We start from the raw sequence: 62,207 nt of genomic DNA on the forward strand, positions 1-62,207 counted from the left end.
AAGGTCTGTTGGTTGGCAAAGTTCACTTCAGTGCATCCACAGACCCAGAAACATGCTGTGATGTTTGGCCAGGAGAGTTGTCCAACCTATTCTGCTTTCCATCTTCTGACAAGGCACTCAACATCCTCTTATGGCTTAAATGAATGAGCTGGCTGTCATGTACCTCAGGTGCATCTGGGCATGTTGACCACTGTGCAGGGATCAGCAACTGATGAGACCCAGCCCAGACACATGCACTCCAAGGTTGGACTTCATATATTGTGATTTCCCCTGTGGCTGGGGTTTGAGTCCAGCCATGTTTATAGTTGTGAAGCCTGCCAAGAAACCTTTTTTGAGGTGATTTAGGCTTGACTTTTTTTCTTCTTTTTTTTAGTTTTAAAGCAAGATCTATTAGAAAACTTGAAAAAGGAGACTCCCGTCCTAGTGACGGGAGGGGGCTCAGAGATAGAATAGGCTTGACTCTTGTGTGCCAATCAGTACAGAGTTAAGTGTGGGCTGTCACCTGCATAAGCCAATGCCTATACGAGTGGACACAGTTACCTGCTCTATTCCACCCCAGCCCCATCTCTCAGGTGAAATTATGGTAACTGCGGCCTAGCCTGGTCCAGCCCTGGTGTTCACGTATGCCAATGGGTGCCACGTCCTAGTTGGGGCAACTCCCTATAACCTCCACCAATCCTGCCTCCAGTCCTGGTTTTTGCCACTGCTGACATGTGCTATGGCTTAGCCTGACCCATCCTGCATCCCATCTGGCTTTAGGGTACACCCATGGGTGCTGCAGCTTAGCCTAACCTGCTGTCAGACCCAGCCTGCATGCATGCTGATGGCTGCTGCCATCTTGCCCAGCTCAGTTCATCACCAGCCTTGAGAAATGCAGTGAGAAATGCAGCCAGCAGGGGAATGTCTGAAGTTTCCCTACCAAGCCTGCTCCCAGACTTGGATCTTAAGCCTGTTGGGGTTCAGCCTCATACAACTTGCACTCCATCCTAGCACTTGCCAGTAGGTGCTGCAACCTAATCTGGTTGGCCAGCACTCATTATAGTTTTTGTATGTGCCAGAGGGTGCAGTAGCCTAACCCAGGCTGGCTCTCTGCTGGTCCCAGCTCTCATGTTAACCCTTGGAAGCAGTGACAAAACAGTTAAATCCTGGAGGTTTAACCAATAGGTCTGATCCTAGGCCTGGGTCTCATAAGTGGATGCAGCAGCCTAGCCCAGCCAGATCCACCACTAGCCTTTATGTGAACTGGAGCCTATTGCAGTCCAACCTGGCCTGACCTGCACCCTGTTCTGACTCTTGGTTATGCCAGTATGCCGTGAGCTGGGCCAGACTGACATGCTCCCAGATCCAGATTCTGGATCCAAGCCCATTGACCTTTAGCCTGACCTGTCCTGACCCCAACCCCAGTTCTCACATTGGGAGCAGCAGCCTAGCAGGGGAATCCCCCAAATTCTCCTACTAGTTCCATTCCTAGCTCCAGATCTTGTACATGTTGGTGGGAGCTTGTACCCAACCTGGTACATCCCACCTACAGTCTCAGCTCTCTCTAGCAAGTGTTACAGCTTAGCCCATCTAGTCACGGCCCACACTCAGTTATGGCTATTTTGTGTGCCAGTCAGTGCTACTGCCTGGCCTATCCCAGCCTGCCCTCAGACCCAGCACACCAGATTCTGTTGAGTGCTGCAGCCTTGACTAACCTGGCCTGCTCCCAGTCCCAGCTATTTTCTCCCCCCACCCCCAATGGGAGCTGCAGCCTAGCAGGGAAGTTTCCCAAGTTCTCCTATAAGGCCTTGGATCTCATGCATGCCATGAGATCCAGTGCTGTGGCCTTGCTTGTCATGGTCTGCCCTTAATACTGGCCTTTCCATGTGCTGGGAAGTACTGTAGCCTGGTCTAGTCTGGTCTCCTCCCAGCCCCAACTCATGGATCAGATGGATTCCTGTCAAGAGAATTCCATGGACCAGCCTGGCTCAACTGGTTACCACCGCACCAGCTCTCCATGAAAACCAGTGGGTGCTGTAGCCTCACAGAGGTGAGCCCACAAGTCCCCTACAGCACCTGCCCCAGATCCAGTTCTCTTGCATTCTATTGAGTGTTGCAGCCTAGCCTGACATGGCCTACTCCCTGATCTGACACTGGCAAGTCCTGGGGTCTAGCCTACCAGTCCTGCCACCTGGCCCCAGCTTTTAGATACACCAGTGGGTGGCAGGTGATGCTATTTAGCCCAGCCCAGGTCTCCCATGTGTGCTCGTGCTTTGGCCTGATCCAAACATGCCCCCTTTAATCACTCCATTTCAACTCCCTCACCTACCTGCAAGTATAATGTTAGGGTCTGTGGAAGCCCTCAGAAATCTTTCCTCCTTTGTCAAACATGCCCTCAGCCATTCCACTTAAATATTTCCTCAGACCCCCTTCTTGGGGCAATCTGCAGCACCTCCTCCTGGGGACCAGAATGGTGAGTCTCATCCCATCCATTTTTCACTGCCTTCCCTACATATCTGTTAAAAAAAAAAAAAAAAGAATAGAATAGGCAATTATGCTGGTACACTAGTGTAGTTAACACCATTTTGGCATTAACCAGGTGCACAATGCCTGTCAGCCTTGGCTCACTTTTCCCCAGGCAGTGTAACACTTGTCTAGGTACAAGTCAACTTAGGCAGTTGCCTATAGCTAGGGATTATTTATAATCTTAAAGTTCTGTTTCATATTTACAAAATCATGTGAAGCATTTCCAGGATTTCAAGCAACAAGACGTCTTATGGTATGAGCAGCAATTGTAATTGTTTATCAATAGTTGATCACAGGATTTTAATGTTGTAATAGTGGTGCTTAGTTACATTTCAGTACTACACATATCAACTTTGTTGACACAGCCTTTTGTAGTTTCAGTCTTCTGGTCAAAAGATTGAGTCATAATCAAAGGTCCAGTGCAGTTTAGAGTATGCTGAGTGTCATGCTTCTTGCGTCATAAGAAGACATGAATAATATATTCCATGGCCAAGGTGGTGTTGACTGTAGTGCCAGTTTGTATTTGTGACATCCATGGGAAACATTTTTAGGAATGTGCTGTCATTGCTAGTCACTATGTACTTATTGAACACTCACTATTCATTCAGCATTTGAAATGGGAATTGTGGAATAATCAAAATGAGCACAGGGCATGGTCTCTTAGAATTGCCATACACGAAACCATCAGAAAACGTGAGAACTCAAAAATACTTTCCATTTAAAGTACAGAAAAGTAAAAAGTATATGTAGAGAGATGAGCTCTGTTTTCCCAGAAAATACCAGTGTGATACTGTGCCAAACTGATCAAAATATATGGCAAGAACAAAACAAAACAAAACAAAACAAAACAAAACAACTTACTGGTACAAGGATAATTACCCATCCAAAGTGACTGTTTTCCAACCTCTATTTGACTTAATCAAAGGCAAGGCATTCAGTAACTTGTTTGGCTCCTCATTACATTTTAGACAGTGAAAATAGAGGTTTTGCTTTGTGATGATTGAGATGAATCTGAACAGAAATTTGGGTGCTTCTAGCCATAGGTTTACAACCATTTTAGATCCTGGGTGATCCCACAGTTTGGCAGCCTATTTGGAGGAACCACATTCCTGTCTTCTCATTCTATAGCCTCCCAAAATGAGATAGGTGTTTGAGGCTCTCTGGACTAATATATAAATCTGTGTAATTTGGGTTCCTTAAGGTGAAGGAGGTGCTATAATTTTCCTACATTTCTTTGGAACAAACTAGGCTCAGAGTTTAGACAAACGGAATTTGGCACATTCCAGGTACTGTATGGGCAGTGGGAATTGGAAACTTCTTGCATCACTGTTCCTAATCCTCCTACCAAGCCTGTGAGGTGGGTGTCATTATCTCTACTTCTTAAGAGAAACTTGAGGCTTAGAGAGGATAAACAGAGCTGAGCATTGTCTGCTCAACCTCAGTGGTCATGTACTTTCTTTTTGAAGAGAAGTCTTTTTGAGTAGAACAATACACTTAAGCCAAGCTTACACATTCCCCCACCCAATCCAGAACACTTTTGAGAGTAACAATCAATGCATTATTATGTACTAAGAAAAAAATGTAAACTGAGATTTGGTAAATCTAGACCTCTGGTCACCAAAACTTAAGGACATTATTAAACCACCAGGAGCTTAATGATTTGTTTACATTCATTGCATCTTTTATTTCTAATGTTTAAGGTTCTAATCTACATAAATTAGGAGAAAGTATTATCCTGCATCATGTTTCACTTACAAGTTTTTTCATTTTTTTTCAAAGCAAACCATTTATTAGAAAGAAAGCAATTGAAACAGAGATATATACACAGCACTACCATCCACTGGTTCACTTTATAAATGCCTGCAATAGCAGAGCTGGGATGGGCAAAGGTGGGAACTGGGCCATCCATCCAGATCTCCTACATGGTTAGCAGGAATCCAATGGCTTGAGCCTTCAACTCTGCTTTTCAGAGCCTGTATGAAGGCAGAAGTTGGAATTGGGCATCAGACCAAAGCATTTCATGGGTGTCTCATCAGGTCAAACACCCACCTTCCTGATTTTGGTAAGGGACATACTCTGACCTAAGTTCATTTGGTTCCTAATTCAGTTAGAGGCAAAAGAGGATTTTGATGGCTCTCCCAGGAAAGTAATTGAGGAGTTTGGTCCTAGATGGCCTTTCACTTGCTGCATGTAGTACTGGCTGACTTTTGACCTCCCGTTGACTGTTTCTCAAGAGTTGAACAGGTTGGGACTGTTCTCTAACCCTTTTCCCAGTCTTCTGGAATTGCTATACCTACATATCTCAGAAAAGGTGAAATTATTGTTTGTAGAAACCCTTTGAGATCCTTGATGAGTGATAATTTGATATTATAATGTATTATTATGATAAACAGACCCTGGGAATACAACTTTGGGGTTATACACTATGTTGTCAATGTGAACACTGGGCAAGGAGATGAACTTTAAATACTCACTCCGTAGTGTCTTCTGATGACTTTCATTACTTTGGATCAGCAAATGTTTTGTGACTCCATAGTGAGAAAAACTCTGTGATGATTACTCAACAAGAAACTAAAACTTGTTCTCCATGCACAGATTGAATCATATTCTGAGTTGGAATAAGCATTAAACAGGTAGAAGCTTGTCCAGTTGTATGCTTTGGAAGAGCCAACTGCCAAATAGAAGGCCCTACATTTGTCAGTCTTATCCAGAAGTCGTTCCAGATTTTATAAAACCAGATCAATGGAATTATGTCCTAGTTCTATGAGTCTTAAAACAGGATAAATCAGAAAATGAATTATAATGATCTTTTTCATGTTAAATTACAGGACAAGAGAATTAAATCTGACACACAAAATAAAATCTGTGAAATTAAAGGCAATTTCAGCAAAATATTACAATTTGCTGTGAAATAATGATGTATATTCAATTTGTTTGTTCTCCACAATTTCCATTCATTTATAAATTTCTGAGAATAGCATTCTTTTGACTTGTTTGTATATCAGATGATCTGAAGAGTCCTGTTGCTATGATAAGTAGCAGAAAGTGTAATCTATTCCTTTACTAAGAAAAAAATTCATGCTATGAACTTTGTTTATGGGTTGGCTTTGAAAAGTATATATTAAATCAGGACACTTACTTCAAAAATGAAACTTCAGTGCAATGGGTACTTGTACAAATAGTTCTTGTATAAGAGGAAAAAATACTTCAGAGGATCTAGAATTACTGTCAGAAGACACTGTGGACAAATGGGTTTATATGCTGGATGGCTCTCTGTCTATAGATGCATTAGTGTTAGGTTAGTTGTACTAATATTTGAGCTGTAACTTTGATTCTCATTAGCATGAAGATATTTCTGAATTTTCCAACATGTTTGTCACTTCAAAGGAAAACTTTAATCTTTAAAGCAACCAAGCTCTTATGTTTGGGTCCTTTGCTTAGGCCTATAGAATCTGGGCAAAGAGAATTATTTTGTAATTATTTCACTACTTAAAACCAGAAAAGAAAATTCACATATGTTGTATATCAGTAGGCTGCAAACTTCAGTTTTTATAAATGCTGCCAGGGATGTGTGTTAAGAATGCAATTTCCTGAATCTCTCTCCTTTCCCAATCCCAAAACAGATTCTTCTGGTCTGGAATGAGATCAGGAATTTCAGGTTTACCTAGCATCTGGGTGTTTCCCAATGCTGTTAATCCAGATGCCACTCTGAGAAACACCCCCAATTATTGTGGATTAGAACAGAGCTGAGAAGTTAAGACAACTGTAGTAAAAGTAGAAATGTGTAATATTTCTTATGGTCCTTCCCAAGGTAGTGAAAAGATATGAGTAGAACCAAAACTAAATTTTTATTTTGCCATTTAATTTTGTTTTCACTTCCTATCCTAATCAAAACTTTTCATCCTACATATCATTCAGATTAGACTATTTGCCTGCAATTGTTGGGAGCTTAGGAGTCATTTATTAGGGGACGTTTTAACAGGGTACTTTTAAATATATTATCAAACATCCTCTATTTGTCCAAAACATTTTGCTCTGTATTGAAGGCAGATATCTTGAATCCAACATCACCTATATCATCAACTAATTGTGTGATCTTGGACAGTCATTTTACATCTCAAGTTTTTAAAAATTTATCATTTTATCTATTTCTTGTTACTAAAACAGACAAGATTAACATCAGTGTCTGTGGCAGTTAATTCAAACATTACAATAATTTCCATCTTAAGAGGAGTAAATAAATTAACAAATGTAAAACACATATAACAGTATGCACAATGAATACCAAAGGTGTATAAACATTGCTTGTTATTTGTTACATGTAAACCAGTAGTCTAGTTATCTGATTTTAAAAATTTGGTGTGAGTATGATGTAGCCATCCTACTCCTTGGAATTCACCCAAATGAAGTGAAATTAGCATAAGAAACAGTTGTCTGTACCTCCATGTTTATTGAAGCTCAATAAAGAGCTAAGAGGATGAATCAACCAAGATATTCATCCAACTGATGAACGGATAAAGTAAATAGGGAATAGATATCTACAGAAAACTATTCAACCATAAAACGAATGAAATCCTTTATTTGCAACAAAACAGATGCAACTGGAAACAATTGTGCTTAATGAAATAAGCCAATCTCCAAAAGACAAATGCCACATATTTTTTTCTAATATGTGGCAGTTAATATGGAATACAAAAGAATCATAAGAATGAAGCAGATATCTTGTGACACTATTGTTGTATTAGTCCTTGCTTATACTCTTGTGGAACTTCATTCTTTCCACTTTTTACTTGAATCTTACGGCTAGGGGTGAATTAAGCCTGTCGATTGAGATTATTAAAGAAAAAAAAGGTAAGAATGAAGAGGAGAATAAGGGAGGGAGTTGAGGGGGTGGTTATGGTTATTTTAGAACTGTACCTGTTATATTCATGAAGTCTTTTCTCCTTGTAATAAGAAAAAATTAAAAAAAAAAGTTACTGTGAGAGTTGATTAAGGTTTTGAAACTAGGATTTAGGAAAGCAAGTTTTCTCCCCACTATTGAATAATCAATGGCTTCTGAAATAAATAAAAATGGTAATCAATTTTTAGAAGGCATGGGAGTAATGTGGCAATAAGAAGTTGTCTCTTGTATCAATTTCAAAAGATACCCATTTGACACAACTGGACAGCTATTCCTTCCTAAAATCATTATAATTTTTTTTAATTTAGTAAGACAAGTACATCATCTTAATGCTACGAAGTGCTCTCAACTTAGCAAGCAAGCTGATTGTCTAATCACGGTGCCTATGAGTGGTAAAAAGTACAGTGAAGTGATTAGCAGTTTGCACCAAAGTGTTGCTTCAGGAGAGAGTTGTCATTTCTTTAAAGATTTATTCTTTTATTTGAAAGTTACAGTTACAGAAAGAGAGAGGAAGAGAGAAAGCAAGAGAGAGAAAGAGAAAGAGAGAGAAAGAGAATCATCCATACACTTGTGCACTGCCCATATGGACGCAATGACCAGGGCTGAGGCAGACCAAGGCCAGGAACCTGGAACTCCATCTGTGTCTCCTATGTGTGTGGCACCAGCTCATACACTTGGGGCATCTTATACTGCTTTTCTCAGGCCACCAGCAGAGGGTTGAATCGTAAGTGGGGCAAATAAAACATGAACCAGAGCCCATGTGGGATCACTGATTCTGTACCCGATGGCTTTATTCACTCTGGCACAACGCTGACACTGGGAATTGTCATTTTTTTCAGAAAACACCTAAACAGGCTTGTTGGTGAAAAAAAAAGTGAAGACTTAATGAAGCAAAGTTCGAATGGAAACAAGGATGATGAAATATGTGAACTACTAGTCACACAACTTTAAAAATAAACAAAGGAGTAGAAGAGAGAAGATAGATCTCACAGTAAAATGAAAACAAAAACAAACAAACAAACAAGCAAAAAAACAAGAACTGAAAAGGAACTCAAACTCTATTGCAAGGGGCATTACTGTGAATGAAAGAAACCACTAAGAAATACTTGCTATACTTGGTTGGGAAAATTATGAGATTTTGAGGTGTATTTCTAAAGTTATAAAGCTTTGGCTTATTCTGCTGTTTTTTCTTCCTAAATTTCACCATCCACTCTACTCTCAATAAACCTGTAGGGAGGTCCAATGATTTTGTGGTCAATAAAAGACTAAGACTATAAAGGGTTATAGGCTCAGTGTGATGGCCTGATGGCTAAATTCTCACCTTGCATGAGCCAGGATCCCATATGGGTGCCGGTTCATGTCCTGGCTGCTCCACTTCCCTTCCAGCTCATTGCTTGTGGCCTAGGAAAGCAATAGAGTATGACCCAATTCCTTGGGACCCTGCACCAGTGTGGGAGACCCAGAAGAAGCTCCTAGCTTCAGATGGGCTCAGTTCCAGCCATTGCGGCCACCTAGAGAAGTGAACCAGTGGAAGAAGATCTTTCTCTCTGTATCTCCTTCTGGAGTGAGTGGGAATACTGTTTCCCTTCCTAGTTTAGTATATAATAAAGAGTGAGGACATACTATATGTCACTCACTAATTATGTACTTCACACACATTATCGCTGAAACCTCACAGTAACCTATCAAATAGACTATTATTATGCTTTTGGACAGACAGGAAAACTGAGGCATAGGCATAGTCATCCACTTGTTCAAGATAACACAGTTCAGTAGAGCTCAAATGAAAGAATAGGATGTGAAGAAAGGTTGCCAACTGTGGAGTGCACCATGACATTCTTAAGAATGCCATGCTAATGCCTTGGTCCATCTCAGAGATGTAAGGATGACGTCTAGGGTTACGCATGACAATGGCAAAGTCAAAAGTTCAGTGGGATGGTCTGAGAGTAGGAAGTGAAATACTGTAGTGGATGTACACAAGCAGTCCTTATCTGAACACTTAAGCTACAGGTGACAGTAGATCGCCAACACAGTGGTTCACTGGAATGCCAGACACAGAGGTTGTGTTCATCTCTAGGATTTTGCCATTCATGGTGCTGTCATAACTTTCAAGACCAGGTCCATGTCAACATTGTAGAGGGGAAGCAGAAGGAGCACTGCTTCAGCTCACTTTATTTAACACTGTCCTGACAAGTAAAGCATGCCTAAAAACAGGAAAAGAGAGAAAATTGGAAAGGATCGGAAAAGGCAGAGAAAAATTGTTGTTGCTTACACAAAACATTATTGTTTTTAAAATATTTATTTTAAAGGCAGAATTAGAGAAAGAGAGAGGGAAGGAGCAAGAGAGACCTCTCACCTGGTGGTTCACACCCCAAATGGCAGCCATGGCTAGAGCTGGGCCAGTCTGAAGTCAACAGCTAGGAGCTTCTTTCAGGTGTTGCATGTGGATGCAGGAATTTTTGTGTGAAACATATTTACAATGTATTTTACATCAACATTCATAGTCAAATGACTAACAGAATGTATATTTAGCCATTTATTATTATTATTATTATCATTATACAATACATTTTCATAGGCCCTGGGATTTCCCTCATCCCCTTCCCAATTCCCTCCCATCTCACTGGGTTCCCCCATACTATTACTATGGTATGGTTCTTCATAAACAGTCATGTGTCCATTTTTGCAGACATGGACAGTGGCAAAGTCCAGCATCCTATTGTCAAGAAATAGTAAACAATTTAATTGGAAGTCCATCTTTAGTCTGGAAGTAGAAATGTATACTGTATTGTATCCTCACATTTGGATGTGATAGTCTCCATTACACAATTACTGTACATCCCCTTAAATGAAAAGCCACAATACAAAATCAACAACAGGAAGAAAAATAGAAAGTAACAACACCATGAAGTTAAATAGCCTTCTACTGAATAACTAATGTGTCCCTGAAGAAAAGAAAAAGAAAATTTTATTGAAGAAAATGATGCTATTGTATGATCTATGAGTCAGTGAAGAATTTAAAGAGAAAGCATTTTGAAGAGATGAAACTAAAAAAAAAAAAGAACAATCAAAATCCATGAGATATAGTTTCTGCTTATATTTGTTGGTGAGATATATCTCCGGTAGGCAGCAAATAGATGGGTTTTGTTTTTTTAATCCAGTCTACTAATCTATGGCATTTGATTGATGAGTTTGAGCCATTTACATTCAGGATTAATATGTATAGGTGGTAATTTGGTTCTGTCATTTTAGCAATGGATTGTTCATCGATTTAGTCTTCTGTTATTTTATTGGGATGTTCTTCACATTTGCCTTTGATTTTAGTGAATGCTATTCCCTTTCTCTGTGAAGAGAACATCTTTCAGTATCCTTTGTAGGACAGGTTTGGAAGAGGCAAATTCTTTTAACTTTTCTTTACTGTGAGAGAATTTTATTTCATTTTCAAAGACAAAGGAAAGCTTTGCTGGATATGTTATCCTAGGCTGGCAATTTTTTGCTTTTAGAATCTGGAATATGTCACTCCATTCTCTTCTGGCCTGTAGAGTTTCCCGTGAGACATCTCCTATGAGTTTAATTGGCATTCCTTTATATGTTAATTGATTTTTTTTCATGACGACATTTAAGGATCTTTTCCTTATGTTCGATTGAACAGAGCTTGATTATCATGTGTCGTGGTGATGATCACGTTTGTTCAACTCTGTTGGGAGTTCTGTGCCCCTCCTGGATGTTGTTTCCCAATTCTTAAGTCTTTTTACCTTCTTTTTCAGGTTGTCATATAGTCCTGTAATTTTTAACTGTGAGGAACCAGGAATTGATGGGTAAAATGCTACGTAGAAACCAACCTAGGTTCCCATATAAGTCTCAGGGGCTCAAGAATTAGGACCATTTTTTACTGCTCCTTAGGCACATTAGTAAGAAGCTAGATCAGAAGCAGGTCAGCACGGACTCAACTGGCATTCTGATGTGGTATCAACAACTCTAACCTCTGCATGGCAGCTTTAGTCCTAGTCTTGTCGTTCAGGATCCCAACCAAATCACCCCAGCCATTTAGTCACTGCCTAGGAGTTAATGAATATCTGTATTTCAGGCCAGTTATTCCCCAAATGGTACTGGTTGGTTTTATTTATTGGGGTGCTTTTCCTTAACTCCTGTGTCCAGAGCCAGCTCTCAATGGAATAATTATCAGGGCAGCTGTGCATTTACAGCTGGCTCCAATGCAGTGTTCTTACTCATATGTGAGACAAGAGTGGGTCTTTCCACCCTGCTTCATCTGTTGCTCATAATTAACTCCCCATGAGGTTATAGGCATTGCTTGAGAGACATGGATGTAAAAGGAATAGGTGCCATGAGGAATGAGCCCTTTAGCAATAATAACTTCAAGCTCATCTGGGCTTTCTTGGGCCTAAATCAAATGTACTATTGCCTTTATCAGATGACTTCTTCATCATCTGTTTAAACCCTCAGTGCACTATCCTCTGTTATCCATCATCCCAGATACATCTGGTCCTGTGTGTTAATTACCACTCTGGCTTTGCTATTGTAAGAGCTGGGTAAAATTCGCATCTGACCTCTGCCATTTGGAATCTTCCTATCCATATCTTCAGAAGATGTAGCTGCATTCTTTATGTGCAATCTCATAAAGGAGAATCACAGTTTATTCAAAGATGCAGCATATTTGGATCAGTGCTTTCTTCATTTCCTTAGTTTACTTAGTTTAAGCAGTGACCTCTACCCATTTCAATGAACATAACCAGAACATGGGTTCTGCTCTCTCACAAAATGAATTCATTCAAGTATTTCCACTTCCCAACCTCCTAGCCTCCAGCCCTTAACATCTCTTCTTTATTGACTGTGGATCATTTCCATTTGAAGGAACATTCTTAACATCATGTTAGGACCAGCTACAAGTATTCCTCCCAAGACATTAAACCCTTTGTCTCAAAATAGAAGTCTCAGATAAAAACAATTCTGCTTTGCCCACTTTTGTCTCTACCCTCCCTAGTAAAACTCCAACTCCCAAATTTTATCCCATTGTTCCTACCAAGATAAATAGACTAGTGCTGGCAATTCCAGTTCTTTTCATAGAAAAGATCTGTGATTGTTACTTTTACTCATTGTTTGGACAGAACACAGTGTCAACTTTTTAGTCAAACACCAAACAAATATTGCTATAAAGGTATGTTTAGGTGTAATTACTCACTGGACTTTAAATAAAGCAGATTACCGTCCATAATCTGTATGGGCTATATCTAACCAGTTTAATGTGAAAAAAAGGAAGGAAAGAAGGAAGAAGGGAGTAAAGGAAAAGAAGAAAGGGGAGGGAAAGGAAAAGAAAAAAATGGAAGGAAAGCAAGAAAAGTGGAGAGGGAGAGAGAAAGGAATACTGTATGCCTAGATTTTCATCTATGAACTATAATTTAATACAGATATGTTCTATTTGTATTCATATTATATGAAAATTGTGTTGCAGTAATTAGCATGCATTTGCTGTGATATTGAGAACCTAATATATAAATAAATTTATTTAAAAATAGATGAAAGACTGAGTTTGCTCGAAACTGGAGCAATTCTAAAGACTGCAACCTAGAAATCCTGAGTTTCCAGCCTGCTGCTCTGTAGATTTCAGACTTGAGATCCAACTATAACTAGCCTACATCGCATGAATTCCTAGCTGATCAGCCCTTAACACTGATTGAATAGCCAATTTCCTCCATTTTTCTGCCCAGCCCCATTTACTTGGTTGTTTGCCTATAGAACAGAATATTTTGCCCTGAGGGTTTGTCTTGTAGGAAACTTCCCATTGTCCTTGCCCAAGTGCTTCCACAAGCAGAGTCTGGGACAAGGTAGTCTTGTAAGCCAGGTGTTTATGTGGGAAGCAATCCCAGGCAGCAAAGAAGGTCAGCTTAGAAACCTAAGTGAAGAAATGGCCAACACACGGGCACGTTAACGGATTCGGTTGTCACTGTAGGTGGCTGATACTCAGTTCCATCTGATGTTCTGAGGACCCTTATCCTTATGAAGTGTCTCCCAGAACTCCCTGGTCAGGGGATAGAAGAGAGAATCAGTTTTCTGTCTCTTCTCACCCTCCATTGTTGTGCTCCGTATCATACATATGTGGATATCAAGCAAACTTAGCACTTCCATAGTAACCATCAAATTTGTTGTCATCCACAGTCCCTTGAGGGGTAAAATAATGAACTCAAATGTTCTGTTCTTTGACCATAACCCATGTGTTGTAACTCCACCCTTTTACTCACCTTTATTGTACTTGCCCTTCAACTCCTAATCTTTGATTCTTATGTTTTATTCCATTCAGACTATCCCAGCTAGTATCAGGTAGATTCAAATCCTGTCTCACCACTTAACAATCTAAGCCCTCTGACCTTGCGGAAGTTATTTGAATTCTGTTTGCCTCAATTCTTGCCTATAAAATTGGATAATAACAGCACCAACTTTATGGAGTTGTTTTGAATGTGATAATATATTTGAAGTATTTAACAGTAAGTCTGATGCATAAAAGCTATTAAATAAACAATAGTTATTAAAATTTAAATGGTGGTTAAAATAATGATGATGATATTTGTGCAGCTCAGAGTCCATAATGTCATCTACTTTTTTACTTTTTGACTCTGGGGTTTTTGTTGGATTTGACAAACTAACCCAACACCTGAATTTAGCTTCTTTTTATTTCAAAACACTTATTGCTGCCTGCATATGCTTATTACCTTGCCCATTCCTTGAAAGAACTCTGAAATTTGACTGCCTGGGTTGAAATATTTATTCTTCTACTTTTTTGAAATGTAAAGTTTGGCAAGCCATTGGCTTTTCATTTTCTCAGCTTATACTCTCTGAATGTAAAATAATAATTCTAACCATATCGAATGATTGTGAAGATTGAATAGATTAGTATCTACAAAGAACAAGAGCAAATATTCAAACATAATAATGAATCAATCTAAATAGCTGTGCTTCTATCATTAATATAGAGAATATATTATTATCTCTGTATCATTATTAATATAGAGAATACATGCAAAGAAGGGATCGATCCTGCCTCCTGGCACCAGAAGGTAGAAGCCTTCACTCCCGAGTTCAGGGCTTTAGTTTATAGATTATACATATTTTATAACCTGGAAAAACTGAGCACATCTTCTTCAACTACTGTAGGTTGATATCATTTTTCTTGTTTCAGAAATGTCACAAGCATGCATTATTCAAGAGTCATCCTTGGCTCTTCTGTTTTCCTTCTTTTATTTTTACTGTTTCACTTATGGTCACTCTTCTTCAGACTAAAAACCTGCAAAATGTTCTTGATTCTTCAAAAATGCAAGCCTGCTTTTTGTCTGTTGCTTAGCAGTTTCAGGTCATTTTATATTTATTATCACACAAAGTAACTCTACTCCAATTCTTTCAGTGTAAGACAAATCTATTCAAGGGCTTTTTGCAGGTCTCATGAGGTAGAAAGCATTACAAATGCTTAGATCTATGATACTTCAAGAGTTTCATCAAGTTAAATTAAAAGATAAATTTATTTTGGTTTATAAAAAAGCTAAAATTCATGAATAGTTTTTTTTCACACTATGTACTCTCGTGAACTTTCTGAAAATCCCTCTATCCCTCTATCTGAAAATTTGCACCAGTGTAATCTTTTAAAAATATTTATATATTTATCTGAAAGGAAGGGAGATGAAGAGAGAATGGAGAGAGAGAGACTCTCTTATCCTCTAATTTGCTCCCCAATTGGGCTACACTGACTAGGGCTGGGATAGGAGCCTAGAACTCTGTTTATATATCCTGGGAAAGTGGCAAAAGTCTGAATACTTGCACTACTTTTCCAGGCACATTAACACGGTACTGGGTCAGATACTGGTGTTGTGGACAGTGACATATCCTGTGCACGGTGCTGTCCCCTTTCCCCTTCTAAGATTTATTTATTTGAAAGGCAGAATTTCAGAAGGGGGAAGGAAGAGAGAGAGAGAACCACTGTAAAGTTATCTTTCACTTCCATTTCCTATGAATTTTTCAGAATCATTATACATAGAGGGAAGACTATGTGAAGAGACAGAAAAAGAAGAAAATCATCTACTCTACAAGCTGAAAATCTGGCTTTGGATAAATTCTCTCAGAGTCCTCAAAGGGATTGAACCCTGCAGACCAAATCGTGCCTTTAGATTTTAGATTCCTGGCTTTCCAAACTGTGAAGGAATATATCGCTGTTGTTAAGTAACCAGGTTCGTGATATTCTGTTATAGGAGACTCAACAAAGAAACACAAACACAAACTCAAAAATATATAAAATACAGTGTGAAATGGATTGAATGTATGCAAATAGTCATCTTTAACTTGGTGATGTAGACTAAAAATAAACAAAAACAAAAATGCTATATTTTGTCTCATTAAGCTTTTAAATCAGAATATACCACAGAGAATACTACAGGCAAAAGAATATAGTATAAGCAGAGTAAATTGATTCATTTCTTTATATTCCAAAAAACTTTAACTGGTGTGCTTCATACACTGGACAGTATGGATATTCCATTTGTGACTTCATGTGCTTCTGTCATGTGCTGCTGTTAGCGTGTTATTTAGCTGGGCCATTGGAAATCAGACTTATTAGCACCTTGAAAACTCCTGCGAGGAATTTTTCAAACACAGATACCTGAGATAAATGTCAGAACTTTTGATTTGATTGGTTCATGGCAAGACCCAGTCATTAGCATGCTTTTACTTTTTTTTTTTTAAGCATGCTTTTTCAGACTCCACCATGGATTGAAGTGTGCAGTCAAGGAAGAAAACTTTGGTCTAGGCAGTGTTTCTTATTCTTGGCTGTTCATCAAATTGACTGTGCTGCTCGTTAAACTTGGATTCCCGGACCACTCCCTCAAGAGTCTGATTCAGTAAGTCTGTGGAATCTGTACTTCAAACAAGCACCCCAGGGGTTCCCAATAATTAGTCAAATTTAGGAAACACTAATCTAGGCCAGCCAATAAAATTCAAACGAACTAGACAGGTCTGTTTTGTGCTTAATGACAAAATTTTCTCAAACTCATTTTAGTGCTACCTGTTTGTTGAAAAAAAAAAGTTTCTGATTTTTCTGTGTGTTTATATGTCCATATTTGGCTTATCCACTGACCCTTTGCAGAGCATTCAAGAATCAATCTAAAATACATGTATGTACGTACAAACTCTCCATAGTTGTCATACAGACACACCGAATTTAAAGCCAATAACCTAGTTGTAAAATACATGTGTATATTTAATCACTCTGAAATGATATTTTTCCTTGGAGGAACTTTTTTCTTACCAATTGTGAATCACTATTTAAAATTCAAATGAACTTTATAAGTCTTTTTATTTTTCAAGATTTATTTGGTCATTTTTTATTGGAAAGTCAGATAACAGAGAGGAAGAGAGACAAAGAAGAAGATCTTCTGTCAACTGGTTCACTCCTTAAGTGGCTGCAACAGCTGGAGCTGAGCCGATTTCAAGCCAGGAGCCAGGAGCTTCTCCCAGGTCTCCCACACAGTTACAGGGCCCAAGACTTTGGGCCATCCTGGACTGCTTTCCCAGGTCACAAGCAGGGAGCTGGATGGGAAGCGGGGCCGCAGAGATTAGAACCAGAGGCCATGTGGGATCCTGGTTTGTGCAAGGTGAGGAGTTTAGTTGCTAGGCTACCGTGCTGGGCCCTAGAAGTCTTTTTTAAAAACTTTTATTTATTTATTTTTTATTATGATTGAAAGACACAGAGACAGATCTCTCATCTAGTACTTCATTCACTAAGCACCCTCAAGGCCAGAGCTGGGAGCCATGAACTCAATCCAAGTTTCCCACGGAGGGGTCAGGAACCCAGCTATTTGAGCCCTCATCTACCACCTTCTGTGGTGCACGGTAGTGGGATGGTGGAATCAGGACACAGCTGGAACTGAAATCCAGCCTCTCTGATGTGGAATGTGCCAAATGCCTGTCTCTGGAATTCTTAATTGATGTCCTGAGAGACTGACAGTACTGCGCATATGCTATATAATCAAGCATGTTTTGTTTTTCAGTTTCCTTCCAGTCACCCTTGCCATATCATTCTCATCCTATTTGGGAGCTAATTGAGAAGGATGTTCCATTCTGTTGATTGACCTCTTCAAGAGGCTCTGCCCAGAGTTGCATCTTTTTATAAATGTTGATTTCATCCAGATGCTAACTGTGACTACCAAGTCCAAATGCAAAGGGTGAGAAGGAATATACTGTTTCTGTTTTCCTAATTTAAATCTGTACATTTCATGTTACATTCCGATTCACACTATTTTTTTGAAAGATTTATTTATTTTATTACAAAGTCAGATATACAGAGAGGAGAAGAAACAGAAAGGAAGATCTTCCATCCGATGATTCACTCCCCAAGTGACTGCAATGGCTGGTGCTGTGCCAATTCAACACCAGGAGCCAGGAACCTCTTCCAGGTCTCCCACACGGGTGCAGGGTCCCAAAGCTTTGGGCCGTCCTCAACTGCTTTCCCAGGCCACAGGCAGGGAGCTGGATGGGAAGTGGAGCTGCCGGGACTAGAACCAGCGCCCATAGGGGATCCCGGGGCATTCAAGGCGATGACTTTAGCCACTAGGCCGCACTGCCGGGCCCTGATTCAACTATTTTATACATTTTTACTTTTCAAGTCAGAATGGGCTTCTAGAAATCCGTGGGCTCTTTGCACCCTAGATTAAAGGCATAAATATTTAGTGGCTTCGCAAACATGTAAACAAAACAAACAATGAATGAAACAGCTTTGTCATAAACAATAACAAAATAACATGTTTTGGGACAATAACTTGTGGAGTTTCTTTCTGTATTTTCTTAATCACAATATTTTTCCATTTTTCCATGGATGTTTTTCACTTTGGTATTTTAGTAATCTCCTGATAAATCCCTCGCTTAGGTTCACCATGCTCATTCTGCTTAACCTTCTCTAGGAAAATGAAACATGTTTGTGTGTGAATGTTTAAACTCATGGAAATACAGAAAGATTACTCAGCTCTAAAAATAAAACAAAAAATAGAACAATTAATGTTATGCTGGTCAATGTTTAACAACCAACTTTCTAGGAAAAAAATGAAGGAGGCACTGATTCAGAACATGTGGTGATGCCTGCGGTGTAAGCACTCTCACTCTAGGGGCCTCACACTGCAGGCACCGGGGCTTTGAGCGCAGATTTCAGGAGAGTCATGCATAATGTGCAGTAACCGCAGCTCAGCAGCTTCTCTAGGAATTGTACTGGCCTCAGACTGCGTATCCATTGTGACTCTAACAGATGAAAAGAGAATCAGTACATTGGAATGAGGACCATTGGGTGTGAGTCCTGGCTGGCTCCTTCCTGGCCCTGTGAACTCAGGCAAAGCAAATCATTTCGCTCTGATCCTGAGTCCTTACTAATGTAGCCAAGTATGTCTCTTTAATCATTATTCTTTGCTACTTAACAGTACTTCAAAACAAATGTGTGATGTCATATTTGTGTTTCTGCCTGCTGTAATGTGATAAGAATGACAACTTCCATCAGACAAACCCCACTAGAACATGAACTAGAACATGAAATACCTGTTCAGTTCTCCTTAAAGCAGCCAACATCATCAAAAACAAGGAGACTGTGAGAGACCTTTACAACCAAGAGGCACCTAAGGAGGCACAGTTACTAAATGCATTGAGATATTCTTGATGGATCTTGGAATAGAAAAGGACATCACATCCATCTGAAAACAGCAAAATTTAGTTAATAATGCTGTACAAGAGTACTTGATAAAGTCTATGGAAAATTGATTTTAAAGTTTGTTGAAGTACACAAAAATATCCTCAAAATCCATGCATAGGAAGGTTTTTTTTTTTTTTTCTTCCCTTAAGTTGGTGGAAATGAAAAGGTGGTTTGCCTGGTACTGTCATTCTAAACTATATATATTGAAAAATGTGTAAGATTACATGTTAACCCACAATCAAAAAATATACCAGTGGGGCAGAGGTGTAAGGGTTAAGAAGCCGATTAGCATTCCCGTATCCCATGAAAGAGTGCCTGGGTTCACGCCTCATGAATGTCCTTGCTGTGGATCTCTTCATTTGGCAAACGTCTATACATCTTTCCAGTTCCACTGAAACATTACTTCCTCCTTGTGACAAACTAAATCTAATCACACTGCTGTCCTTATCTGCCACACTGAGCGACCTTTCCCCTTCTTTGTACTCTGCTGGCTTGTGGACACAGTGGTTATTTCATCACACTAGTATAATGGTTGTTTCATCTGCCTCTTTTATTTACACTGTGAGTAGAATGACCATATATATCCTGAAAACATGGAAACACATTTTCCTTGAGATTTCCCACTGCAGGAAAACTGTGTGTTAGCAGTTGATTGCAGAAGCACTATAATGCAATGATGATTTGAGTGCAGTGGCTAATTGAAGTTATTTCATAAGGGTATTCTTTAATGGGTGTAGCTTCTTTTGTTTAAAGTCAATCACTCTTAATCCATTTACACAAAGGACACCGCAGTTAACCTACACGTAAAGTGGAGAAGTATACTTTTGTGCCATCCATAAATATTCATAAATTACTGTCTCCTTTATGCCATTTATATTCTACATATTTGGTACTAAATATGAAAGTGGAACATCATTTTTTAGATTTATTTATTTTTTATTGGAAAAGCAGACATATATAGAGAAGGAGAGAAAGATCTCCTGTCCTCTGGTTCACTCCCTAAGTGACTGCAATGCTTGGGGCTGAGCTGATCCAAAGCCAGGAGCCTCCTCCGGATCTTCCATGTGGGGACAGAGATCCAAGGCCCTGGAACCTCCACTGTTCTCACAGGCCACAAGCAGGGAGCAGGATGGGAAGTAGAGCAGCTGTGAAACAAGCCAGCATCCATATGGGATCCTGGGCTTGTAAGGCAAGGATTTAGCCACTGAGCCATTGTGCCAGGCCTGAAAACTAATTTTGTTAATGAAAATTGAAATATAATTATTTTTTTTAAATTTTATTGTTGTTTACATTGTATTATGTGGTACAGTTTTATAGGCGCTGGGGATTCCTCCCACCCCTCCCATACCCCTCCCCCCATGGTGGATTCCTCCACCTTGTTGCATAACCATAGTTCAAGTTCAGTTGAGATTCATTCCTTGCAAACACATGCCTAGCATAAAGTTCAGCGTCTTATTGTCCAGGTAAGTTCAGTGGCCTCTTGGGGAGACCTTCTCTGGTCTGAAGGTAGGGCTAACAGAGTAAAGATCCGGTCAGTTAAAAGCCCCAACAAAAACCTCAGTATCAATATACAACATTATGGAATTAATTGACATAGTATTGGGTAAACAATATGTTAAAAATAATGCAAGTTCCATTCTTCGAAACATCTGGGTTGAGATAGTATCAATGACAGGTTCAAAAAATAACAAACAGCCAAACAAAAAATTACAGGTTAAATCAAGGCAAACATGTGGTATCTAACCTTTTGGGATTCGCTCATTTCCCTTAGCATTATAGTTTCCAGTTGTGCCCATTTAGCCACAAAGAACTGCATTTTGTTTTTTTTAATAGCTGAGTAGTATTCCATGGAGTAGATGAACCAAAGCTTTCTTATCCAATCTTCTGCTGATGGGCATTTCGGTTGCTTCCATGTTTTTGCAATTACTGATTGTGCTGCAATGAACATAGGGATGCATGTTGGTTTGTCGTAAAACAGGTGTTTTGGATATATTCCTAGGAGTGCTATTGCTGGGTCATATGCTATGCAGATTTTGAGTTGTTTGAGTGTTCTCCAGACTGATTTCCATAAAGGCTGTACCAATTTGCAGCTCCACCAGCAGTGGAGTAGGGTTCCCTTTTCCCCGTATCCTCGCCAGCAAGCGAAACTCCTGTACAATGTCTATGTTGTCTGCTTCTTGTATGTTAGCACAAATATTTTTCAGTTAACTGAAATTCACTGAGAGGTTAGAGACTTCGGAATCTAAATAATAAACTGAGAACTTAAAGCATATCAACATTTATTTCTAAATCTCCTTGTCTCACAGCTTTGATTGTTAAAAATTTTTCCCACTCTATACGCACAAGCAAACTAGCCAGATCTATGGATTTACAAACAGCTACATTCAGTGCCCCTTCAAAATGGACACTGTAGCCATTGGTAAATCCCTTTTTCTTCAGGATGATCTTATTAGGAAAATGGAGAACTATGTTAAATTTCTAAGTACTATATAATTCATTTTATGTATTCTTTTTACTGAATATCTATTAGGATCAGTATGTACTAAGAATACATGCAGTTCTAGCGATCATTTCCTTTGCTGTGTAAAACCTCCAGTGTTTGATACAGTCCCATGGGTTTAGTTTTGCTTTTATTGCCTGTACTTTGGAGATCTTATGCAAAAAATTATCCCCTTCACCAATACGTCAGAGGGTTTCCCCTACATTTTCTTCCAGCAACTTGAAAGTATCAGGTTTTCAGTTTAGGTCTTTGATCCGTCTTGGGTTGATTTTTATATATGGTAAGAAATGTGGATCTACATATTATACATTCAATTTTGCTAGTACCATTTGGTTTTCTGGCCTCCACTGTATTATCTGAGTGCTTTTGTCAAAGATTGATTGCCTGTAAGCATGTGGATTAATTTCTAGATTCTCTGTTCTTTTCCTCTGGCCTATGGATCAGTTTTTATGCCACTGTCATGCTGGTTAATTGGAATAGCTTGGTAGTATTTTTTGAGGCCATGTATTGTGACGCCTCCAGCTTGATGGTTCTTTTTCAGGACTAAGGAAATGATGACTAGAGTGAAGAGACCTCTGGCAGAAAGAGAAGAAATATTTATAAACTATTTAGCTGTCAAAGGATTAAAATCCCGGGTAAACAACAATTTAAAAAAATAAACTCAATAGCAACAACAAAACTAATACAGTTGAGCAATAGGCAAATGACAAAAGCATTTGCAAAAGAAGAAACACAGATGTTCAAAGAAATATATGAAAAAATGTTCAATGACACTAGCTGTCAAGGAAATGCAGATCAAAACCATAACGGGGTAGCATTTCACACACTCCATCCACCTCCAATTCCCCACCCGGTCAGAATGACTAAAACCAAAACACATAGCAAAACAAATGATAATGACACTATAAAGAAAGGGGAACATTTAACATGGTTGGTGGAAGTGCAAATTAGCACAGTCACTGTGGAAAACACTGTGGAGCTTGTTTACAAAACTAAAAATAGACTTGCCGTGTGACCCAGCAATCTACCCCGGGTAATATACCAAGTGGGATGTGAACACAAAGAATCAAAGGGATATCTCAATCACCATATTCATAGCAGCTCTGTTCACAATAGCCCAAATTTGTGATTAACAAAGGTGTCCCTCATCAGATGAACGGATACAAAAATTTGGTCTGTGTGTGTGTGTCTGTATATATATATATTATTCAGCTATAAGAAAGAATAAAATTTTACCATTTGCAACAAAACAGACTCAGCTGAAGGGCATTGCATTGACTTAAATAAGCCAGACCCAGAAAGACAAATATCACATCTATTTCAAATATTCATTACATGAAACATAAAACATAATATATGGATGTTACTACGTAAGTAAAAAGATTATAGATACTATTTTTAATATTTTAACCTGTTCATATCTACTATTAAAACTATTTTAATCTGTTAGGAACATATTTACTCTACATGATAGAATTTGAAGGAAAAGGACTAAAATCTGAATAATAAACAATGATAAGAGCATCACTGTTCAAGGTCTTTAGCGTCAGGGACCTAGGGAGTCAATCTAACACACTTTCTAATCCTTTGAGTTGAAGAACATTTCTGTTGATTTAGAGTTTCCCGTGCAGGTGGCAACACAAGGTAAATTGTAAAGCTCTGAGAGACTATTCCAGATTGAAGACTGATGTTTTTCTTAAGCAGCTCTGAAATAATGTCCCCGTTTCCTTGTGTTTCTCTTCAATGCAGCTTGGCAGCGTGCTTTCTTCACATTGGAGCTCTCGCTCCCTGTGCCTCTGAGGGATCAAACACCTATCCTGCTCATGCGGTGCATTTCCATTGTCCATCCAGACTCACTTTGAATGTAAAATTTGGGGCAAGGTATCACTGTCACTCCCTCATACCCAGTGACATTGTCACTCTGGGCTACTATAACAATGTCACCTTCACTTTTATTTCAACAAATCCTGTTGTAACACACAGCTTGATAAGCATTAGTAAAGCCAGCTGATGTTATTTTCTCCTTTTGTTCTCTTTTCTTTTGCATTGTGTTAGGTATTTTTTCTCCCAGTTTTTTCTCTTTCCTTTTTATTAATTTTTAATATCTTTGCCAAATGTATTAAGATTTACAGTTTTGGGCCCGGTGTGATAGTGTAGCCGTTAAGGTCTTCGCCTTGAATGCGCCCCGGGATCCCATATGGCTGCCGCCTCTAATCCCGGCAGCCCCACTTCCCATTCAGCTCCCTGCTTGTGGCCTGGGAAAACAGTTGAGGACGGCCCAAAGCCTTGGGACTTGGCACCCTCGTGGGAGACCTGGAGGAAGTTCCTGGCTCCTGGCGTTGGATTGGCACAGCACCGGCTGTTTTGGTCACTTGGGGAGTGAATCATTGGATGGAAGATCTTCCTCTCTGTCTCTCCTCCTCTCTGTACATTTGCCTTCCAATAAAAAATAAATAAGTCTTTAAAAAAATTGTACAGTTTTGAGTATTTTCATTGAACTTGTTTGTCATTACTGCAGTCTTTACTTTTTTTCCACAAGAGTTAAAAAAATTGCATTTTTAACTGTATTAATTCACTGAGGCATATACAAATGTTTTATTTAAAAAACAACAGCAAAATCATCAAGTGTCATCATTCATGTTTAAAAAAGATTTATTTTTTTTATTGGAAAGGCAGATCTACAGACAGGAGACACAGAAAGAAAGTACTTCCTGTCCAGTGATTCACTCTCCAAGTGGCCGCAATGGCCAGAGCTAATCTGAAGCCAGGAGCCGCAAGCTTCTTCTTGGTCTCCCATGTGGGTGCAGGTTCCCAAGGCTTTGGGCTATCCTTGACTGTCTTCCCAGGCCACAAGCAGGGAGCTCGATGGGAAGTGGAGTTGCTGGGATACTAACCAGCGCCCATAGAGAATCTTGGCACATTCAAGGCAAGGACTTTAGCCACTAGGCTATTGCCCCTGGCCCATCATTTCCTTTTTTTTTTTTAAGGCAACTTAAATATTCTATCAAATTAAATCACATTCACATCTCTACTTATCAGGATGTCAGGCACCTGGCATTCCTCAGGCTACTCAAGAGATGATGTAGATCGGAGGCTGCTTTTTCCTCATGGCCTCGTTTCTGTGGTGATTCTTTCCCTACTTTGAGATTGATTCTCTGTCTAAACACACACACACACACAGAGTTTTATAATATAAAGAGCAGATCCAAACAATTCCAACAATGATAATACTTTTCAAAGTCAAGCGTTATAAATAAAATAGTTTGAAAAAGTCTCTTGTGGATTTTGCCTACTTCTTGTTTCGCCCTAATGGATCATCTTCTGCTGTTCCTGGTGTGACTCTGTGTACCCTTCTTTGTCACCAGGAAAACATCATCTTCTATCCTGAGGATTGAGAACAAAACCCAAATTCCTCCTCCTATTTCCACTAGCATCATCTGTAGAACGCATCATGATGCAACAATATGTTCCCTAGAGTTCAAATCAATCACTTTAAAATAACACCACCTGACCTTTGGCTAAACATAATGTGCTTTCTAGAAAAAAGACATGCAGTAAGTCGCAGCATTGTGGCCCAAATCAAGAATGAAAAAGCTCAGCTTTTTCACGGTGGCTGAGGACTTTGACTCACCTGAGAGGGATCCAGAACGTATAATTCAAATTCAAGTACAGGAAACATTTACTAAAAGACAACACTGTCTATATTCTTCATTATCCATGCAAGAAAGCATTTTTTGACAATGCAGAATGGTTATAATTTCCATTTTAATCTTTTTAATATTTTTCCAGTGCGTAAGAAACCATGGCTCTGCACAGTGGCTGTTAGCAGTACCAGCACTCTAATGGTAGATGCAAAGCAGCATTAGAGCTGATCAAATTCTTGGAGATCCTTAAGGAAACACTTCATTTATTTACTTTGCTTTGCTACTTCTTTTTTTTTTTAAAGATTTATTTTTATTATTTTTTCATTGGAAAGGCGGATATACAGAGAGGAGAGACAGAGAGGAAGATCTTCCGTCCGATGATTCACTCCCCAAGTGAGCGCAACAGCCGATGCTATGCCGATCTGAAGCCAGGAGCCTCTTCCGGGTCTCCCGCGCGGGTGCAGGTTCCCAAAGCTTTGGGCCGTCCTCGACTGCTTTCCCAGGCCACAGGCAGGGAGCTGGAAGGGAAGCGGGGCTGCCGGGATTAGAACCGGCGCCCATATGGGATCCCGGGCGTGCAAGGCGAGGACCTTAACCACTTGCGCCACCGCGCCGGGCCCTACTTTGCTACTTCTAACAAGAAGTTTCAGGAACCTGGAGGAATGAGTTTTATTTTTAGTTCGCTAATGGAGATTAAAAGTGATCCTTCTGAATGTACATCACAGCTGCTGGATTAAGGACAACGGTTATATCTCAGCCACGCCTGCAAACCGATTTGTAAAGTGCTGCGTGAGTTTTGTGGTTGTCACATCAGAAAATAAGATTAAGGTTTCAGTGGATTTAAGAGGCAAAGTCACTTTTCCCTTTCATCAAATTTAAGTATAAAGATGTGATTAAGGTTAGAAATTAAAAGAGGTCACAATTTCCTCAGCTCAAAAAAGAAAACTCCATTGAAATGAAAATTTGAATTATTAGCTGGGTCGATCTGTTTTAAATATCTTCATCGAAGTATGAATTTGCAAAGTGCATTTGCATCAGAAGAGGAAATTTAATGGCTTGACAGCACTGGCTAAATGCTCATAGCTTTGATAAGGTAAATGTTTCAAATTATGATTATAATTTCTTGCTTAAAACCAGTGGGATTTAAAAAATGATATCGCATTATTCAATTCTAATTTGTTCTTGCATTTTGTTTGCTAGTGAGCATATGCCTTGCTACTCTACTTTTCTGATACAAGTTGACTTTATATATTAAGTATCAATCAATACCTTATATTTTGATACAGAACTTTAATTATGAATCTCTCTCAGGAAATCATACTGAATCTTGAAACACATTTGAATATGACAACACTCTTCATGGAAATCTAAAACTGAGAACAACTTAAATGCATAAAATACAAAAGATATTAAATAAGTCAGTTGTGTTGTATTAATTTGAATTAACTTTATTACAGTTGCTAACATGGCATTGGTATAGGGCTTGTTATGACGTTAGACAAATGTCATGGTACAGGATATTCAAGGGAAGAAGTACATTGCAAAATTAAATTAATAGCACAATGTAACAGTGTTGAAAAGTCTATATACACAAACTAAACTGGAACGAATGACAATAGAAGATTACTTTCAGACTACAGATATGATTTCCTTCCTAATTTCCTATGTTACAAAATTTAAACAGTGAGTTTATTCTCATCTTTAAGTCAACATTTAGCAATGTCATAACATGCAAGACAAAGAGTTGATAGAAAAATTCTATCCACATACAATAAAAACTTGAACAGTTTTGAAACAGTGAATTTTTAGTACCACCAAAAAGTAATAATTGGGAGAAGCAGAAGGAAAACAGATGTAGGCTATCTATTATCCTGTTGTCACTTGGATGTTGATCCTGACAATGAAAAAAAAATTAGCTATTTTTGAAAACAAATACTCATAGTAAATTTTAAGCTTCAAAGAACAGAGAGTATGTCCAGCTCTATGGATATTGGCTGGAATGTAGAAGGTTTAATAATTGAGGGTTGAAGGGGGCAGAGGGGTGGTAGCACAGAATGCTAATCCTGCAACTACCAATGCCATCATCCCGTATGGATGCTAGCTTGTGTCCTGGTTGCCCACTCCTGATTCAGCTCTCTGCTTGTGGCTTGGAAAAGCTGCAGGGTGATACCCCAAGTCCTTGGGCCCCTGCATCCACATGGGAGACCACATGGTAGATCTGGTTCTTACCTTGAGATCAGCTCAGCTCTGGCCATTGCAGACATTTAGGGAATGAACCAGTCAGTGAGTGGAAGACATTTTTTTCTAACTCTCCTCCTCTCTGTCTGTAAGATGTGCCTTTCAAATAAAAGTAAAAACATCTTGTTGGGGCTTTTAACTGACCGGAACTTTACTCTGTTAGCTCTACCTTCAGACCAGAGAAGGTCTCCCCAAGAGGCCACTGAACTTATCTGGATAATAAGACGCTGGACTTTATGCTAGGTATATGCTTGCAATGAAGGAATCTCAACTGAACTTGAACTGTGGTCATGCAGCAAGGTGGAGGAATCCACTATGGGAGGAGGGGTATGTAAGGGGTAGGGGGAATCCCCAGTGCCTATAAAACTGTTTCACATAATACAATGTTAATAACAATAAAAAATTAAAAATAAATAATGGTTATATCATTGACAGGTGTTACTGAAGTGACAGTAAAGAAAATGTAAGCTTAGTGAATATCTACTGATTGTTCTGTTATTCCGCTTTCTCCCTTATTCTGTCTGTAGCACCCAAGAGTCTTGGGGCAATGACTTCTCCAAAGCTTCTTGGGCAAGTGGGGTAGCCCAACCCTTAACTGTTTACTTATGTGTAAGATCCATGGAAAAGGGGTGTGTTTTGTTCAAACTATTAGGAGAAAGATAAGCTCATTCAGCAATGGATTGCTACCTGAATAGGATGGAACTTTAAAGCCTTCACATTGGGACAGCTGAATGATAATGAAACCTGCACAAAGAAAGGCAGAGGTAGAAGACAGAGAACACTACCGCTGAATACAGGTTCTCCCTGAACTTTCTAGTCCTCACAAGTGCTCTTTTGTCAATGATTTCTGTTTTCTTTAGAGTCTCTTCAGGATTGTGAGTTGGGATGGTTTGCAGCATGGAGTTTAAATTATGTAGGGCAGTGTGCTAACATTTGTCCTTCTCAGTCTACCAGTGTTTTCAATAATAATGGGGAAAGGTCATTTTGTGTAAAATTAATCAGTATTTGATGCAAGTAAGAAACCATTCAATGCAAATAAGAACCAGCCATAAGAAACCATTGCTTGTAAGTATCAGAGATCGGTCTGTACTTGTAATTTTAACTCATGGAATTGAAGGTGCTTTCCTCATACTCAGATCATACAACATGGTCTTAAGGTTATAGTTTCTGTCCTCTTCAGCCATGTGCATTTAAAATAAAGTGTTTTATGAATGTTTCATCAATATGTCTAACATCCCTGGAGATTGACAATTTAGAATAAAATGAGTCACCTCACGGAGACTGTAGTTGTCTCTGTAAATGCTGTTTTGAGACTTTAAGGCGATTCACAACCATCTATTTCTGAAAGCTGGCTGTTCATAAACAACTCTTGTAAAATTTGTCACTCTGTTTCCATGAAACATATTCATTAAGTTACCAGATATGTTGTATTTAATTAATGTAATTAATCCTAAAACTAAACAAATGGCAAGAGTCATGTTGCTCTTCACATTTAAAAACTCTGCATGACTATGACCATAAATCTGTGGTGGAAAAACAGATTGTACTATATTCTCATATTCAAATGAACTCTATCTCAACTGAGAATTTTTCCTATAAATTTTTCCCTTAATTGCTAAGTACCAATAATAGCTTTGGTGTCTGCTTTTACTCTATGTTTAAGAAATGTCAAATTAAAAAAAAAATCTTAAGGTTTCTGTCCTCTTTTTCTTCCTATATGAAGATATCTTCCGGGCCTGGCAGGGTGGCTCAGTGGCTGGATCCTTGCTTTGTGTGTGCTGAAATCTCCAGGTAGCTCCACTTCCTTTCCAGCTCCCTGCTTGCAGCCTGGGAAAGCAGAAGAGGATGGTCCGAAGCCGTTGGCCCCTGTGCCCACATGGGAGACCCAAAAGAAGCTCCTGGCTTCAGATTGAACTCAGTTCTGGGCATTGCAATTACTTGGGGAGTGAACCAGTAGATCAAAGATCTTTCTTCCTCTGTGTATATCTGCCTTTTCCAATAATATTAATAATAAAAAAGCCATCTTCTAGCAGAGGTCACATTCCTATAATAACTGCTCAGCTAATAAAGGTGTTTGTATATCCTTAAAGAAAAACTTCTACAAAACAGAGATACAAATAAAAATAAGGGTAGCATTTTGGTGGCGGACAGACCTGGGTTTGAATAGCTGCTTTTCCACACTCTGTACGTCACTGTTCAAAAAAGACAAATACTTATTTTACTCTTCTGTGATTTTGTCATCTCCTAAGAGGACTCCTGCTCGGCCTGGAAATGTCTGTCATGATTTCTAATTTGTAGCGATGCTTCAATAATGTGAGTTCCAATTCCTTGAATATTTCTCAAAGTAAGCATTTAACTTCTGAAAATATTTATTGTCCTCTGATGACTTCCAACACCCCTGCTGAGTGCAGTCAAAAACCTTTGAGTTCACTGAATTGTTCCCATTGTGTGAGTTCTAAAATTAATATTCAACCCCCCCCTAAATTTGAGGGCACCATTCTGTCATTGCAACATCAGTTCCTATATGTCAGTGTACAAGCAGTTAGAGAAAATGGCAGGAATTTAAAGAGACATGGTCTCCTGAAAAGAGATAAAGATTAAAAACAAACCAAAAAACCCCCCAAACTTCATGTGTAATGAAAGGAAAACAGTGAGAAAATTATATACTGACTCTTTATAATATTTTCCTTTTGTGAGATCTAGACAATTGTGGTAAGTTCTCTGTGACATTTAGATGACCACACCACAGTAGAGAGCCTATAGGTGGAGACACAGTGTGTGTGCACAGTTGCTGCTGGGTTTCTGGCAGAACCCCAGTGCTGTATGTGGCAGACTACACCTAAATGCTCAGATGAGAAGATAACGACTGGTGGATGTGATTGCACCTGCTAATGTCCCCTGATGTGCCAATGCCAGCTCAGGAGGCATCACTTCCTCGCAGGGAATTCGTGCACAATTTGCATTTGTACCCAGGGGGGAGGGCAGGTTAATAAGGGCAGGAATGAGGGGAGGCCGTGGGAGGGGGTAATAACTGGGAAGGACTTCCTTGCATCAACCCGAGGGGGAAGGAGGAGGGCTGAAGGGGGAGGGTGTTCCCTCCCGCTTGGGCCTATGTGTTAAGTGGCAGGAGAAATTTTGAAAGCTGCTGTGAGGAGGAGCTAGGGTTTAGGCTTGGGTTGTTCTTAGCCTCACTCTCCCCACTTGAAGGCAAACCTCTGTTCATCCTGAAGGAATAGAATTGGAAGAGGAAGGCTGATCAGACTCTAGGAGCAAAACAATCCTGCTGCCACTGCTTGTCCTTTGTCACTGGCTCCTGATTGTCTTCCAAAGCAAGCTCATCTGGGCCAGGGTGGCAGCAGAACATCCCATCCACAGGCTGTCATCTACTTAGCTGCCCTGTGCATCCCAGACGCCCCTCGTCGCTGCTCACCAGCCCTGGCCTTTGGGAGTGCATCCGATGGCTCTGGCCTGTGCCGCCCCAGGGAACACCTTCTGTAAGCAGCTACTTTTTGCTCTGCTGGTGAGTAACCACTAAAGGATTAGGGAACTGGAAGCATGCTGCTGCCTGCTCCCTCTTTCCAGATGGGTCTTGTGAGAGACAAGAAGAGTGGGTGGGAAGCCAGGGAAAACATAAACAGAGCTGAGAAAAATTCAGAAAGAATTGTGGGATGTCTGCTCCAGGAAGGGAAGTGTTCAGCATCACTCCCAGGATGTTCAAGTTTTCCAGCTGAATGTCCTGTTTGGTGTCACTGGAGTGCTTTTTCTAAGGAGTAGCGGTGTGAATTCATTCCACTGGCATTTAGCCCAGAAGATGTTGAGGGTCTCTTCACTAGCTCAGTAAGTTCATATAATTCAACATGCTGAGTTCCATGGAGCCACAAGAGAAGGAAAAGGGTTTTGGATGGGAATATGAATTATTCAGGATTTTTTTTTCATTTTTTTTCTCCAAGAAGAGCCAAGTGAAGGGCAGCACTTTGAGTTGCAGCCAAAAGTTTAACTTAAGAACAATAAAAGAGAAATCTGGAACAGTCTTTGGAAAGACTTTAACTTCCTTTGAGATTTTAACAGCTTTGCAACTGTTATAGCTTTTTTTTTTTTTTCTCCATGGGGATAGTGGATGGGGCGTTGCTTCATTCACATCTCCATTTGGCACTTCAAAGCTATGAATTTCTTTCCTTGTGTTCATTTTAGCAGAATGTTTCAACTTCAAAATATGTATTTAGAACTGGAAGTCCTGCCTGCATAGGGATGAACATTTTCTCCACATATATAATGCATGATGCACCATTGCAGGTGCACTTCTCAACCTAAAACGGCTTGAGGAGGACAGACCTCTGGGCCATCTCCGAGTGACATGAGACAGTATGGTGAACATTTCCCGAGGGATTTTACCCAGATTTCTCACGGTCCTGGTTCCCTGTGGTGCCCCAAGTCCTTCGACTCATCTCCGGCCCATTTGTCCTTAACGCTTTCACTGACTAAAATGATGTCTGACTACTGATTTTTCCAGACGATTGGAATAGGAGCTAATGACTGGAAACCTCCACTTCAGGGGGAGGAACTGGGCTGGGGAGGAACGATGAGGGGGAGAGTGGGAAGTGGATAGATATATCCTAAGAGAATGTCATGCATGTGCATGTACATGTATGTGTGCTTGTCTATAGCTACCATCATATATACTTAAATATAGGTATATGGCAGATTTATGTATGTATATAATTATATATGTCTAATTACAAAATGCTACTTTATGTTTAGAGTGTTACTAATAGCATGCTTTATGCTCAAAAGTTCTTTAGATATAATTTAGTACATTTCTTAACGTTAGGAATGAACATACAATAGTCATAACAATAAAAATATGTCATTTTAAAAAGTGGTTATTTAAACCAAATGCAAATGTGACTTTTAGTATTTCGTGATGAAAATTTATAGAATTATATAAGCTATGTAAGTAGACTGCTACTAGATTTCCAGTAGACTTGAAGTGAGTTGGAAGTAAAGAGTAAATTAAACAAAAATTTTTTTATTGGAAAATCAAATACACAGAGAGAAGGAGAGACAGAGAGGAAGATCTTCTGTCCAATGATTCACTCCCCAAGCACCTGCAACAGCTGGAGCTGAGCCAATCCGAAGCCAGGAGCCTGGAGCCTCTTCTGGGTCTCCCATGTGGGTGCAGGATCCCAAGGCTTTGGATTGTCCTCGACTGCTTCCTCAGGTCACAAGCAGGGAGCTGGATGGGAAGCAGGGCTGCCAGGATTAAAACCAGTGTCCATTTGGGATCCTGATACATGCAAGGTGAAGACTTTTGCCACTAAGTTACCGTGCTGGGCCCAAGAGCAAATTTTTGATATGAGTTTTAATCTCTTCTCTTTCCTCAGTGCAAACAATATATCTATACCTCTGGGATATAACATCAGAGAAAAGCTTGTCATAAAATTGGCCTACATGTTTCTTGGAAATCTAGCATTTTTCTTTTTATATTTTAGAACCAAAACATAGTCATTTTGATAAAGCAAAAAGAAAGTAAACAGAAAATAGAAGTAAATATTTCTTGAAATTATAGATATCTACAAATTGACAAATTATATTTGTTTTTAATAATATCTGTTTTCTTTGGACTGTTGCCTTTTAAAGTTGTGCTTTGAGTACAATTAAAATTCATAACCATTTGAATGGTAACCATTCTACTTTAAATTCATTTTTAGTTTAGTTGTGTAATTTGCAGTTATATTTAGAATGTTTATGCCAAATCAGTCTGTAATGTGATTTGAGAATTTAATCTTTATGAATGCTATTCTTCATGAGGTTAAAATAGCATGCCATATGATCTATACCTTGTCAACTATACCTTCAGATAGTAAAAAAATGGATTGAGAATTTGTACAAATATGGGATATTGGGATTACAGGGTTAACTCTTTTCTTTATGTCAAAATAATCTGAATGACATTCATGAATGATCAAGATGCAACAGCCTCTATAAAATGTCAATAAGTAAAGGGTAGCATGTTCTCTTGTAATTATAACTATAATTTAAATTCCAAGAATTTCTGTCCACTTTTTTTTACTGATTCTAAATTACTCTAGTGTCCCTTTGAAATGAATATTTAAGAAATTAAAATATTTATTTCCAAAGTTGATAGTCTTTTGTTAGTGAAAGTGTAGCTTGAAAATATGCGTACAAAAACAATTTCTGAGTTTTCTGTCCCTTTTCTTTTTAGGTTCTGCTATTATTTTGCGATGCTTGTCAGAAAATTTCTCTTCAGGTTCCTCCTCATCTTCAGGCTGAAACACTGATTGGCAAAGGTGAGACATGGTGTTAAGCAGGCAGTGGCTGTATCACGCTATATTATCTCTTCAAGCAGTTCTTGTAAATTTTGGGGTGAAAGCCACGTATTGGTTATATGGCATTTCTATTGGGCATATTAAAAGATAAACTACTTGATTCTTTGGTACTAGTCAATAAATGCATTACCAACATTAGCATATACTATTCTTGTCAAGTAAGATTAACACACACACAAGATGACTGAATTATTTCAGTTTAGATCAAATTCAGGATTCTTCAATAGATTATACATGAAACTCATGTGCCAAAATTTAAATATCAGCATCAAATTATTCAATGAGGTTAATCACAATGCACGTGTTCTCACCGAGATTTTATATGATCTATTTCACAGCACAGATTATACTAGACAGATACAATTTTGCTGCATCTTACAACAAATATCACCCCTGAGGGCAGGCCAGGTTTGTATTCTAAGTCCAAGGGTGACATTCCTTCCATCAGAATTTTCACTAACCTTGAGTTTTCATTTGAAAAACAAATCTCCAATCTGGACATCTGAGGTACTATCCTTTCCAAGATGGGGATAGTTTTGTCTAATACTTTGAGGTTTTAAATGTTTGAAAACTATTTAAATGATGATTTGTACTACTAAGAAGCATAGCAAATATGCTACAGAGGTTAAGTATGAATCTGTGTAGAAAACATTTTATAATAACCAAATACCAAGCTTTAGCTTTACCAAACCTCAAAAAGTCTAGAAATATTGTTTTATTTTTAAAAGTATATTTTTTTGTTTTTAAATTTTTTTTTAATTTTGAATTTTCTGATACAATTCCTTAGGTCTGGAATTTCTTCACCCCCTCTTGAATTCCTACCTCCCGACTGATTTTGCCCATATTATTACGATAGTATAGTCCTTCGTAAGCAATCATAAGTCCATCAGTATGTTATTTAAGTGTGCCCGATATTGCTGGTACAGTGTCAGACAGCCTAGCATCCCATTGTCTAGATAAAAGTCATTAAAAAAAGAAATAGAAGAAGACATTGAAAATGGAAAAAAGTGTATTATTTATAAATGTGTTTGAGAGCCAAGAATCGGAGAAAAAGAGTGTCCATACTCTAGCTTACTTTCCAAATGCCTTCAACTTCAAAACCACACAGAGAATGCAATGTAATGCTGTCACACGGGGGTAGGGGGGAGCTGTTGCTTGAGCTGTCATTGCGGATCCTGCAGGTCTGCTTTAGCAGGAACCTGGAGGAAGAAACCAGAGCCCAATACTGAGGCAGGAATTCCAATGTGGGAAAAAGATGCCTTAACTTATTTGTGTCTTAATCACTAGGGTGAATTCCTTCTCCAATAAGATTATTTTCTGTGTTATGGAGAACTCCTACAACTTTCAACATGGACTAGGCCACTTGCTTGTAGCCAGGTGGTTTTAGTCGTTGAAGATGCATTGCAACCAAGTTCAAAATCCACTGATTTGTCATACAGTTATAAAACATGTGTCATAAACATCAAAACTACCTCTGCATGTTCGCACATGTGTGCACACACAAGCACATCCATACACACTTACGCCTTAATTCACAATGGATTGTATTTGATAAATCTATTCTAAATTGAAAATGGATTTTTGTACACTTGACCTAGCAAAGGTCATGGCTTAACCACATGGAAGAATACAGAGTTGGCAGTTTCCCTTCATGATTGTGCAATTCATAACTGCTTAGTATCCTAAGAAGGCATCCTACCACATACTGGTAGCTCAGAAAAACATCCAAATTCATAATTTCAAGTAAGTTTCCACCTCCATGAGCAAGACTTTTGCACAATCATAAGTCAAACAATTGTCAAGTTAAAGACCATACACACAAGCAAATTCAGAAAAAAAATATGGTGAAAGCAGCATAAATTCAGTTATATTAGGGAAAGACTTTCTCAGGTGAATCGATAATGAAGAGCTAGAAAATATGACTCTCTTGACTGAGCTGTTTAATTTTCGTGGCTCCTAAGTTTTAGAATAGCAGGTGCTCGAGTGTAATCACCCTTCATCGGCAGCTCATGCACCGACTTGCAGTTACCATTCCTGCACAACTTGTTTTATTCCTGTGTTATCTGACAAATTGCTGTGAAATTTCTTCCCCGCAGTGAATCTGGAGGAGTGCCTCAAGTCGGCCAGCCTAATCCTGTCTAGTGACCCTGCCTTTCGAATTCTAGAAGATGGCTCCATTTACGCAACGCATGACCTCATTTTGTCTTCTGAAAGGAAGAGCTTTTCCATTTTTCTCTCAGACTCTGAGAGTCGGGAACAAAAAGAGATGGAGATTGAACTGTCAGCCAGAGGGGAAGAGGTATAATACGAAGCTCTTCAGTAACCCAAGATTTTAATCCACATATGAGGATTTTTCACTTTGTACTCATCCTTTCAGATTAAAATCATTGGTCTTAATTGACTGTTTGTTCTTTCCCACTTATAATTAATGTGCATGCCGACTAGATTCTTAAGAAATAGTACTGCTATTTACAAAAATGTATGAAGATGAAGGACTCCATAGCCAGGAAGCCTAGGCAGAAAATTCTAGGTTTCAGAGTGTGTTGAGGTGTGGCCGCCAGGATAACCTACTTGAACAACAAGGCCAAGGCAGGGCGGGTCTCTGGCTCAGAGAAAAGTGAATCAGCAGGAGCTGTGACAGTCGCTCCCACAGTGGACTTGAGTCACCAGAAGAGGAGATGAGATTGTCTAAAGTTTACTCTCACTTTTATAAAAAAAAAAAAAGTTTCTCACTTCAGAGAGTGGAGGCAGGGCCAGTTCACAGATCTTGTTTTTAACTCTTGGCTCTTTGTTTTGAAGTGACTAGTGGTGAATGGTCCTGGAAGTGGGAAGGCAGAGGCCTGTCGCAATTGACATCTCTTTAGGCAAAATCAGTACAATGATTATGATCTCATGAAATCAATGTAATAAAATGTGATTCAACTTAAACAGGGTTTCACAATGAAATTCTTTCCATTTACAGAAAGTCTCCTGAATTTAAAACATTCTTTAGGTTGAACAGAAATGTGATTTTGCATTTTAGTTGCAAACAACTGAAATGTACCTAAGTAAACATACTAACAAATTATGCCCTATGTTTTTATGTGGCTATATCAATACTTGCACTGTAGCAAGGATTTAAATGGATTTTTATTATGCCACATCTAGTAGAATAAAATCAATTTTAAAATATTTATTGATGAATTATCTATTTTAGGGAGGTACATAACATCTCTAGATGTCATCTTTCTCAAGATATGGTAAATTCTTACTGTTTCAGTGGTCGAGACAGAGCAGAAAATAGTCAGTCCGGAGTCTGATTTGTGTGTATGTGTGCGTAATAAAAATATAGAAATGCTTCAGAGAATATTCATAGCATTGTTATGCATAACTCCTTACTTAATTTATCTTCCTTGGTGTATATGTGAGAATCCCATTCCAAGAATGGTAAGCAATTCTGTATTTTTATGTTTTATTTTGTTTCTCATCAAACGCAGACCGTCAGGAAAAGACATACTAAAAGCACAGTCCTGAAGCGCACGAAGAGAAGATGGGCTCCTATTCCTTGTTCTCTGATGGAGAACTCACTCGGTCCCTTTCCACAGCATGTGCAGCAGGTGCATTTCCCGTACTTGATCTTCGTAGATGTCAATTTTTTGTTAACTTTTCTTTTAATTGCATGTTATATTGAATCAGGTGGAAATGAGGAAATCAAGTTTCCAGCATTACAACTACATAGAACTGACCCAATGCAGTTTTATTTTTTCAAAATTGTTTTTATACATTTTGAAAAAGTGTTGCAGTTTGAGTCCCTGAAATCCAGTAGTACACATTCAAATCTACCCAAATACTATATCACTGGGCTTTTTATCCCTCGTGAAATATGACTACAAATTTCATATAGTTACCTTTCACTTAAATTAGTATTTATCCTCCATTAATGTCTACTTTTGGGGTTTCCAAGTAAAGTTGTGTATCTGTTACATAGATGGATTACAAGCATGAGGAGCTTTTAAAGTTTTGCCATTTCAAAAAATTAACTGTGGAAGAAGCATTGCATTAGTGTTACTATACATTTTTCGAATCATGTAATTATCACTTTCAAATAATTTGAAATCATTGGAGTTGTTACTACACATAGGTTAGGATTAAAAATGTTGCTAGAAAGAGCAAAGGCATTTTACTTCACAAATTTTGTAAATATGCAGATGACAAAGAATTTAGGAACAAGCAAGTGACATAACCTATGTCTGCACAAAGAAGAAGACATGACAATCCAGAAAGCATAAACAGAGATAAGAAGAGATGAGTAGGAAAGAGAGTTAAAGCTAGACATGAAACAGTACACAAAGTTGGACTGAAGACATTTGTCACCATGTATTTGTTCTATGCCTAACTAGTCACTTACTGTTTTAGGTCCAATCCGATGCTGCACAGAATTACACTGTCTTTTATTCCATAAGTGGGCAAGGAGTGGACAAAGAACCCTTAAATTTGTTCTACATAGAGAAAGAAACTGGAGACATCTATTGCACAAGAAGCATTGACCGTGAGCAATATGATAAATTTGAGGTAGGATTACTGAAATATATATTCACAATTGTATCTTTGTTACTGGTGTATTCATATTTCCATTACTATTTACTTATATAAGCATCAAATACTTAAACTGATATTTTAAATATTATTAAGATGACATTGATGAAGAGGGAAAAAAGGAGATATAGTAAGATCAATAAAGCAAAGGAAAAAAAAAACCCACAAAAATTGCAATGATATAGGTAGGCATTTAGTGTAGTGTTGTTTTGAACAACCCTGGTTGGAATTACTACATTACTTTTTAGAGGATCTGGGACAGGCCCTAGTTTCACTCCCAGCCTCAACTTCTGGCTAGTGCAGCCCGGGGAAGCAGTGTGTGAGGATGCAAGGGTCTGGCTTCCTGTGGCTCAGGGAGGAAATCCAGGCTGAGTGCCTAGAACCTGACTTCAGCTTGATTCGCCCTCAGCTGGTGTGAGTAAAGGGTTGTAGTGTTCTGTATCTTTTTCGTTCTGCATCTTTCTACATGTCAAACAAATAAAAACTTACAAAAAAGAAAACGTAACGATGAAATTTTGGACAGATTTTAACCTGCAGAATTGTGCGTGGAGTAGCACAGAGTTTTATTGAGTTCAAAGTTCTTTATAATAAATATTCTCAATTGTGACTATGCATTATAAACCATGTGGTATTGTTCTCGGATGACTCCATTATCCGGGTTGTTTCAGTGTTGGATGTATTGTTTTAGTTCTTTGCATAATATTGTACTGGTTACTTCTCCTTTCTCTCTGTTATTTGCCAACAAGAGCCTCGGGTTCTGTTTTACTTCCTTAGTAATTCAGGATAAATTTACCAACTCATTTTATTTTATATTATCCTATAAACAACAATTTCTGAATCTTCTGCAAAATAAATCTTTGTTTTAAATGTCACACTTCTCTTTAAAATGCAGGTGTCTAATGTACAGAGAAATTCATAGAGTCCTGGGAATGGTGGTGATTAATAGTGATTAGACAATATTTTCTTGTAGTAAAAAATTAGAGACTTCTGGAAGATGGATAGGAGCAAAAGTAAGCATTCTAGGAAAAGATATCAACAACAGAAAGCTCTGCATGCTCAGAGGAAATCGGTATCTATAAACCTTGGTTGGAGTGTAGTTTGAGGCTACTTAGAAATGTTTTATTCAAGCAAAGAGCCATAGGAGCCATTTTAATCTATTGATATGCAAAGTAAATACTCAGGAGAGGCTGCACAAGTTCTCCACTGTTTGCTCAGTCCTGTTACAAGATGACAAGATGTCATTCTGTGCTAGGCAGTGTACATTTTGTTTTCAATAATTTTTTAAATGATTTATTTATTTTTATTGCAAAGTCAGTTATACAGAGAGAAGGAGAGACAGAGAGGAAGATCTTTCATCTGTTTATTCACTCCCCAAGTAGCAGCAATGGCCAGAGCTGAGCTGATTTGAAGCCAGGAGGGTCCCAAGGTTTTGGGCTGTCATCGACTGCTTTCCCAGGCCACAGCAAGGAGCTGGATGGGAAGCAGGGCCACCGGGATTAGAACTGGCGCCCATATGGTATCCCAGCACATGCAAGGCAAGGACTTTAGTTGCTAGGCTACCACGCTGGGCCCTATTTTCAATACTTTGACAAGATTTTGTTTGTCAGCCTTCTGTACATCTTTGCTTCTTATTATGATCTTGAGGGCAAGAAGGAGAGAATAGTGTAAAAATTTTAGAAGATATTTTGCTGTTAAAAGAAAAAAAATCAATGAAATAATTTGACATTTTTGCTGAGTTGGCCTTTTGAATAATTTTCCTGTGTGTTTGTAGTTCTCAATAATATAGGTGATAGGCATTAGGAAAGACTGCTTGTGGATAAGGGAATTTCTGTAAGTGAAGTATAGTTTCAAGGTATTAACTTGACACATTCTAAACTAATTTGTAGCAGAACAGAACAAGGATTATCAGTCAAAAGAGAAGTTAAAATTGAAATATGCCTTTTATGACATTTTAGTAACAGTTTCCTAAGTGGGTCAAGTTTCATCTAGTTTTTTTAATGGCTTATTTTTATCTGAAATTAATGCACATTAATTATCTGTTACTTTTCCTTATAGTCATAGACACCTCACGACCTCTTAGCATGTATTTTTTTTTCTATTTGTAGGCTGCTAATAGCTGCCCTTCAGACCCCAGAGCTGTTGTTCTCATTAAAAACTATGATTTTGGTGATCGTACATTGTTGCTGATATTTTTAGAGATATACTAATGGCAGATGAAACAATACACATATTCTAAAATGTGGTTCTCAAATGTTGTTCATGCAATTTTACAATTTGCTTTTATGTAACCTCTACAAGCATTACATATTAATAATAGATTCTGTTACTTGAAATAAGTTAATTTGATAGATTATGAAAAATCTTAGTCTTGGATTTAATTCAACAAGTACCATTCTTATATCATCCTCCTTTTGCCTCCTGTTGTGTTGCTTAATCTTCGCTTCTGCAGATTTTTCTGTGTGAGCCACATACTATTATAGTCTGAAGCATTTATCTTAAACTGATAAATTCTCCTCTATCTTTCAGGGAGTCCTACAAGGCTCTTAAGTTTGTCAAAGAACAATTTTTAAGAAATCTTTGATCAACAATACTAAGTTTTTCTTTGAACAAAAGCAATCAGAATATCTGCGTATTTTGAGTGTTGCGGATCTGTATCTTTGAGATTCCATTTCTGTCTGGTTCCTTCCCATTTATTCAACTAGAACCTCACTGTCTTGCAACATTATTTTCTTTTCCAGGAACACAAACCTTTCTATTCTGTTCTGTCCGAACTGCTAAGCCATGCTGCATGCCCACTCAGTTTGGTATTACTGCACTCCCTGTTTGTCAGCTCAGTCTCTACTGTATGCCTCTCACTGCAAGGTCAAACTCAATTCTCAACACCCACTAGCAGCTGTTTCAATGTTCTTGAAGATGACAATAATTCAAACAAAACACAATGTGAAAGAACTAAAAGCTTTGAGTTTCTTTCTTTTTTTTTTTTAAGCTACAGAGGAATGCCAAGGGATAAAGATCTCTCTCTCTCTCTCTCTTTCTCTCTCTCTCTCTCTCTCACACACACACACACACACCATTTAAATAGCGCTTATGTATCTAAGCATATTCTTTATTAACCTCATTATACACACATTCTTAGTGCTTTTAATATAGAACAATTAGAGCTGGTATGCAAACCATTGCTTTCAAACAGCTTTTGAAAGTGTTGCTTTAATGACTAAGTCAGAGACTACTTATTATTAATTACTCTAATTTTATGATTGTATGTGGATTCTGCTAGTGTTATGCTATGCTTTACTATCTAGCCACATATTCCTGGTTTAAATTTTCTAGTTTATAGTAATGATGCAATTATGACGTAGTTTGGAGATACTTAGCTCATTGTTAGCATAAGAAGAAAAAACAGGATAGTTTCTGTAATGTACCCAAATTAGTTCAGTGTGAAATGATATTGACTTGCTTTCAAATACCAAGAAATATTATTTCAAATTACCAAGTGATAATATGGTTGGATGAGGATGCTCTTCATGTCTGCTGAAGAGCAAAACTAACAAAAATCACCATAACTTAAACAAGGCAGGGTAGATTTAGGTGAGGTAAAGAGGTATTTTTATGCTACTGTGATGATGTGAAGCAATTCATTTTAAGAGGTGCAATATAGACCTTATGGCAGCTTTTATGGAGTGCAAACTTAAGGGGTGCATTGTCTTTAAAACAGGAAAATGTGGATGAAGCTGGATGCTGCAAGTGTATATTTATGAAATATGTATCTAATGTGTCACTCCACTAGGTGTTTCAGGGGTGCAAACTTTTTCCCTGAGGACAATTATAATCTTTTTAAAAAGATTTATTTATTTTTACTGGAAAGGCAGATTTACAGAGAGAAGGAGAGCCAGATCTTTCATCTGCTGAATCACTCCCAAAGTGGCTACAATGACCAGAGCTGAGCTGATCTGAGACCAAGAACCAGGAGCCTCCTGTTGGTCTCCCACGTGGTTACAGAGTGACATGTTTTCCCAGGCCACTGGCAGGGAGATGAATAGAAAGTGGAGCAACCAGGATAGGAACCAGCACCCACATGGGATCCTGGCACTTGAATGTGAGGATTAGCCAATTGAGCCATCACACCAAGCCCAACAATCATACTAGAGTAAGCTTACACATTTTTATATCCCAAAATTTCAAAATTGGCAGGATTTTAGGAAAGAAAAATTTACAATAGCTTTATTACTGTAAAGGAAAGGATCATTTGGAAGGTTGAATAATGGGATATCTGGATATATTGGATTTGGTGGTGATGTTGATCATGGTAGAGCTGGTGGTGGTGTGGCTCATGAAGCAGGTGGTGCTTGAGGAGCTGACCCCGTGATGTTACACTCCTGTGTTCTGTACGATGGAGAGACCATCCTGAAGGAGACAGCAATGTAAGCTTTACTGTTGAAAATCCCGTCATGTAGTGGTCTCCGGGAGTAGGGACAGGGAGGCCATGGGGGATTGTTCCAGGGCTTTCTATCCCTGGGATCTGTGAGCAAATTCCTTCCCTTTCAGCAAAACAGTGGACATGAAATGTATTGTAACACAGTAGTGACAGTTCTGAGATTACTTTAGCAGCTGATAAATAGGTTACTCAGGCATCTGGTTAAGGAATGCCATGTTTAAAATCATGTTTCATGAAAATAAAAGCTGACTTGAGTGCTACAAGATTTACAGAAGTTATGACCAGTTTGGGTGATTGCAGACAAGCAGGAAAGACAGCATGCGGACTCCTTTGGAGACACATTAAAGTGATGAAAATGGGAATAGAAAAGAAAAGCAAATGACAGAGATATGCAAATGCTGGAAACTGCAGACTGTTGCAACAGCAGATTACAGCTGGTGAGAGAGAAAAAAGAATTTGATGGGTGACATCCTTTTATCCAAGTTTGTTTTAGAAATTATTACTGCAAGGAAAGTAGAAAGAGAAATTGTTGTGAAGAACTGAATAATACAAAGATCATTTTGGGTGGGTTTAATTGATCCTGTCTGTGAAGAACGTCTGTTGATTCAACAACTAATTAATATGCATGTTCAACGTAGAAACTACATAAGAAAAGGCAGAAATTAACTTTGGAGTTGAAAGGAAAAAATAAAAAACAAAACAAAACCATGAAATCCTGGCCCTTGAATCCAAGATACATCATTCTGGGCCCGGTGTGATAGTGTAGCAGTTAAGGTCCTCGTCTAGCATGCACCAGGATCCCATATGGGTGCCGGTTCTAGTCCCGGGTGCCCAGCTTCCCATCCAGCTCCCTGCTTGTGGTCTGGGAAAGCAGTCGAGGATGGCTCAAAGCCTTGAGACCCTGCAACCACGTGGGAGACCTGGAAGAGGCTCCTGGCTTCGGATTGGCTCAGCTCCAGCCTGCGGCTGCCTGGGGAGTGAATCATCTGATGGAAGATCTTCCTCTTTGTCTCTCCTCTCTGTATATCTGCCTTTCCAATAAAAATAGGTAAATCTTTAAAAGAAAAGATACAATATTCTGAGATGGAGTATATATACAGATATATAAATATATGTATAAACATATATATTCCTAATATATATGTTAGAAAATGAGAAAATTTAGGTAAACTGAGGAAAGAACTGAAGCTTGAGCTACCTAAAGAACAAATAAGATTTTAGGTAATATGTCCTTGAAATTCAAGCACTGGAAAAGATCTGCATGATTATGTTTACACTATTAATAAGGAATTCAATTAAAGCAAAAGTCCAGTTTCCTTATACAGTTGCTATCAAGCTAGATAATGATTGAAATCTTAGATTAAAATAAAACTAATAGCCATTGGTCATTTTGTAAGGACGATTCAAACAGACAACACCAACACAGAAGTTTTAACAGAAACTAGTATTATATAAACACAGTCCAGAAAATATAAATGTACATATAAATATACAAATAAATAGCATTGTTTAAATATAGTTTTTGAAAACAGATTCATATAACTCTTTTACTTGAAAGGCAAACTTAAAGAAAGAAGGAGAGAAAAAGAAAAAAGATTTTCCATCCTCTGGTTCAATTGTCAAATGGCCATAATGGCCAGAGCTGAGCTGATCTAAGCTAGGATCCAGGAGCTGCTTCTGGGTTTCCCACGTGGATTCAGGGTCCCAAGGACTTTGTCCATCCTCCACTGCTTTCCCAGGTCTTAAGCATGGAGCTGGATTATAAGTGGAGCAGTTGGGGTGTGAACCGGACACATGTGGATGCTGGTGTTATATGTGGAAGCTCAGCTTACCGTTCCACAGCTCTGGCTTTACCTGCTGTTCACACAACTGGGAAGGCAGTATGTGGTTACTCCAGAGAACACGTGGAACATAATACTGTAGCTGACAGGAGAGCAATAAGGGATAATGCTGAAGGGGAAATGGAGTGCCTGTGGGTCATGTCTTCGTTGCATTGTTTCATAGTTAAAGAATCGTTGTAGATGTTTTTTTTTAAATGTTATGTTTTCCTTCACCACTAGGCATACTTGTGCTTAAAATTTATTGTTGGAGAAGAAGCTAGTGATTTTTCTTCCTTTCAGATCTATGCCTATGCAATAACTCCGGATAACTACGTACTAGAACATCCTCTCCACTTGCTTTTCAAAGTAGAAGATGATAATGACAATGCTCCTTATTTTGAAAATGTAAAATCCATCTTTAACATTCCTGAAAACTGCAGATCTGGTAAGTTCACATTTACAGTGCTACAATCTGAAGATGCTTTGAAAATTCACTAGGTGTTATAATTCAAATGGTTCGATAGTTTCTATGCATTTCATTCTTATTTTGAGATTTCTGATTATAAACACATTATTTTTCCAATTATAAATAGAAATTATGTGGTATTCTTTAAGAATCTTTGATCTTTGAGTATTCTGAACTCTTAGGTCTATCCCCACAATAAAATTCCATACATTTTCCATATTGTCTCATGACTTTATAATTCTGGTAATATGTATTTGACTCAGTTCTCTATAAGATGGGATTAGTGCTTGGATTATATATGTATATGTACAAAATCTGTAATGGAGGAAGGGTTGCTCAGTTTCCTGTTAGAAGAAATTATTTGCCCAGAAGCCATTTATTTGACCTAGTGAGGGATTCATAGAGAATATGACAAGAAAGTGACAGCTAGGCCAAAATTTATCTTGGCTTCCAGCAAAATGAGAGGTTATTTTTAAATTACATTTATTTGCTGTTTTTATTGCTTATTGTTTATTGAAGGATATGTGAAAGATTAACTATAGGGAAAATAGAATTTTCCCATTTGATCCAAGAAAACAGTTTAAAGAAGAGTGATATTACGAAGCAATAGTAATGTCCATTTTATAGTGTCAAGAAGAATTTTTTTAACAGGCATTTGAAATTCAGAGTTTGATTTTTCTGAACTGTGTTTATACAACACTAGTTTTTGTTAAAACTTCTGCATTGGTGTTGTCTGTCTGAATCATCCTTACAAAATAACCAATGGCTATTAGTTTTATTTTAACCTAAGGTTTCAATCATTATCTATCTTGATAGCAACTGCATAAGGAAACTGGATTTTTGCTTTCATTGAATTCCTTATTAATAGTGTCAACATAATTATGCAGATCTTTCCTAGTGCTTGAGTTTCGAGGATATATTACCCAAAGTCTTATTTTTGGAAGATGATTTTACTTATCATCATTAACCTTTCAATGTCAGAATTTTCTGTGTTTATTTAAAATTTTTATTTAGCATGCAGTCAGTTGACATATCAAGTTGCTCATGAGATGATTAAGGCACAATGATCCTAATGTGCCACAGATGTTACAGTCTCTGATTTTCATCACGTCCTTATGGTCCCAGATACATTTGTAAAATAGTATGTGATCTAAACCTTTATAAAATTTTAATGTATTTTTCAAGGTCCCAGAAACATATTATGGTGTGGAAATGCTGACCTGATCTATAACATGTGTGCTGCATGTCCTGGCATCTAGTCCAGAAAAATTTTTGTTTCTTAAACAAGCTGATTTGGTTCTATGTGCAGCCAAAATTGTAAGCTAGGCTTTCCAAGGGGAATGACAAGTTAAGAATCTGCAAGAAATGCCGTTTGTTCTTATGGCCTCAATCTTCCTGTAGTGTGTGTGTGTGTATGTGCAATATTTACTCCTCGTAGTATGTGGATTGTTAACGCAACATTCCTCATACTCATATCTGAATACTAAGGCTTATCCTAAGAAAACTCAGCGTTTTGCAGGACATTTTGTTTTCTCTATGTTGACAATGACCTGGATATATTAATAATTGTTCATATCTATTGAAATATAAAATATGAAATCCTTGATATCATTTGAAAACATGAACTATTCTAATTGAGATGATCATGTGGGGGTGTAAAAGAGAGAAAGTACCCAGATAAAAAACAGTGTGAAAGTGGCTCGTGAACCGTGGTGTCAAGGCAAAAGAATTGCTATTACTAAGCGTAGGATGGGAACTGTTCTTACAGATGTAGACCACAATCACATTTTTCAGAGGAATCGCTTGAATCTAGGGAAGGCCTTTGAAATGTTTGGATATCATTTATACACTGCTTGACTTATCTGTAAAACTAACTCTTCAAAATCAATGCCTTGATTTCATTTGGTTATAGCCTAATTATATGTCATTTGAAATTTTGACATTACCATATTTCTCTAAACAGGAACTTCTGTGGGAAAAGTGACTGCTGTAGACCTTGATGAACCTGACACTTTGCATACTCGTCTGAAATACAAAATCCTACAACAAATCCCAGATAATCCAAAGCATTTTGCTATACATCCAGATACAGGTGTCATCACAACAACTACGCCTTTACTGGATAGAGAAGTAATGAACTGATTAATCAATCTCTCAGTTACTAAGTTATACTTAAACTGATCATGACAAGATGGCCACCACAGCTTCCTCTCTATGAAAACTTTCTTAGATTGTGGTTAGGGCTTCCCTGGAAATTTCCTTTGTTCCTACATGGGTATTAAACAAGGTATTAAATATCTGCAAACATTTAATATTAATTTAATACCTATATAGGTATTAAACAAGGTTCCATTTTAAGTTCATTGACTGTTACTTTGATACTCAATTGTTTGAAGTACATCTTATTTTTGCTTTACAAATAGTATTTTTATTTTGTTGGAATATAATAATATGCAATTTTTAGTTGATAAGCATTACCATTGGGCAGTTTTAAATTCACAGGAAATAAAAACACAAAGTACAAAGGAAGCCATCTAGTCCTTGCTGCACCACAGGGACGCCTCCCTCTAGTATCAATATTCCACCTTTGCTATAACTGATCAATCTACAAGGACATCTCAATCCCATAATTCACCTTGGACTTGTTTCCTGCTGCTGCAGAGTCCTTGGGTCTGGACAAATGTACATGATTGTAAATATAATTTAAAAATATTAAACCTGTGAATAATCATCATTTGAATAGAAGCTATGACAATTGCAAAGTAGAGAAAATAGAGAAGTTCATAGATGTACTCTTTTGACTTTCTCTTCCCCAGAAATGTGATACTTACCAATTAATAGTGGAGGTTCGAGACATGGGAGGTCAACCTTTTGGTTTATGTAACACAGGAACAATTACTATTTCACTTGAGGATGAAAATGACAATTCACCCTATTTCACAGAAAAATCGGTAAGAATCTCATTAATTTACCTCAATTCATTTATTTTTGAAAACAAACCTAGGGTGTGGTAGCTCTGTAACACCACACATTTTGGCATATTTGGGTAGAAGTTCAAGGAATGTAAGTAGAAAAACAATATTTTTACATAAAAAAATTGGAGTGTCAGTTATTTCTGGATGATGAGTAGTCCTGCTGTTAGCTATGTTCAGGCATTATTATTCTTGATAGTTAATTGTTCACTACTTTCTTCATGGGTAAGTTCTAGTACCAGATTCCCAGGATTATTTTCCAGAGTGGTGAAAAAGAAACTTCTCCCTTTAAATCCAAATTCTTACGATTAAAAAGGGACTAGCTTTTTGTCTTATGCTATGGGCTCATCAGTGTAGTCTGACTCATTACTACATTTGTATCATATATGAGCAAATTTTGGCAGCAAACAATGAAAAACATGCGTGATAACATCAGAAAATGATTCTTATTTCTGGAATTTGAATGAGTAGCCTTCTATTTTTTGCCATTAGTCGATATCAAAGCTCAAGTCAAAGAAGGAAAACCATGCATCTGGCGTTAGGCTTGTTCACAAACTTTCTTCATTCTTCCCCACATCATGAGTGAATATGCTTCTCCTGTGCTTCATATGAAGAAGTTGAATATTCATCAAGTAACCTAAGATCTCATTCATAAAGATCATGTGCAAGAAGTAATTAGGACTCAAGACTAGAACTATTCCTCTCTAATCACTATCTTTCCTTTATAAATTCATGTTACATCTAACAGATTCTGATTAATGGCTTTCTTTGGTCTTGTAACATCTTACGCTTCAGCAATCGCATAGTGTGTCTTTTGCAGAGGGAGGGTTGCACTGTAATTTAATTTCTCCTGAAAGAGGGTGAAGGGAACCATTGTGGTTTAGAGAGAATAAGCCTTCTGCCTGTGATGCCCACCATACTCAACTTCTGACCCAACTCCTTACTAATAGCCTTAGATAAGCAGTGAAAGACGACTCAGATGCGTGGGCCCCTACCACCCACGTAGGATTCTATGACAAAACTCCTGGCTTTTGGCTTCAGCATTTCTGTTTCTCTTTCTCTTTCTCAGTAATTCTAACTTTCAAATAAACAAGTCTTTGAAAATTTTCTCCAGAAAGGGAAATAACTTCCCCTTAAAGTATTTAACAGCGAATCAAAAGTAAATATAAGATTAATTTATAATAAACTAGTATATTATAGATGTTATATTCTTTTTTTTAAGATTTATTTATTATTTGTTTTGGAAAGTTGGATATACAGTGAGGAGGAGAGACAGAGAGGAAGATCTTCCATCTGTTGATTCACTCCCCAAGTAGCGGCAACAGCCAGAGCTAAGCTGATCTGAAGTCAGGAATCAGGAGCTTCTTTTGGGTCTCCCATGCAGATGCAGGGTCCCAAGGTTTTGGGCTGTCCTCGACTGATTTCCCAGGCCACAAGCAAGGAGCTAGATGGGAAGTGGGGCCACTGGGATTAGAACTGGCGCCCACTTTAGCCACTAGTCTACTGCACCGGGCCCTGGATGTTACATTCTTATAATGCTAATTACAAACTAGTATGTTATAGATGCTGTATTCGTATACTGCTTACAATGTTAATATAAATCATTTGTTAGGTGTTCACCATGTCTACAAAGAGGAGACAGGCTGTGCCTCAAATTCATATTGTTTCCCAATATATCATTATACATTTCCATATTACATTTTCTTTTTAACTTTTCATGTTAAAGCTATAAAGTTGAAGTAACAAGAGTCTTTTTTCTTTTTCAGTATGTGGCAGAAGTAGAAGAAAACAGAATCGATGTTGAGATTTTACGAATGTCAGTACATGATCTGGATTTGCCAAACACTCCCGAATCAAGGGCTGTATACACAATTATTCAGGGGAATGAAAATGGGAATTTCAAAATCAGCACAGATCCAAACACAAATGAAGCAGTGTTATGTGTTGTCAAGGTAAATAAACAATTAAGCTATCTTTTAAACCATTCTAACTTAACTTTGTATGGTGATGTAAGAATAATTTGTGTACATCTGCCAACTAGAATAGTGCAAAAGGATGCTAATGTGACTTTGGTTGATTTACATAAATATTTTGTTCTATTATTGTTTTTAGCTATTTATTCTTTATTTCAAGTAATATTTTGAAAATTGAATAAAAATAAAAACAGGAGGTTCGACACCAAGTTTTTTGGTTGAACCGTCAATAATTCACAGTCGAGCAATTTGCATTTGACAGTCTTTGTCATTTAGGAAGCCAACTATCTTCAACTTTGTTAACACCAGCTTTTGATAACGCTTAAACTGCAACAGCATAACTCCTCTACCTAATTAAATGTGTTGCTGAAAGTATGTTTATTGTGCAGCCATTGAACTACGAAGTCAATCGGCAAGTTATCTTGCAAGTTGGCGTACTTAATGAAGCACAGTTCTCTAAAACTGCCAACTCACAACCTCCCACAATGTGCACCACAACTGTCACTGTCAACATTAAGGACAGTGATGAAGGTCCTGAATGCCAGCCACCTGTGAAAGTTGTGCAGAGCAAAGATGGCCTCCCAGCAGGCACAGAACTGCTTGGATACAAAGCACTGGACCCAGAAACACGCAGTGGTGAAGGCTTAAGGTAAAACGTTCTGAACTTTAGTTATGGTTCAAATTAACTTCAAATGTAAGAAATTTGGATGTATTTTTCAAAATGACAAATTTCAAGATTATGTTCTTTTTTTTATTTGGTTATTTATATTTGATGTCCCATATTAGGTATATGAAGTTAGTAGATGAAGATAATTGGTTTGATATTGATGAGAACACTGGCAATTTAATAACTCAAAAGCAACTAGATAGAGAATCGAAATTTGTAAAAAACGACCAATATAATGTTACCATAGCTGCAATGGATTCAGGTAAGTGCTATTTTTCTGGAAATAAAATTAAATGTACAATATAAAATATCAGGTTTATATATATATAACTTTTATTATTTTCCATTATACATTTTAGTAAGTATAAAGAGTCCCCCCCCTCCCTTCAGGTCCTCCATCCCTCATTTTCAACCTATTTTATTTATATAAACTGAACAAATTTTGCGGTTTCGCAATACAGATGTAGGAATGTAACCTCCTTTCCCACCCTTTGATTCCTCTCTCCTGCCTGCGTTCGCCATCCACACTCTTCCTTCCTTCTTCATTTTTTTCATGACATTGGGATGAAATCTGTTTATTTGCAGATAAAAATTGAATGCAAACAATATTTTCATTGTGACTTCTCACTTTATTGGAAAGCAGCTACTGTAGGCTAATGTAGGCTAAGCAAAACTGTGGGGTAGTGAATGGTCAAATTCTGTCTTGAGACTCATTTTATTTCAGCTTAGAAAATTACATCATACCCCAGGTTTGCTGTTGTATTCAGAAACACAAGTTTACATTTTTATAATTTGAATTCGTTTACAGAGTTCAGCTGACACAAGACAGTTGAGTTCAATGTAGGATTTTTCTGAGTATCTGCTAATGAAAGATAAATAGTTTTCTACAGCAATGGCCAAATCATTTCATGTGGTTTGAATCGCTCTCCAAGGTTAATTTTAGAATATGTTCTATGAAAAAAATGTCTTTACATTTAGCAAATTTAAGATCTTAGAACCCTTTAGAAAAAAACTGCTAATAAACCAGTTGTAATGTGTTTAAATATATGTTTAAAAACATTAATTTGCTAAAATTCTGTACCATTGTTTTTATACACATGTACTACCATGCTAATATATTATCTACATTGTAAAACTACAAACTAAATAGTACAAGAGACTCTTAAAATACCCGGAAGTATTGTGTCAATCTTGTTGGTCAGTCAGGCCAGCTTCCCCACTGTCACTTTTGAAAGCATTGTCACACTTTTGAGTTAAAATGGCTTTGTTCCTGCAGTTTGAAACTCAGTTTCTGTAAACACTTCAAGGGCATTGCAATGACAGTTTCTGTGAAAGTTCCAACTAGTCTTTGTTCAGTTCTCTTTTCAACCTTCCTGCACTGGGAATAACATGCTATTATCACAAGTGACTTTATTTTCTCTAAGAAAGGGTATGTTCATGGCTTCTCATATACATTCTGTTCTTACTGTTCGAATATGAACTCAATTTTGTGAAGGGGTTCCTTGATTTGGTAAACTGTTCCTTGACGTTGCATCTAGCTCAGACTTTGGCCTGTGTTTCTTTAATGCAGATGCTGTTCATTGTCACTGCTCTGAGAGTTCAGTGCCCTCCCAGGAACAGAATATGAAGTTCATTGCAATCCCAGAGGCCCAGTGCGTTTGGGAAGCACTTTTTTTTTCTCCTTAAAATATATTGATTTGTTTGAAAGAATTACACAGAGAGGGAATGAAAGAGGGAGGGAAACAGGGAGAAAGAAAATGGAAGAGACAGATCTTTTTTTTTTTTTTCTAGCAGTTCATTCCCCAAGTGACTTTAGTGGTCAGGGCTAAACCAGGTTGAAGGCAGGTGTAAGGAGCTCCAGCTGGTCTACGTAGGTGACAGGGACCCAAACACTTGAGCTATCTCCTGCCACTTTTCCAGGCTGTTACCAGGGATCTCGATCAGAAGTGGAGCAGCGAGCTATGAACCAATGCCCATAAAAGATATCAGTACCACAAAGAGATGCCTTGACATACTATCTCATAATTCAGGGTTCACAACAATTGGTTTTAATACAAAAGATTGTTTAAACAAAATGTGTTTTTATTTTTGGATCCTATATGATGAATTTCCGAAATTACTAGATCGAAATGGTAAATACTTTGGCTAAATAGTTTGAAGAGCACAAGAACAAAATGTAGGAAATTAAGAAGTATATTACAGTTTAATAAGGAAGAACTGAAAATCTGACAATTCATTGAGAACATGCATATATGCAGAAGGCCAATACATGACACCATAATCTTCTGGTTATTAGACACATTTAGTTAGCGATGGATAATTACTGTTTCCCAGAATTTCTGTTGTTGAAGCATGATGAGCTGAGATTGTTAACCCCAAATGTATTTTCAGTTAATGACGATGATATTTATAAACACACAAGCACATCTACATTGTTATAATGTTCAACCAGTATCAAAAATTGCTTGGATTTAGCTCTCTTATCTGGAAGCAAGATAGAAACTTATTGGCATCATTTTGTAGTTTTTGGAAATATCTAAGACCTTATTTTCATTTCTGACTTGACATTCATTTAGAGTGATTTCCAGTATCTTTCATTCTGACTTTATTGGCAGGATGAAACAGAAATTGAGATGGAATATAATAGTACTTGATAAATGTTTTTTGATTGTAGAAACAAATGAGCCTTAATTTATTTTCCCATGGTTGATGTGTTTTTGTTAGATTTTTGTAATTTCTGTTTTTCCATAATGAGGATTTTTGCTTAATTTTTAAAAGGTAAATTCATAATGTCCCTGCCAACACTAAATTTTTTTACTTGCAAAATCTTATCCACCACATCACTTTTCTTAGTTTGTTCATTTGGATGTCACTCATATTTATGTTTACTAATAATTTTCTAACACTCACAAAATACTTATATGCTATTACACATTTCTTCTCTTTATAGTGCTACCTCTCCTTTATTTCAAGATATACTAAGCCTTGCTCAGGTAGTTCTAAAAGTGTTAATATGAGTAATTAGTTTTAAAAACCACTTTGAACAAGTGGTTATTATTTGGTGGTTATTCAACAGAAAAAATTTCTTAAAATATACTATACGATATATGTTACACTAAAAAGGAAAAAATGAATTGTATCTGTGTATAATTTTAGCAATTTTATGATAAATTAACATTCATGTTTTAAAACTTAGATGAAATTGGGAAAATACATAATTTGTATTTATTTCAATTTTGATACTATGCTATTTGATGTTTTTATTATCTTAAAAAAATGGAAGAAGTTGACCTTTGTATTCTCTTAAATGCAAATGATAATAATGGACATTATTTTAGAATTATATTTACACAGAGAAGGAGGGAGAAAGAAGAGAGAGAGAGCAACTTCCTGCTAGTTTGTGCCTGCAGTAGCTGAAGTAGCCAGGGTTGGCCAACCTGAAGCCAGGAGGCAGGATCTCCTTCTGGCCTCCCGTTTGGGTGGCAGGAACTGAAGCACTTTGTCCATTATTAACTCTCCCAGGCACCTTATTAGGGAGTTAGATCAGAAGTAGATTAGCCAGGTGCTGGAGACCAGCTCCAGCTGACTGAGAGCTTGCAAAGGATGTGTGGATCGGCGAGATGATAGGAAGAGATAAGACACTGACCGCTATGGCTTGATGCTCATAATGGACAACTCAGAAAAGTTGCCTTCTTTATACATAAAGCATCACAAGCTTTTGCACAACATCCAATTGTTTCATTTTTCATTACATCATGGTTATGAAAATGCAAGAAGCAATCCTAAAAAATATTTTTCTATTTCAAAGAAAACATTTTTAACAAACCATTACTCATTGAAGCCTGCAATCACCTGGCTGAAGCCAGGAACTCCACGGTTGGCAGCACATGCAGTTACATAGTGACAAGTAGTTTACTTATACCCAAAATCAATGTTTACTAAACACAAATTAATATTGATTAAAATATTAAGAATATAGAATTAAAAGATCATAAATGAAAGAATTTTACAAAAGCATATAACATAAATTCTTTGCTAAATCTTATAATCAAATCATGCATTAATTACCATCACCTTCACCTAGTGCTGATTCAATTGTTTTTCATTCTTTTGTTAAAGGGCAGTGAAAGGGATCAAGGCAGCTCAGCCAATCTACAAACAGAGGGCCTTTACAAGAAACTTTCTTTCATCTATATAAACTGTTTCTTTCCCTAAATATAAGTGCTAATATAAGATAAAGATTTTAAACCATTTTGAGGGGGTTCACATCTATTTCCTTATAAAAGATGCCCCATATACTTTTGCTTTCTTGTGGTAAGAAACTAAATGTGTCATATCATGTGTTGTAACAGTTCGAGGTGTATGGTAAACAAACTCTTTGTACCTCCATGATTGCCATCTGTTGCAAGATATTATCAAGCCATTTCTTAAGGAAAACATTATTTATACTAGGGCAAACTTTAGGACAAAAGTGGGCACATAACAGGATGTTTGGAAACATAGTGGGCTCAATTGTACTATTGTATACTTTTAGCTGTGTGTCATAGCCTTACCGTTACTAAAGGTGTTTTTATCATAACATGATTGATCAATTTGAGGTGTCATACCAGTTACAGGAATCACTTCACATTAGCAGAAAAACAACAACAACACCCTCAGAAGAATTCTATGAGACATCAGAGAGGTGATTGAGTGTCCATACAATGGGGTGAGGCAGCAATGAGGTGACCAGAGACATTCTGCCGGGCCTTGCCTCGCAGCCAGAAACTCCTTGCAGCCTTGCTAACTGAGGAGCAGTGCTCATCACACCCATGCCATCCGACCCAACTGCATGGCTCCCCACAGCCAGGACTCAAAATGGTCCTCTTACACAGGATGCAGGCATCCAAGAGGCAGCTTAACCTGTCTGATGACTTAACTTTCTTTACCAGGTCAACTGTTGGGGCACTATTTTAATTAGAAATGTACTTTGAGATTTGCATGTGAAATCTTAGGTAGATAGTAGACTTGATGAAAAATTGGTGTGTTTGTCAACAAGTTCCATTGTCAAGAGTGTATTAAATTAAAGGTGGATGAAGGTGCTGATTTAGACTTCTGGTTTATTCAATCAAATTAGACAAAAAAATTTCAACAACCACATTATGTTAAATACAGTAATATTGACTTGTAATTGGCCAGGTAGATCTCTGTGCTGTTAAGAGGAAGATGAGGCAATATGTCACTACGTCACATGTTCACAGTTCAATGTACTAACCAATATGTGAGCAAAACGTAGTGAAAAGAGAGAGAGAGAACATGGCCACCATCAACTCTAGAAGTTGAAATCAGTTTCCTGAGGACCTGACATTACTGTTGCAGTGACAACAGAATGTAACCACGAACATAAGATGGAGAGTAATTTGTGAGTTTGATGAGAAATTTTACAAGTTTGAGGTGAAGATGGTGAGGAAAGGAAGAAACTTCGAAATGAATTGATGAACAAAGAAGAGTCTTCACACTCCAAAGATACCTATTTGTGTTCCATATAAAGCTGTAAGAATCAATTTTGTTTCCAACATATTATTCTGTTGTTATGTACCTCATAACCTCATATCATTTAGTTTTGGAGAACAGCCAAAGGGATGCTTTGATCCAGCCACCAGTCATTAAGAAAGAGTAAAGTGTTGCTATCTCGTAGTAGTGCTGTCAGATTTGGGAAATAGGTAGTCAAACTTAAGTTAAGAAAGCTGCTAGAAAACAGATGTGATTGTATGTCACATCAATTGTTGAAAATAAGCCAATTTTGAAGTGAAGATGCCGCCTGTTTTTAATTTATTTTAGTTGGCCGTTCCTGCACTGGGACATTAGTAGTGTTTGTGGCCGATGTTAATGATCACCCACCAGGAATTGATACAGATGTGACTATTTGTCGACATGAAAAGGATTATGCTGTACTTGAACCTGTAGACCCAGATGGGCCTGATAATGGCCCACCTTTTCAATTCCTTCTGGATAATTCTGCCAACAAACTTTGGACAGTAGAACCAAAAAATGGTAAGTAATTGGAAATTTTATAATCAATATGGACTTAAAATGGCTGGTAAACATTATTTTCATGCTAGTTTATCACAATAAATGTGTATTCATTTTAGGAAATTATTTTATTGATCCTAAAAAAGGGATATCTTACTTTTTAAAATAGTGTATTTATAGTAATCTTAGACTCTTGTTCTGAGTATCTCTTAAAGAAACAAGTATTCATTTAGGTGAACAATTGAATAACCCACTAAGCATGAATTAGCCTAATGTGAGTCTAAAGTAATATAATTTTCTGTTTTTTGTGAAAACTTAAAATAATTCTTAAGACAGGAATGTAGCAACTAGCATTTATTCTGTTTTAATTTCCCCTTAAGAATGCCACAAAGGAATAATATTCCCACTAAAAGATCTTATTTTTTATACATGCTATTTATTGTTTCCCATCTAGGTAAACATTTCTTACTACGTGAACGGCAAACTCTTGATTATAACTATTATTTTGTACCTATCCAAATTCAAGACAGACATGGTCTTGGTTCAAAACATGTATTATCGGTGAGAATATGTGATTGTACTACTCCATCTGAATGTAGAATGAGTCCTGAACCAAGAGATGTTAAGCCAAATGTTGTACTTGGAAAATGGGCCATTCTTTCCATGGCTCTGGGGGCTGCTTTGTTATTATGTAAGTATTCATATCTAGAATATGTTTGCTGAAATAACAGCTAATGTTCAGGAAAACAAAGAAGATAGTTCTTTTTAATCAGGATGCCAATACCCTTTGGAAAATGTGTCCTTTTTCAACATCTTCTGTCTACTTTAATAGGGATTCTCTCAGAGAATAAGCACATTGTAACAATATTACAGCATTTAAAGCAGAATTCAAATTATTGAGACAATGATTTCATATTCACTTTTATGTGCAAATTGAATACTTTGTAGAATATAATGAGGATTTCCTCCTCTGTAACATCATAGTGTTTTGAGCACCTATGTTTACAGATGCAAATTATATAAATAAAGAAGGAACTAATGAGAACAGGGCAAAGTTTGTTTAGATGCTTATGTTCTGTTATTAATACAGTGATTTAACCTATACCTTAAGAAGTTTCCAATAAGTGAACAATGGCATATGATACCAGTAAGAGAGTAATGTACAATAGGTCTAAGACTTCAAGTTGTTTTTCTGCAAACATGAAAGTATTGAAAATGTTGCCCATTTGTCTCTCTCTCTCTCTGCTTCCATATGATCTACTATGTTCCAGCTCATTTCCAGTTTGGATTTTATGTTAACCTGCAAGTTCCTATTAGTATTATACAACTTGATGTACACTTTTGAAACTAAGGACCCATTTATATAATTGTCTTTCTTGTCTGTTTTTATGCCTAATGTTCTTAGTTTTATTGTGCTCAGAATTTCAAGTGTTACTGTATGATTTTAAATTTAATAATATTCTCTGAAATTTAGTCTGCAATGTTGAAGAATGGCGGGATATATATATATATATGTGTATATATATGAGTTAATCTTGGACTTGGGACTAGAGCTATTATTAATCTGAGAGATAGACTCTGTACTGATGTATTTAAAATATTGTTTTAAAGTTTGAGATCTAAGAAAAATCCCAATTTATGGAATGAAATTTAAAAGATCCGGCCAAGAAATGTTTCAACAATCATACGATCAGATTATTTGATATATTTAGGAGTGGAAAAATCACTGTTACATTAATCTTTTTATTTTAAGGTATTCTGTTTACATGTTTCTGTGTCACTGCTAAGAGAACAGCTAAGAAATGTTTTCCAGAAGATGTAGCACAGCAAAATTTAATTATATCAAATACTGAAGGACCTGGAGAAGAAGTGATGGTGAATATGGTTTAATTTCCCTTTTCGATCATATGGTGATCCATTAACTGTTTGATTATGACATAATATAGCAACACTAATACTAATAAATTATGCCTCAGAAATGCTTATGACTTTACAGAGTTCCAAATGCACATTTTATTTTTTAAAAAGGTGCATTTATTTTTATTTGAAAGGCAATGTAGCATACAGAGAGAAGGAAAGAGAGGGAGGTAGCTTCCAAACACTAGTTCACTTCCCAAATACCTAGAACAGCCAGGGCTGTGCCAGATTGAAACCAGGAACTCCATCGGGTCTACAATTATGCTAATTTTGCATATGGGAAGTAAGGAAAAACAGCTAAGTGATTTGCCTCCAGTGGCAAAGAAATGAAAGCGATCTTCTAGGTTTAGTTTGATTCATTCTATTTATAACTCTAACTTTATTTTTAGGACGCCAATATTAGGCTCCCCACACAGACATCCAACATTTGTGACACAACCATGTCAGTGGGTACTCTTGGTGGCCAGGGAATCAAAACACAGCAAAGTTTTGAAATGATCAAAGGAGGCTACCCGGTGGATCTCAGCAGAGGAGGCGGGCATCAGACCCTGGAGTCCAGCAAGGGAGCAGTGCAAGGCGTCATGGACACTGGCAGATACACATACACTGACTGGCAGAGTTTCACCCAACCTAGGCTTGGCGAAGTAAGTTCCAATATTTTCGATTCTCTGTGATGTGAAAGCCAAACACTATTTATGATCCAGGATTTCCAAATGTCTCCCTCCTTATACATCTGGAACTTTGTGTCTTTTTCGTGTTCAGTTTGGAGTAGACACAAAGTCAGGTTCAAGCCCAAAGAGCCGAAAGATTATTTAAAGTTCAAATTTTAAAATATGGTGCTTGGAAACATTGTCTTAGGAGTGCCATATGTACGTATCCTTAGGAAGAATATAAGATTGATGATTTATTCCCTGTAAAATGCCAGAACAATCACAGGAGTAAAGCTAAGGGTAGTAATGAACCTTTTTGAATGAGCTTGAATTTTCTGTGTGATTCTGAAGCCCCAGTTATCAAAATGAAGCAGTTATATGGTTAAGCTTTTATTTTGGGTTTTAGTTCCATGTGTTGTTGTTATGGTTCACATCAATAGTTTGATATTAGCTAGTTTAATGCACTATACTATGATTATTTGACAGTTTTATGGCCTATATTGGTTTCCTCCAAATATGTGAGGAAGTTAGGAGGCACATTTCAAGTACATACAATCTTTATATTCAAATGGAAAGTGGTAAATGAGTTATATGATATATGTGTCACCTTAGTATTCATGACTGTGTTCACTAGGAGCATTTATTTACTTGATATCTTTTTAAGAATGAATATAATACAGACCAATCATGTGCATTTTTTGTGTAGGAATCCATTAGAGGACACACTCTGATTAAAAATTAAACAGTGAAAGGTAAATCAAAGACATCATTTTTATGCTAATATGTTTAGGTGTTTTGTAAAAAAAAATAATAAAATGTGCTCTTTTTTGATACAGAAGGTGTATTTGTGTCGACAAGCTGAGGAGCACAAGCATTCAGAAGACCATGTGCGTTCGTATAATTACGAAGGCAAGGGATCTATGGCCGGCTCCGTAGGCTGCTGCAGCGACCGACAGGAAGAAGAAGGGTTAGAGTTTCTGGATCATCTGGAACCCAAATTTAGGACATTAGCAAAGACGTGTGCAAAGCAATAAGTGTGCCTTTCAACACGGCCACCTCTACAAATACGTACAAGAGTTGATTGGACTTCAAACCATGGTGTGTCCAGTTAACATGCGTGCTAATTGCATCGTGTATACACTGATGCTATAAATGCAGGGCTCCCCTAAATTCTCCTGGTCTGACATCACTTCAACATTCCCTGGAAACAAAGATTGATTTGCTAATTTTCTTTTGCATGCACAGTTCTATTACGTTTTTGGGACTCTGTGCTGCCCTGCACCTGCTATTGTAACATTAATCTACTCTGTTTGCTGTGGAAGAGTATGTGGGAGAGCTGGGTATAGCAGAGGTTCGTTAAAAATGAATTTTCATTTTAAGATGAATCAAATATTTTCTTCAAAATATTGAGGAGATTTGTGCTTTTAGGAATGTTTTCTGTAGTGCCAGAGAATTGCTTTCTCTCTACTTGTCTTTAAAAGAACTTTTTAACTACTCTTAAGTGCAGTCTTCAGTTTATTCACAAAGCTCATTTTTTCAGCAAAGTTTTACTCCATCCGAAGGGTACTTCCAAAACTGCTTTCTTTAGGAACTTGGTCCTTAGCTCTCTGCCCATGTGGGTATCTTATTAGTTCCTTAAGAGTTTCTAGGATTTCTTGAAAAACCTGGACTGGAAGAAGCTCCCAGCACAACTGAGCAGCAGAAATTTGCCAAGGACGACTATGTCAGAGGATTTTCAGGAAAAGAATTGCAATCTCGATGTCTGTAGGTTGACTTAGACTCACAATTATGTTTTGTTTGTTCAGCAAGGTAGGTTATTAATTTTCCAAAGTTATAAATATCTTCGCAAGGGCATTCAGTCTCTGGTTTGAAACTGGCCCATCATCTCTGGGAGTTTTAACCTGAAGGCTTCATGCCAGCCAGCACCCTAATACATAGCAACAGGACAAGCAATTGAGCTGTCATCCATACTGTAACTTAACACTTAGGCTACATATACAATTACTAGAAAATAAGAAATAAATCTGGAATGTGTATGTTGAAAATTGGTATCACATCGTCACTGGCCAAACTTTTACTGAACAATATTTAATCGAGAAAACACATGAGCAAATACATTATTCTAAAGTTATAATGCTTGATAGAATATTATGTTTTATTAACTGAAAAGAAACTCTTTGCATAAATAGTATTTGTTATAGCCATTTGTGGCAAACAAAAGATTTCAAAGTAATAACATTACATGGAAGTTTTTCATTCAGATAAAAACTTTATTTTTAATTACTAACTGGTTAATTTTTGCAGAGAAAATTAGTGTTTTTTTTTTTTAAGTATTTTGTGACAAGTCTTATTTTCAAGTAAAGTTTCTAGTGTCTAAAGTACTCCCTGACCTGAGTTGTGTAATGCAAGAAAAGAAAAAGAAAAAGAAGAGCTCAATAATTCAAACTTTATTTTCAAGGATATCTGTAATGTATGATTTTTATAGACATTATAAGAAAATTAGGGGAGAATATTAAAATTTCTGGTTAGTGATGTATACATAACTCTGATAATAATGTTAATTGTACAATTTAAAAATGTTGCAAATTTTGGAAATATAATGTTATGCTTCCAAGTGTATGTACAGAATGTCCTCTGAGGATTTAAAAGTCATTGGCCAAATATTAACTCACATATTTGTTTTCATATTTTTCTTATGTTTGTTTAAGTGAGAAATAAAATTTATAGCTGAATGTAGAAGTATTGTTAATTTCTTGGTGACAAGATAAAAATTCTAATATTAGAAAGTGTGGGAAATGAATTTGGGCTAGGCAGTTTGGCTGTTTAAAAGGTTTTGAAAATAATATTAAAATTTGCCT

At 37.5% G+C, this 62,207-nt stretch overlaps 1 protein-coding gene across 2 annotated transcripts; it reads left to right on the top strand.

Moving 5' to 3' along the window:
* The first annotated feature begins 30,972 nt into the window (after positions 1–30,972).
* DSC1 (desmocollin 1) lies at positions 30,973–60,383 on the top strand. 2 transcript variants are annotated; one of them, XM_040984687.1, is made up of 16 exons: positions 30,973–31,035; positions 33,739–33,823; positions 35,959–36,161; positions 37,339–37,458; positions 38,258–38,413; positions 44,993–45,137; positions 47,122–47,288; positions 47,975–48,109; positions 49,897–50,082; positions 50,493–50,752; positions 50,890–51,032; positions 56,591–56,803; positions 57,237–57,473; positions 58,536–58,657; positions 59,089–59,343; positions 60,186–60,383. In XM_040984687.1, exons 1-16 carry the CDS (start codon positions 30,973–30,975, stop codon positions 60,381–60,383), a joined length of 2,688 nt encoding a protein of 895 aa, XP_040840621.1. The 2 variants fall into 2 exon arrangements, with proteins under 2 accessions (XP_040840621.1, XP_040840622.1); XM_040984688.1 differs by lacking the exon at positions 60,186–60,383 and adding an exon at positions 60,056–60,091.
* The last annotated feature ends 1,824 nt before the right edge of the window (positions 60,384–62,207 follow it).

This window comes from Ochotona curzoniae, unplaced genomic scaffold, assembly GCF_017591425.1.
Source record: "Ochotona curzoniae isolate NIBS_2020 unplaced genomic scaffold, NIBS_Ocur_1.0 contig_43, whole genome shotgun sequence".
NCBI lineage: Eukaryota > Metazoa > Chordata > Mammalia > Lagomorpha > Ochotonidae > Ochotona > Ochotona curzoniae.

What these genes read in the sequence shown, in the direction of transcription:
- DSC1 (XM_040984687.1), top strand. Translation starts at nt 30,973, where the DNA reads ATGGCTCTGGCCTGTGCCGCCCCAGGGAACACCTTCTGTAAGCAGCTA. An exon ending in CCTATTTCACAGAAAAATCG is followed by an intron (nt 48,110 to 49,896) that starts GTAAGAATCTCA and finishes TTTCTTTTTCAG; the next exon opens with TATGTGGCAGAAGTAGAAGA. An exon ending in GACAGTAGAACCAAAAAATG is followed by an intron (nt 56,804 to 57,236) that starts GTAAGTAATTGG and finishes TTTCCCATCTAG; the next exon opens with GTAAACATTTCTTACTACGT.